This window comes from Neolamprologus brichardi, chromosome 14, assembly GCF_056152115.1.
Source record: "Neolamprologus brichardi isolate AB-2024 chromosome 14, ASM5615211v1, whole genome shotgun sequence".
NCBI classification, from domain to species: Eukaryota; Metazoa; Chordata; class Actinopteri; order Cichliformes; family Cichlidae; genus Neolamprologus; species Neolamprologus brichardi.
Genome location: NC_142117.1, coordinates 25621447 through 25692101, shown reverse-complemented (window position 1 = coordinate 25692101; position 70655 = coordinate 25621447). Strand labels below are relative to the sequence as shown.

Sequence of the window (70655 nt, the reverse complement as noted above, 5' to 3'; positions counted from 1 at the left end):
ATTTCATCTCACGATCCCGACATCACCCACAGTGGCTGAGATACAAAAAATGGCAGACAAACTCCAGAGGTCAACAGCTCGGGTTGTGGTGGTATTTGCCAAAGACGTAAATTTGCTAGATTTGTTTTCAGAAGTAAGTAGCTCAGTTGATGTATTGTGTGGCTTTCCCTAAATTGTGACACATTTTGTAGTATTTTAAGCTATATTATGAAAAGATAGGTATTTCAAATGAATTGTTTTCACATTAATAATCATTTCTTTCTGTTTCATCCAGCTTACTCAGAGAAATATGACAGGGATACAATGGGTAGTCAGCGAAGCCTGGATGACCGCTACTCAGCTGACCACTCCTGACTTCCATAATCTTCTAGAGGGAACACTGGGTTTCTCCTTCCCTGGAGTCAGCATCCCAGGCTTGGAAGAGTTTCTTCTGAATGTCCGACCATCTCCCAAACCAGGAATGGAGTTGGTCAATATGTTCTGGGAAGAATATTTTGGTTGTAAGCTAGAGTTTGAAAGAGACAGAAGTGAAGAATATGAAACTAATACTTTGAAAAACTACAAACTAGGCTCTCAAAACAATTCTGGTTTCATGGTTGGGCTTACTGTTGGACAAAGTTCATTTAATATGTCTGTTGATAAAAGTAATGAAGGTGCTCTGAAAAAAACTGTATGCACAGGTTTAGAGGATCTGAGTTACACAGATAGCAGTTATAGTGATGTATCTCAGGCCCGAATATCCTATAATGTGTATAAAGCTGTGTATGCCGTTGCCCATGCTCTGCACACTTTCTTAAACTGTAACTCAACAGGACCTAGCGGGGGATTGTGTGAGATGCACAACTCATTTACAAATGGTCAGGTAGCTGAATAAGTTTCTTTGTATGTCAAATAATGTTAAATATGTTAATCAAGCTTCACATGTTTTTTTTTTTTTATTTTACTTCATGATGAATTTGTATCAGTTTTATTATTAACATTTTTTAATAATCTTTTTTATGTAGTTTCTTCAATATCTGAAAAGGGTGAATTTCACCAACCAGTTTGATGAGAAAGTATATTTTGACTCCAATGGAGAGCCAGTCCCTCTCTATGACATCATTAATTGGCAGAAGGACAGCAAGAATGAAATTAGGTGAAATGCCATACTTCAGGTTAACTTTTTAACTTTTTGTGAAGATGATCATAAGCCAAGAACTACACTTGTTGTATACATTTAAGGATACCAATATTGTTTTTTAATGTAATGTTTTTGCATTTATTGTTTTGCCTGACTGCATTGCATTGAAATGATCTCTTCTTTTTTCTACTAGTTTTGTCAAGGTAGGAAGTTATGATGGTTCAGCTCAGCAAGGACAACAGCTGCAGATACTGAAGAACACTATAGTATGGACAACAAGACAGTCACAGGCAGGTCACAGTAATCCCAACCCTATTATTTATGTTACTTTAAATGGTGAAAAGTCTTTGGTAACCATGTCAAATACCTAGAAACAACCTATTGATTTACATTGTTATATCTTTTTTCTGTTTCTTGTTCAGGTTCCTGTATCTCAGTGTAGTGCTCCATGTTCCCCTGGCAGCAGGCAGGCCACATGCCAAGGAGAGCCCAAATGCTGCTTTGATTGTTTGCCGTGTGCAGATGGAGAGATCAGCAACCAGACTGGTAGCCCATATATTTTTTATTTCCAAAATGCTATTAAAGTTATTTAAAATTACAGATATGTAATGAATAGTTTCTGACTGTTTACATGCATATTTCTGTGTTTTGTGTTTTCAAAGGTTCCTCTGAATGTAGCAAATGTCCTGACTACTTCTGGTCAGACAAAGAAAAAGTGAAATGTGTTGCAGGGGAAGAAGAATTCCTGTCTTTCAGTGACACGATGGGTATCATCCTGGTAGCAATTACCTTTCTGGGTTTCATACTGACCACCATCATCACCATTGTGTTTCACAGTTTTCGCTATACACCCATCGTCAAGGCCAACAACTCAGAAATAAGTTTCTTGCTTCTCCTGTCACTCAAGCTCTGTTTCCTGTGTTCTCTGGTGTTCATTGGTCAGCCGTCTTGGTGGACATGTAGGCTCCGCCAGGCAGCATTTGGGATCAGCTTTGTCCTGTGTTTGTCCTGCCTCCTTGTTAAGACCATTGTGGTCCTTCTGGCTTTCCAGACTAATGTACCTGGTTCCAGGGGTCGGATGCTGTTTGGTACATTCCAGCAGAGGATTTTGATCTTGTGCACTACAGCTCCTCAGGTGAAAGGGAGAAAAAATGTCTGAAACTTTGACATCAGTTTGTTTACATTGTATAGTTTTAGATTGTGTTATTTTATTGTTTTACCCCAACCTTTAGATTTGTCTCTCTACTGGCTGGGTGTTGGGTGCACCTCCCTTTCCATTTAGGAATTCAAACTACCAAGCTATAACTGGAAAAGTGAGTAAGAAAACTGTTTCTGTATTTTCTTACACAGCCTGCCCAAAATATTGTAAACGGACATGGGAAATATTTTTCAAATATATATTTTTAATGAAAGAAAAAACAACCAAAAAAACATTTTGCTAATTTTGTATCTCAAAAACATTGGGATGGGAGCAACAACATTTATTGCAATTTCAGATATACATCTGAATACACTGACAACGTCATAGCCACTATAAGTAGGCCTGTCCCAAATTTTGTGAAATGCATTTATGTCATCAAATTTAAAATAAGCTAAAATGGTACATGTGATCAGTTTAAAGATTCAATATATTTTCTATATAATTCTATATGTTCTACTGTGAATAAAGTGTTAGTATGTTTTAATCTATAAGATTCATAAATTAAATCCTTTCATCTACTGTTATTTACATTTTTGTTTATGATCAACTCTTTGGGAATTGGTTTTGTATTTATTTTCATATTGTCATTAACCATCAACATAATAAAATCATATACAGTGGCACTTTAACTGGTAAAGTAGACACAAAAGAGTAAATAATTATAATCACATAAAATGTACCATCTCTCAAAATCCATTCTAACACATTTCTGGACATCTTTAGATTGTTGTGGAGTGTAAAGAGCCATGGCCTACTGGGTTCTACCTGCTCCTTGGTTACATTGGCCTACTGGCCTTTGTCTGTCTTCTCCTGGCATTCTTTGGACGAAAGCTACCGGACACATTCAACGAAGCAAAGTTCATCACCTTCAGCATGCTGATTTTCTGGGCTGTGTGGATTTCTTTCATTCCAGCTTATGTCAGCTCTCCTGGGAAATTTTCTGTGGCAGTGGAAATATTTGCTATCTTAGCATCCAGTTTTGGATTGTTACTGTGTATTTTTGTGCCCAAATGTTACATCATTTTACTGCACCCTGAAAGGAATATTAAGAAAGGCATGACTGGGAAATATCAAAGATGATCATTTATATTCTCAGTGTTTGGGAGAGAACAGTTATAATATTTTAATGTGAAAAAAAATAAAATGCCATATGATCATTACATTATTGTTAAAAGCTTTTACTTTCCAACGTAACCTTGATTTCAGCATTTACTCTGTCCTTTAGGGAGCATTGTCTAAATGTTAGACAATCTGAACAGGGGGGTTAAGCCACCATAGAGAAGCGTTTAAAAAAAAACATTTGGAAACAGGTTAATTGTCTAATTTAGTTATTGTATTATGAAGTCACGACTGATGTCGATACTGCACAAACATTTTTGCTCTATTTTAAAATTTATTTATTGAACCATTTACTTCTCTAAAATAAAATACTAAATATGATGTCTGTTGACAAGACCTCTCAAGATTTTCACAATGTGTTTTTTTCCTATATACAAATAAAGAATTATAAGAAATGTTATACAATAAATAACTTTTAACGTTTTCCTTATGACAGCTGGGATAGGCTAAAGCACCCCCCACGACCCTGAAAAGTATAAGCGGACGTGAATGAATGGATGGATGGATGGATGGATGGATTTTCCTCATGATGTGTCTTTTCTTTTCGGTCAGCACAGAATAATTTTTAAATAAATTAACCCAGTTATTAAGTCTATACCACTGATATTCTTTTCTAGACATTCACTGCGGAACATCTAAATGTCTTCAAAATATAAAATAAGCTTCTTGTTATAATACATATTTATGCACTTTATCTACTTGTACACTGTACTCCAGTTATTATAATATAATTTACCTACAGCTTAGTCAATACAAAGCTAAAATATTATTATATAATAATGTATTGTACTGGCAATAAAACTTTTCTGGAAATTGATAACAGGGGCAGGTGTCCTCCTCTCCAACTGGGAAAGCTCAGACTGACACTGGGAAAATGGAGTCGGTTCAGACTATGCAATAGCTGGTGCTGACTCTAGAACTGAAGTTGAAAACTTTGAGGTTGTAGGAGGTTGGTGATCTTTCTGGGTTCTGGAGAGAGACATTTGGGAGCACCGATAGTTTTAAAAGAGCCCACCAACAATCCAGTATCACAGCAAAACGTGTAATAAACATGCCGGGGTCCATCCCTCAGGTCATCTTTCAGTAATAAGAGCAGAACCTCCTGCTCTTTACACAGTGAACCAAATTTCCATTCGGTATTGGGTGGGTGTGGCCTTATCTTTCCTAGCTTTATTCTACAACACCTATTTCTATAGTAGAATATATAAAAATGTGTATTTAAAATTATGAGGTATTTGTGAAATATATAAATAATGATGTACACCTGTATTAAAGATAAAAATTCACTTCTAACATGAGCCAAGCATTTATTTAAACTCGATTAAATAACAACCTATTTTCTAATGTAATTTTTTTAATGCTCTAACTTTTATTTTTGTCTTTGTCAGTCAATTGTGATTTTCCCCCCTTCATTTTTGTTATGTTTGTCTTTTTTAATTTTGAGTTTTGAATTTGGATTTTGCAGACATGGAATGTAATTATACATTTTGTTCTTAAATCAAACTGACTTGACGTAATGGGATTCCAATATGAAAAGGTTTAAGTCTAAGCAAAAATAGCATTAATGGTTACTATTAAAAGCAAGTAATACAGGAAGCAAGCCATCCATCCAACAAATAAAAGCAAATGTTGACTACTTAAATAACACATGCCACACAAAAGAAAAATAATTCCAGCAAATGTGCCTCATATCAGGAGTTTAGTTTTCACTGACAGTATAGACTCAGAGTTACCTGGTCTGGATCAATTCAGCTACAGATACAGCTCGTTGTATAAGTTAGTCAGCTATGCAATGTAACATTTGGGTCTCATTTGAATTACACGCCACTTGTTGTAGCCAGTGTCAAGCTGACTTATGGAACTGCAACACGTTCTCACTCCCAAAGCGTAACATTTTACGCTAGGTGACCGACCTCGGAAAAATGAGGAAATATGAGAACCGTATGGACTCATCTACACATGTTCGCTCTTTTTCTGCAAATCGCTTAGAAACACGCTATTTAACATCATTAAAGTCCTGGTTAATATCAGGAAAAAGGCTATGGTTAGGACTAGGGATAAGGTTAGGTTTAGGGCTGGAATACAGGGCTGGAACGTCTATTACCGCGGGAGCGTCCTTGCACTGGATTTCAGCCATAACCCGCCGCGTACCATAAGAACGCCGACGGTCTCCTTTCGCGTTCCTCAGGAACGCCGCGGGACGTGACAAAAAAGGCGGCATGTTACGCCTCGGGAGTGAGAACGGCCTGGGAACTCTTCTCTATGTCTGGCCCACACAACAATAAATAAGCAAAAAATGATCCAGACTGTTTTGGACTTGCTCAGTGTCTTCGGCTTTCTGAAAAATATGACATAATCAATATATTAACATTTACTGCACATGTGTGAGCAGAATTGTTCATTACTGTGTGAATATGTAGTTACATATTAATTTACTATTTTTGTTACAGTTAAATGAAGTAAATTTATACTCAGAAGCCATGAATAGAATAAATATTTTGTTATTAACTTCCCATAGCTTTAAAATAAAATATTTGTGACTTTGTCTTTTATTCTTGTCACCTCTAGGAAGACAGTGTTTGAGTTTTGTAACTTAAGGTTCATGAGAGTCATGTCAACCTATCTCTGATTGGGTAATGTCATAATGACTCATCTGGAACAATGCAGTTTTTAACTCACTTCACTGGCTTGTCACAGACGCTGTTGGAGGGCCATTGTTTTCAGCATACAGTTTTTTATGGGGTTACGGTCAATTATGTATTCAGCCCTTGTTGGTAAATGTCTTTTAATGCTTTATCTGTTTTCTAATCCTGTTTACATTGTGTTCTCTGACGTTTCTCACACCGTAGATGAAGGAAAACCACTAAGTGTGGAGGGACACTTGATGAGAAAAGAAGAAGTTATGAGAGAGACACAGCATAGTTTAAGGATTGGAGACGTGAGAAGTTCTAAATCTAGTTTACCTGATTGTGTAAAACTGGCAGGCAGTGAGCCCTTAGCCCTGCACTCTGACGGTGATATTGTGATTGGAGGATTTTTCCCTCTGCAATATGTTGTGCCAAAACCACAGCAAAGCTACAACAGTCAACCCCAAATTCCACCTTGCAGCGGGTGAGTGTAAGGGTATTATTAATCTATGCTGGGTCTTCATTTTGTTTTGTTCTTTCTCCCTTAGATATGAATAAATGAAATATCAGTATTTTATGAAAAGCTATATCAGTTGCTATGTTGCTATGCTATGTTTACATGGAATTGTGGCACTGTGACTAATGAACAAATGTAAATTATATTTATATTACATAATTTTTAATCATAATTTTTAAAATTAATTTAATTTCTTTATACTAAAAATTTAAATACTTTTTAAAAAACATGTCTGCAGCTTTCATGAAAGATCCTTTCGATGGATAATGACAATGGTGTTTGCAGTGGAGGAAATTAACCATAATTCAAGTCTGTTACCGGGTGTTAAACTAGGCTACAGGATTATGGACAGCTGCAACCATATCCATAACAGCCTGCAGGCTCTGTATTCTTTGCTCACTCACTCAAAAGCTGTTAGCAGTGAGGTAGAAAAAACATCAGAAATTGAAAACAGTGGTATTGAAATGAAGCAATCAAAGACTGTGGCAATAACAGCCAAGTCAAAAATACTAACCATACTGAAAGAGAGAAGTGCTGAAGTTAAGACAGCAATTCATCACAATCCTGGAAACACTGAAAATGACATAAAAGTAAATGCAACAGAAGAGATAAAGGCAAGACAATCTTCCACATGTCTGTATTATTCTCCTGTGCCTGCTGTGATTGGTCTTGCATCCTCGTCCCCTACAAGAGCTGTAGCTCAAACACTTGGACCTTTCAATATACCACTGGTAATAATCTGTACAACTTTGTTTAATAATGTTATGTATTTGGTTTGTGTCTCAATAATATAGAAAGAACTTGCTCTCCTTCTAGGTGAGTTATTTTGCCACTTGTAGCTGTCTTACTGACAAGCATTTGTACCCATCATTCTTGAGAACTGTGCCAAGTGATCTCTTTCAAGTTAGAGGTCTCGTAAATCTTGTCACTTACTTCGGCTGGTTCTGGGTGGGCACAATAGGAGCTACGGTGAGATCAAAACTTTTTTAAATGATACAATGGGACAGTTTTAGACAGCAACATGATTTATAAATGCTTTCTGTATAAACATTTCAGGATGACTACAGCCTTTATGGCATCCAAGCATTCTCTAATCAGTTTAGAAGGCAAGGTGGATGTGTGGCATTTCATCTCTCTATCCCAGCATCACCCACAACGGCTGAAATACTAGAAATGGCAGATAAGCTGGAGAGTTCAACTGCTCGGGTTGTCGTGGTCATTACTGCAGAAGTAGATGTACTGCATCTGTTCTCAGAAGTTAGTATCTTGATTGATGCATTTTGTAAATAATAACATCTTAATTAATAATGTAACAAATCCTATTTTGGGTATTTTTAAGTATATACGTGAATAGTCTTCACAGTTGTTTATGTTGCCTTTCCAGCTAGCTCAAAGGAATGTAACAGGGATACAGTGGATAGCAAGTGAAGCCTGGGTGACCTCGAGTCGGCTGGCCTCACCTGACTTCCACTTTCTCCTGGAGGGAACACTGGGCTTCTCCTTCCCCGGAGTCAGCATCCCTGGCTTGAAAGAGTTTCTTTTGAATGTCCGACCCTCTCCCAAACCAGGAATGGAATTTATCAATATGTTCTGGGAAGAGCAGTTTGGGTGTAAGCTGGAGTTTGAAAGAGACAGAGCCAAAGAATATGAAGTGAATACTCTGGAAAGATTGAATTATATGGATACTTTGAATTACAAACTAGGCTCTCAAAACAATTCTAGCTATATGGTTGGGCTTACTGTTGGACCAAAAAGATTGTTTAATATGTCAGCTGATAGAAATTATGCAGGTTCTTTGGCAAAACCTGTATGCACAGGTTCAGAGGATCTGAGACAGACTGACAGCAGTTATAGCGATGTATCTCCGGTCAGAATATCCTATAATGTGTATAAAGCTGTGTACGCTGTTGCCCATGCTCTGCACACGTTCTTAAACTGTGAATCTGTGGGACATAATAGGGGGTTGTGTGAGAAACACAGTTCATTTTCTAATGGCCAGGTAATTGAAACAATTACAAAATATCCAAATCATAATTCATGTGATTTTTTTTTCTTTTGAGTTTGTAATTTTTAAAAAATATTTTTTATTTGTTTCGTTTAATATTTTATTTTTTATAATTCTCTTCTGATGTAGTTTCTTCAACATCTGAAGATGGTCAATTTTACCAACCAGTTCAATGAGAAAGTATATTTTGACTCCAATGGAGAGCCAGTCCCTCTCTATGACATCATTAACTGGCAGAAGGACAGCAAAGACAAAATGAGGTTTAGTATAACTTTTAAGTGAACATTACATGTGAAACACTGTATGTATTAATCCTAATTTGAACTACGAACACCTACTCTAAAAATTGTCATTCATTTAACTGTCCATTAAGCTGGAGTGAATAAATAGGTGTTTCAAATCACAGTTTTTATAGCACAGGTAGTGTAATCATTCCGGGTACAGAATTTAATGTCCATAACTAGATTGGTTGCTGCTAATAGTTCAATGATAGTTTATGTTGGTTAACTTGTGACAGAACCAACAGCTCAATGTTAAGATGGAAACTAAACCAAAAAAAAAAAAGTTTTGGGGAGGTCACTTTAGGCTTCAGCAACAAATATAATGTTAAAAACATGGAAAGACTTTCACTTTCACTCATTTATCTTTTAATTCAATAAAAGAACTAGATGTTACAATCCCTGATAATGCATTTCTTCAAATGGAGAAAGTCTTGAGGGATAGCTACTATGAGGAAAGGCCGCCTGGAAACTTTACCAGCGGGACACATCGTTGTGTGCCTCAACTTCACAGGGTGTTTCGTTCTTTTATCACAAGCTATTCTGCCATTTTTCAGTCTCTTTTTAACTTCCTTGGTTAGGTTTAGGGATTAGAAATCTGATCTAGATTTTAATAAAAAAAAAAAAAAAATAGTACACATCATCAGTATTGGACCTTGGATTTATTGGGGGTTTCAGACACCCTCATCCGAGGAGGCCCTGCTGGGGTTAATCAGGCCCCGGAGTGTGTCATTACTTCATGTTAAATTGTTATTTCTTCTCTACTTTCTTCTATTTAGTTTTCTACAAGCTTCCCAAGTGATGTCAGCCCTCTTTAGCCAGTGTCATTGCTACTTCCTCATTTTCTAAATGCATTGAAACTAGAGACTCTACGTAGACGTAAGGCTAAATTTGAGAAGCTGTTCTAGTCCAATGCATCAGTAGTTAACCAGACTGAAAAGCTACAAACACTTTTCCCTCAGTTTGTTTTTTCCTCATTGGGTCAGATATACTGACTGAACAGTAGAGCATCCCAACCACTTGGCAGTATAATAGGTTATGACATCTGAATCAGAATACTTCATTAATCCCTAAAGAAATTATGTTGTTACAGCTGCTTCAAGACATTGTATATTATATTGTATTGTATCATTTAACTAAATTAAATAATACATTATAACACACCGTTTACAAAATAGCAGAAATAGCTCTAATATATGCAAATAGCTCAATTATAAATATCCAGAATATTACATTCTTACAGTTGATATATATATATATATATATATATATATATATATATATATATATATATATATATATATATATATGAATGATTGATTTTTACTCTAATATGTAAAACGTATTTGTTATTTTCACTGTAGAGGGTTTGCAAAAGGGTGTAACTAATGCACTGTGTACTGTGAATTCATGGACAATTTTAAATCTGTGACACTTTGTTAGAATAGGTTTCTGTGGACAAAGTTTTTTATGTCCCTTTGAAAGATCTGTCTGTTACAACAACCATGAACAAGAAGTTATGGGCATTTACTTTATAACCCAAAACTTTGGTTTGGTTTTATTCTGAAATATTTTAAGCTAGATTTATCAAAGTTGGAAGCTATGATGGTTCAGCTCCCCATGGCCAACAGTTGCAGATAATGAAGAACACTATTGTATGGACAAAAGGAGAGAGGCAGGTAGGTTATAGTTATTGTAAATGTATTTCTTATGCCACTTTAAAATTAAACATTTTTTAAGCTGTTGAAAATTATTTGATCAACTATGTCAAATACTCAGTAAGAAAATCTTTTCACTTTTTTCTGTTCCTTGTTCAGGTTCCTGTATCTCAGTGTAGTGCTCCATGTCCCCTTGGCAGCAGGCAGGCCACACGCCGAGGAGAGCCCAAATGCTGCTTTGATTGTTTGCCCTGTGCAGATGGAGAGATCAGCAACCAGACTGGTAGCCCATATCATATTAAAGAATGAAAATGTTGCACTGTTAAAAAGTATTGAAAAAATATTTATTTGAATGAAGAGTTCCTGAATTTTAATCCACATATGTCTTGTTGTCTTGTGTTCTCTGCTCCCAAAGGTTCCACTGATTGCATTAAATGTCCTGAATACTACTTGTCAGACAAAGACAAGGTGAAATGTGTTGCAGGGGAAGAAGAGTTCCTCTCTTTCTATGATGCCATGGGTATCATCCTGGTTGCACTCACCCTGCTGGGATTCATCCTGACATCTATCATCACCATTGTGTTTCACAGTTTCCGCTATACACCCATCGTCAAGGCCAACAACTCAGAAATAAGTTTCTTGCTTCTCCTGTCACTCAAGCTCTGTTTCCTGTGTTGTCTGGTGTTCATTGGTCAGCCGTCTTGGTGGACATGTAGGCTCCGACAGGCAGCGTTTGGAATCAGCTTTGCCCTGTGTTTGTCCTGCGTCCTTTTTAAGACCATTGTGGTTCTCCTGGCTTTCCGGACTAATGTACCTGGTTCCAGGGGTCAGATGCTGTTTAGTACAGCTCAGCAGAGGATTCTGATCATCTGTACCACAGTTCCTCAGGTGGGAAATATATCAAACTGTCAGCAAATTTAAATGTCAGTTTTTGTAGCCACTTTCTGTAACTATTATTTTATGCTGCTCCAGATTTGTCTCTGTACTGGCTGGGTGCTATCCGCACCTCCGTTCCCATTCAGGAATCCAAAATACCAAGCTTCAACTGGAAGAGTGAGTAGGAAGTACTAAAACACTAATTGTTACAATTTATGTTCTTGGACATTAATATCACTAAGTTATACAGTAAGATGTCTTCAAATCCTATAGAAGGGGACTTCAGTGTTTAGTGTAGACATCAGAGCAGAAACAAATAAATCATATAAAATGAACCATTTCTCTGTATACATACTAATTGTTAGATTTTATTAGATTGTGGTGGAGTGTAAAGAGCCATGGCCTCCTGGTTTCTACCTGCTCCTTGGTTACATTGGCCTGCTCGCCTTCGCCTGTCTTGTCCTGGCATTTCTTGGACGAAAACTACCAGACACGTTCAACGAAGCAAAGCTCATCACCTTCAGCATGCTGATTTTCTGGGCTGTGTGGATTTCTTTCATTCCAGCTTATGTCAGCTCTCCTGGAAAGTTCTCTGTGGCAGTGGAAATATTCGCTATATTATCATCCAGTTTTGGATTGTTACTATGTATTTTCATCCCCAAATGTTACATTATTTTACTACGACCCGAGAGAAATATCAAGAAAGGCATGACTGGAAAATATTCAAGATGAATTTTTTATTTCTATTTCAGAGTAAAAAAAAAAAAATAAATTAAAAAAAAAAAAAAAAAAAAAAAAAATATATATATATATATATATATATATATATATATATATACTATATTTTAATGTGAAAAAAATAAAAACTTTGTGTTTGTTGTACCTTTATTGTGTTGGAAAACCCAGTTGTGTTTAAGTTTAATACTGTAGTAATCACTTACTAAAATAATGTTTGAATGTGAAAGTAAATAAAATATCATATGAAACATGTTTCAGTGATTCTGGATGTTTTTCTTCTCGTGTTAGTTCTGTTACTTGTTTTAACTAAAATTATTTGTTAAAAGCTGTTATTTTCTACCTCATCTACAGCCCAACTGTGTGCAACACAATCCTGCTTACACATGGATTCAGTCAGCCCCAAAGTGATTAAACCACCAAGAGTCTCTGTACTGTCCACACACGTCTTCGATAAAACAAAAGCCCTGCCTAATGGCAAACACTGTGTTAAACACTAACATGGTTAGCATGTTGCACTGTTCTTGGTGTTGGTATTTGTGCGTTTGTGTGTGTGTGTGTGTGTGTGTGTGTGAGAGAGAGAGAGAGAGAGAGATTTCTGCAGATTCTGGTAAGAGGGACCCTGCAGCTCCTGTCAGATCTCATGAGTGGAAAAAGCTCTAACTGCAGGCCAAATGTGTGACATGTTGATTTTTGTCTAGATTTACAGTTGTTGGCATCAAATCGAGGTTGCAGGTTATTTAGAAATTAAAGAAAGGCTTTTCTCAAGAACGTAACCAGAGCAATTAACAGGAATATTTAGTGTTGAATTTCTATGTTACCTCCAAATATGGATACGTTTTAGCTGAATATACATATTTATTTTGTTGCACACTTTAATACACTTACTATAATATCAGTTGTATACAACTGTCACAGTTCATTCAAATCCAAAATATATTAGAACTGATGAAGAAATAACCCTTAACATTAAAATAACTAGACATTATTTTAATGACAGCAAATGCATTTTAGAGATTGACCAAGAGGTAAGGCAGACTGGAAAGCCTGATCAGGAGGTTCGATCAAACTTTAGCTATTGGACACATGGCCTCACATTTGACTCTAGAATATTTTATATAGAATAGACTCAACATTGATGGGTATTGTCATGGTCCTGGGTCAGTGACCCAGTGTTTTGTGTTGTGTATTACTTTGATTTTATTGTTATTTATCATATTTAGTCTCTTGGTTCTATTTCTGTGCTCCTCCTGTGATCCGTGTTCCATGTTCCCTGGGTCTCCTCAGTCAGCGCCTTTGTGGATGTCTCCTGTGTTTCCTGTTTTACTTTGATAGTCTCGTGTCCTCTGTTCAGTGTTTTGAGTTTTGATTTCCCAATGTCTCATTATGTCTGATTAGTCCCAGCTGTGTTCCCACCTGTTCCCCATCCTCTCATTATCCTGCCTGCGTATTTTAGTCCTCAGTCATCCCCTGTTTGTTGTCGTGTCAAACCCTCACACTACTGTGTGTTGTCTCCATACTCCTGATTCCCATTGTTACTTCCCTTCAGTCCTTAGTTCCTAGTCCCTTTGTTTCTAGTTCCCCAGTTTCCTGAGTTTTAGTTTCATAGCTTCTAGTTTTTATGTTTTGCTTCAAGCATTTAGTGTTCAAGTTCTTTCCAGCGCATAAAGCTACCGCTTTCTGTTTATGTTTTTGTGTTTGGGTCCTCATCCTGTCCGCCACACAGTGTAACCTTGACAGGAATAATGACGTTAAAAGTACTACACACACAGAGATTTGCTTCTAAGAACACGACCAAAATAACTGAAAGCAACTTCAGCATACTTGGTTGGGAACTCTTTACCTCTAACCTTTAAGCTACACCAGAGACAAGCTACAAACTGTCAGTAACAGTTTCTCCAAAAAAAGCATTATCTACTTTGTTTTTATACACCATGTTGGAAGATAACATACATATATAGTATAAGTAAAATGAAAATGCATAGTTTAAACATTATTCATACTAGTGCACTCTAACTTTGTTAGTTAATTCACTATTTACATGTTCAAGAACTGCAATTCTATATTTATACATTAAAAAAATAAAGACAGATATATTAAATAAGATTCAAATGAATTATAACAGATTTATAACATTGTTAAAGAAAATATATTCATATGTTAATTCATATCTAATACTAAAAATATTTTATTATTTATATTTAAATTTGTTGGACTTTCTCTGTAAATATGAGCAAAGTGTTATCTGCCTTACATGGAATCATACGGGTTAAAGAGGAATAATAATTTTATGACCTATATCTCTTGCAATTTAAAGAGCACCTTTATTTTAACGCAATAGGACATCACTGACTGCAATAAAACCACCTGTTGCTACAGTTATAATATTACCACATTATAGTATGAGGTGTCAGGTGTCCTGTAACATTTGGACCACATTTAGTTACCATAACACTTTCTGTACCTACTGTTTAGCTCATTGTATGATTTCTGCTGTGCATCTGGCCATAGAACCATAGCTGAGCAAACATTAACAAGATATTATGGCACTTGTGGAGTGTGACTTCACTTGGGTTTTCTAAAAAATATAATGAGATGAAGACATTAACTTTTGCTGAGTACATGTTGAGCTATCCTTTCTCCCATGTGTCTGTGTCACTCTGATTGGTTAATCTCATGATGACTCATATGAAAAAATGTATTGACAAATGCATTGAGTTTTTAACTCTGTTCATTAGTCTGTTACGTAGTATGTTAGAAAACCAAAGCCAGGAAACTGTTTTCAGCACACAAAGTTTTTATACAACAGAAAATGCATTCAATCCTTTTTAGTAATTGTCTTTGGCTGTTTTTTTTATCTTTTTTTAAATCCTGTTTGTATCATGTTCTCTGATGTTCCTCAAACTGTAGTTGAAAGAAAACCAAAAAGGATGGAGAGAGATGTTATGAGGAAAGAAGAGGCTGGGAGAGAACCACTGAGTGGTTTACGGAAAGGGGAAGTGAAAAGTGAGGATTTCAGTTTACCTGAGTGTACAAAACTGGCCAGAAGCGAGCCCATAGCCTTGCACTCAGATGGTGATGTTGTGATTGGAGGATTTTTCCCTCTGCATTATGCTGCATCTAAGCCAGAATACAGCTACAACAGCAAACCTCAAGTTACATCTTGCAGTGGGTGAGTGTTAATATTATATATACATATCTTATTTTTTTCTTTCAAAGTTTCAATGTTTAAAAACAAAAAAGAAAGAGAAAAAAAGATTTGGGGTTTTGATAATATTCCTGTGACTTCTGTATCACTTTAGATTATTTATTTATTTAAATTTTTTATTGTTTGTCAGCCTTTACCACACCGCGTTTCACTGGATGATGACCATGATTTTCACTGTGGATGAAATTAATCGTAATTCAAGTCTATTACCAGGTGTTAAACTAGGCTACAGAATTATGGACAGTGTTGGGGAGTAACGGAATACATGTACCGCCGTTACGTATTTAAAATACAAAATATGAGTAACTGTATTCCATTACAGTTACAGTTTAAAAAGGTGGTATTTAGAATACAGTTACTTTGTTGAAATAAATGGATTACACGGCGGTACTTTCCTGTTTCATATTGTGGCGGGTCAGGACTGTTTGGATTTTGTTTGACAGCTACTTTCTGTTGTTGTTGTTCCAGGCGGCAGCGTTACGGTTGCCATGGTTACAGGGTTGCTCTCTCTCTGCGTGTTTCCTGGGTGAGAGAACGCCTGTTGTTGTTGTGCTAAGCTAACAGGCAGAATGCTACCGATATAGCTCTAAAGAATGTAGCCTCATAGGCAGTGTAGTCCGTGCTGCGGGGAGAATGGACTGTCATACCTGTTATGTGTCTGTGAGCGAGGGAGGGAGAAAAAGGAAAAGTATGAGCTGTCATCGAGCAAAAACGGGAGCTGGAAGCATGTAAATATAATAATAACCACTGCAGCCAAGAAGAGAGCCTGACGAGCTCAGTTGTAAGTAAGCTATTAAGACTCGACTGTACACCGTGTTCGTGTTTTCCTCCAAAAACAATAAGCTCTGTTGGAGCAGCCTTTCAACGCCTCTCTCTGTCTCTCGCTAGCAAAGTTGACCCAGACAACAAAGTAAAGCAATTTTTCGGCTACGAGCCGACACAGAACCCACCGTATTAGCCAGAGGTCCCTTTACTACGGTTCGGAGCCGCGGACCTTCAGTAACAGTAATAAATCACAGCAATAGTACATTCATGTAGTTGTAAACAGCATGATAATATATTAAGTAATCCAAAGTATTCAGAATACGTTACTCTCATTGAGTAACATAACGGAATACGTTACAGAATACATTTTGGGGCATGTATTCTGTATTCTGTAATGGAATACATTTTAAAAGTAACCTTCCCAACACTGATTATGGACAGCTGTGACCATGTCCACACCAGTCTGCAAGCACTATTTTCCTTAATCAGTTACTCCAAAACTGTGAAAGAAAAAGCAGAAACTGAAAACAGCAGAATTCAAATGGAGGGATTAAACATGGCAGGGATGAAAAGGAAACCTGGGATCCTATCCTCAGTAGAAAAAAGACATGCTGAAGTTAACATGTCAAAGCCTAGGACTTTTAAAGATGCAGAAAATTACATGAAAGAAAAATTAACAGCAGAAATGAAAACAAGGGAGTTTTCCCCCTGTCTGAATTATTCTCCGGTGCCTGCTGTGATTGGTCTTGCATCATCTACCCCTACAAGAGCTGTAGCTCACACGCTTGGCCCTTTCAACATACCACTGGTAATAAATTGCTTAATCACGTTTAATAATAATTTATGTTTAGAGTTTGTTTTAATTCAACATCATAAAATAACCTGTCTCCTTCTAGGTGAGTTATTTTGCCACTTGTAGCTGTCTTACTGACAAGCATTTGTACCCATCATTCTTGAGAACTGTGCCAAGTGATCTCTTTCAAGTTAGAGGTCTCGTGAAGCTTGTTACTTCCTTTGGCTGGTTCTGGGTGGGCACAATAGGAGCTACGGTGAGATAAAGACTTTTATAAATCTCCAGCTGATCTGTCATATACAGGGCACAAAAAGAATTGTTAATATACACAAACATGATTTACAAGTTCTTTTTGGGGATACATTTCAGGATGATTACAGTCTTTATGGTATCCAAGCATTCTCTATTCAGTTTGGACAACAAGGTGGGTGTGTGGCATTTCATCTCACGATCCCGACATCACCCACTGTGGCTGAGATACAAAAAGTGGCAGACAAACTCCAGAGGTCAACAGCTCGGGTTGTGGTGGTATTTGCCAAAGAAGTAAATTTGCTAGATTTGTTTTCAGAAGTAAGTAGCTCAGTTGATGTATTGTGTGGCTTTCCCTATATTGTGACACATTTTGTAGTATTTTAAGCTATTATGAAAAGATAGGTATTTCAAATGAATTGTTTTCACATTAATAATCATTTCTTTCTGTTTCATCAAGCTTACTCAGAGAAATATGACAGGGATACAATGGGTAGTCAGCGGAGCCTGGATGACCGCTACTCAGCTGACCACTCCTGACTTCCATAATCTTCTAGAGGGAACACTGGGTTTCTCCTTCCCTGGAGTCAGCATCCCAGGCTTGGAAGAGTTTCTTCTGAATGTCCGACCATCTCCCAAACCAGGAATGGAGTTGGTCAATATGTTCTGGGAAGAATATTTTGGTTGTAAGCTAGAGTTTGAAAGAGACAGAAGTGAAGAATATGAAACTAATACTTTGAAAAACTACAAACTAGGCTCTCAAAACAATTCTGGTTTCATGGTCGGGCTTACTGTTGGACAAAGTTCATTTAATATGTCTGTTGATAAAAGTAATGAAGGTGCTCTGAAAAAAACTGTATGCACAGGTTTAGAGGATCTGAGTTACAAAGATAGCAGTTATAGTGATGTATTTCAGGCCCGCATATCCTTTAATGTGTATAAAGCTGTGTATGCCGTTGCCCATGCTCTGCACACTTTCTTAAACTGTAACTCAACAGGACCTAGCGGGGGATTGTGTGAGATGCACAACTCATTTACAAATGGTCAGGTAGCTGAATAAGTTTTTTTGTATGTCAAATAATGTTAAATATGTTAATCAAGCTTCACATGTTTGTTTTTTTTATTTTATTTCATGATGAATTTGTATCAGTTTTATTATTAACATTTTTTAATAATCTTTTTTATGTAGTTTCTTCAATATCTGAAAAGGGTGAATTTCACCAACCAGTTTGATGAGAAAGTATATTTTGACTCCAATGGGGAGCCAGTCCCTCTCTATGATATCATTAATTGGCAGAAGGACGCTTTACACCCATCCTGGTAGCAATTACCTTGCTGGGTTTCATATTGACCACCATCATCACCATTGTCTTTCACAGTTTCCGCTTTACACCCATCATCAAGGCCAACAACTCAGAAATAAGTTTCTTGCTTCTCCTGTCACTCAAGCTCTGTTTCCTGTGTTCTCTGGTGTTCATTGGTCAGCCGTCTTGGTGGACATGTAGGCTCCGCCAGGCAGCATTTGGGATCAGCTTTGTCCTGTGTTTGTCCTGCCTCCTTGTTAAGACTATTGTGGTCCTCCTGGCTTTCCAGACTAATGTACCTGGTTCCAGGGGTCGGATGCTGTTTGGTACATTCCAGCAGAGGATTTTGATCTTGTGCACTACAGCTCCTCAGGTGAAAGGGAGAAAAAATGTCTGCAACTTTGACATCAGTTTGTTTACATTGTATAGTTTTAGATTGTGTTATTTTATTGTTTTACCCCAACCTTTAGATTTGTCTCTCTACTGGCTGGGTGTTGTGTGCACCTCCCTTTCCATTTAGGAATTCAAAAGACCAAGCTATAACTGGAAAAGTGAGTAAGAAAACTGTTTCTGTATTTTCTTCTGTAAGCCTGCCCAAAATATTGCAAATGGACATATAATATATTTTTCAAATGTATAATTTTTATTAAAAAAAAGATTTTGTATCTCAAAAACATTAGGATGGGGGCAACAAAATGTCTTGCAATTGCCTTATATATTGATGATCTTTGTGAAATTCATTGTTGCCATTAAGTTTATAATTCGCTAAATTGGTACATGTGATCAGTTTAAAGATTCGGGGTTTTTTTTTCTATATAATTCTATATGTTCTACTTTGAATAAAGTGTTTGTACTTTTTAATCTATAAGATTCATAAATTAAATTCTTTCATCTACCCTTATTTACATTTTACATAATCAACTTTTTGGGAATTGGTTTTGTATTTATTTTCATATTGTTGTTAACCATCAACATAATAAAATCTTACACACGGGGACTTTAACTGGTAAAGTAGACACAAAAGAGTAAATAAGTATAATCACACAAAATGTACCATCTCTCAAAATCCATTCTAACACATTTCTGGACATCTTTAGATTGTTGTGGAGTGTAAAGAGCCATGGCCTCCTGGGTTCTACCTGCTCCTTGGTTACATTGGCCTACTGGCCTTTGTGTGTCTTCTCCTGGCATTTCTTGGACGAAAGCTACCGGACACATTCAACGAAGCAAAGTTCATCACCTTCAGCATACTGATTTTCTGTGCTGTGTGGATTTCTTTCATTCCAGCTTATGTCAGCTCTCCTGGGAAATTTTCTGTAGCAGTTGAAATATTTGCTAACTTAGCATCCAGTTTTGGATTGTTACTTTGTATTTTTGTGCCCAAATGTTACATCATTTTATTGCACCCTGAAAGGAATATTAAGAAAGGCATGACTGGAAAAAATCCAAGATGAACATTTATATTTTGCATTCTTTTTCAGAGTTAATAATTGATCATTTTATTATGCCACATGATGCCACATACCATACCACATGAGGTTTGTTTTTCCCCCCTAATACTTATATTATTCAATTACTTGTGACTTCAGTTGCAAAAAGCTTATACCTCATCTGTAATGTAATGTGGACTTTAATGTACTCTGTCCTTTAGGGGGCATTTTATAGATGTTCAATAACCTCAACAAGAGCATTAAGGAAACTTGTAAATATCCCTCAAATATTCCCTCTTTTTCATTCAATAATGTATCAAGTTGATGGTGCATGGGTTTTGAAAATTCATATTACTGTGACATTCAAAATTTTCCTGATTCCCCTATCACATGAGAAAACACTTGCCTAGTGTCTTGTTTTACGTTCCACAGCCGTGCTCTCATCAGCCATGTATGGAAGCTTTGCTCCCTCTGGAAAGAAAGAAAGAAAGAAAGAAAGAAAGAAAATTTGAGGTCCCTTGGGTTGCAACAGTGGATGGAGCCGCATATTTGATTCAGGACTTGTTTACACATTGGATATCATTCCTAACACAACCCTCCTGCTGTGTCTACTGGCAGTCTAGAACCTTCTCCTTGTTAGGCAAATGCATTGTCAGATCTTTACCTTTACCCGCTGTGAAAACTGAACTTAATTGAATTGAATATGTAACACTGTGGAGCCAATTAATTAATCAATACATATGTACATACAGTGCTTAAAAATATTATACAATTATACCATCTGTAGAAATCTGTCAAAAACTTTTTTAAAACTAAAAATGATATTGTTGTTTATTAGGCAAATAACAAACTTAACTACTTTTCTACATCCAAATTTGGGACAGCACATTAGACTCAGAAATCAATCTATCACAACCTTCAACCTTTTGCTCAGGAATGCAAGTAATTAACTATAATTTGGCATCTTAATAATAATAAAAAATAACTGTGTGCTTTACTGTTGCGTCTGCTTTTTTGTCAAACAGTAAATTTGAAACGGATTGGATAACAATTTTAATTAATAGCTTGCACAGGAAACCGTCCTGTTAATTCAGGACATCTGTGGCAAAAACTTACATTAGGTGGTGGTCCAAAAAATGTATTAAACACTCTACATAAATAATAACTTTATTTATTTGTAAATCACTTTTCAGAACGGAGTAACATAGGTCTTTACAATTTGAATAAAAGCCACATATTAAAGATAAGTATACATGTTCCAACACACACTTCATACATGCAATAAAGATATAAACTAAGGCACAAAATATTGAGGAAAAGATTATGTTAAAGCTAACCTATAAAAATGTAATTTTAGCAGTCCATTAAAACAAATTACAGATTTAGCCAATCTAACAGGGTGATGAAGACTGTATGAGAGGTTGTGTGCTACAACCTCAAAAGTTGACTGCATGTGGTTTTAAAGTAACAGAGTGAGACACTTACCATTTACCTTGCTAGGATGATCTGAGAAGTCAGCTGCAATGATAATGTTTCAGTAGCTCACATATATAAGCAGAGGCCTCTTCGTGTAGAGCTTTATATGTTAATAACAGGATTTTAAAACTGTTATTATTTAATTTGGGAAGTCAGTAGATAATACAGAAATGTAGCCCAATTAGCAATTGATTAATTGCTATTAAGCAAATAATTGCTTATCTGGCATGCTCATTATTATTATTAAGTCTGGGTGTAGAAAGAAAAAGGTTGTTGGGTCAATTCAAGCAGGAGACATGAATCCCCTTTGCATCAGTAAGGGTATCCAGCATAAACCTCTAGCAATCAAACATGTGAAAATACCTGGTGTAGCAACTCGTGGTGCTCTCTATTAAGAAATCAAGTGTATTCCTTGAATTATAATTATCATTAAATCTCAAATAAAATCTATTCAGCTCATTGGCTAACTGAGAGTCTGAACTAAAACCAGGGAGACTTATCTTATTACAGTCACTGTAACAGTGACCAGTCATGTGTTTCATGCCTGCACAGGCCACCTTTAGGTTATTGCTACCCATCTCCGCCTCTACCTTATCCTTGTATTTTATTTTGGATTTTTAAATTTCTGATCTGATCTCCTTCCTAATTTCTCTAACTTTCAAGATATTCCCTTCAATAAAAGCTTTTTTCCTTTCATAAGAGCTTTTGAAGACCATGGTTTGTTATTAGGGAAAAAGGAACAACCTTTGAAGGGATAATCATGTCTCTGCAAAAGGAGATATAGCTGCAGACAACGTCAGTGAGTTCATTAATGTCTCTACATGATTCTATAAACACCGACCAGTCTGTACAGTCAAAGCAGCCCTGCAGGGCTAAAGAGGCATCTCCACTCCAAACCTTTATGCGGTGTTTCCTCACTTTCTCTCTTCTCAGTACAGTCTTGTAAACTGGCAGAAGATGCACCGTGTTGTGATCCGAGGATCCGAGGGCGGGGCCAGCCACAGATGTATACGCACCTTTTATGGAACCGTAACACAGATCCAGAGTCTTATTGAAGCGTGTGGGACAGTTCACATACTGATAAAAACTGCTCAGTGTTTTCTTCAAGTCGCAGCGATTAAAGTCCCCAAGAACAATATTAAGGGCTTCAGGAGAGAGAGATTGTAGTGAGTGGATGACGTTGGAGATGGTGTCAGTCGCATTCTTAGGATTCGCTTTAGGTTGGACGTAAACGACGGTGACGTTGATCTGTGGGAATTCCCTCGGCAGATAAAATGAACGGTCACATTTTTACACCATTTCTGATTTATATACAAACACACCCCTCCTCCTTGAGATTTCTGGGTAGCTCCGGGGTCTTGATCCAAACGTATGGGAAACCCAAAGCCATTTAGTTCCAGAGAACAATCAGGGTCAGAATCCTTGAGCCAAGTCTCTGTGAATGCCATTAGACATGTATCCCTGTAGTCACGTAAGTGTGCGACGTTCAAATGCAGTTGATCCAATTTACTCCTCAGAGACTGCACATTAGCCAGGATTATTGATGGTAAAGGAATACGATTGTATTGTATTTGCTTCCGCAATCGCTGACGTAGGCCTCCCTTCTTACCCCGCTTCCTTGCTTTGACTCTGTTAAAAACAAAAGTGCCCCTGTGGTTACTGGATAATCCAGAGCTGGAAAACACTGGAGGGTGAAAAGAGTCCAGAGACGGGCCTTTCCACCGAAGATCCAGAAGAAACTCCCGTGAGTATGTAATTGAGAGTAGCAATGACTCCAAACAACCGTCAGGATTGCCAATAAAACCATGCGAAATAAAAAAAACCCATCTTAATTAAAAGAAGTTCCACAAAGCACAAGCCGATGCTATAGGGTTTCCTCAGGCAATAAAATAAAATAAAATAAAATAAAGGAATAAAGGAATGAAATAAAATATGTTAAAACACTGACACTGACAGACAGAGACAACCTGCTGGTCGCCGCAAGAGCAGCGCCCCTTCATATAAGAACCAGTCCATTTACTTTACTTGGGTTTTCTGATAAATATAATATAATATAATATAATATAATATAATGAAAAGATTAATATTTACGTGGTAGAAATATGGTATGAGCATCACTATTTGTGGAACATGGCTATGGATATTTCCACATAACTTTGCTATTGAAACAAACATTATATTGAGAAAATCAATTCAAACTCAGCAGCAAATAGAATCATTGTCATTACTTATGTGGTGTTTTTTTAAATGAAATATGTGTCAGTTTCTTTTTTTTTTTCATTATTATTATAATCTTATTAAGACGGTTTAAGACATTTCATAACTTTGAACAATAATATTCACTCTCCTTTTGCATTTCACTCTGATTGGGTGATCTCATGATGACTCATATGAATAAGTGCAATAGCATAACCATCATAGTTTTTAATGCACTGCATTAGACTCTTAGAGATTATGTTGGAGATGCATTGTTGTCAGCACAATTTTTATACGGCTACAGTGGATTATGCATTATGAATTCAACCGTTTGTAATTATCTTTGGCTGCTTTTTTGTGTCTTTAAACTTGCTTATATTATGTTCTTTGATGCTTCTGTAGCTGAAAGACAGCTCCAAAGGGTGGAAGGACATGTTCTGAGAAAAGAGGATGTTGTAAGTGAGACAGAACCTGGTTTAAAGATAGGGGATGTGACAAGTGATTCTAGTATACCTCAATGTGTAAAACTGGAAAGAAGTGAGCTTCTAGCCTTGCGCTTGGATGGCGATGTTGTGATTGGAGGGGTTTTTCCTCTGCATTATATTGCCAGTGATCCACAGTATAGCTACAAAACTAAACCAGAAACTACATCTTGCAGCGGGTGAGTATAAGTGTACTGTTTATATCTTTTGAGTCTTCATTTTTGTTTTTCTTCCCTAAAATACTGAAATCTCAGTATCAAAAATAATAGTGTCCCTTTTGTTTCACTGTCTATGGTGCAGAGAGATGATTTACATTGGGTGTTTGTGTTAAAGTGATTGCTTTATCGCTAAAGAATACTCACCTTATTTCTCGACAGCTTTGACCTCAGAGCCTTTCGCTGGATGATGACCATGGTGTTTGCAGTGGAGGAAATTAACCGTAATTCAAGTCTGTTACCAGGCGTTAAACTAGGCTACTGGATTATGGACAGTTGTGACCATGTCCACACCAGTCTAAAAGTTCTTTTTTCCTTAGTCAGCCACTCTGAAGCAGTGAAAAGTCAGGTTACAGAAATACTTGAAACTGAAAACAGAGGTACTGAAATGAAAACATTAACAACTGTAGGAATAACAACAAAACAAATGAAAAATAGAGGTACTAAAGTTAACAGCATAATGCATAACAGCCTTAAAAATACAGAAAAATATATAAAGGAAAACACAACAGAAGAAATAAAGACAAGAGAGTCTTCCACATGTATGTATTATTCTCCGGTGCCTGCTGTGATTGGTCTTGCATCCTCTTCCCCTACAAGAGCTGTAGCTCACACACTTGGCCCTTTCAACATACCACTGGTAATAAATTGCTTAATCACATTTAATAATGTTTTATGGTTAGAGTTTGTTTTAAGTCAGTTTTATAAAATAACCCGTCTCTCTATAGGTGAGTTATTTTGCCACCTGTACCTGTCTTACTGATAAGCAATTGTACCCATCATTCTTGAGAACTGTGCCAAGTGATCTCTTTCAAGTTAGAGGTCTCGTAAAGCTTGTTACTTTCTTTGGCTGGTTCTGGGTGGGCACAATAGGGACCACGGTGAGATAAAGACTTTTTGGAAATATAAAATTAGTTAGATTTAAATAACAACATTATCTTAAAGTCATTTATGTATATACATTTCAGGATGACTATAGTCTTTATGGGATCCAAGCATTCTCTGATCTATTTGGACAACAAGGTGGGTGTGTAGAATTTCATCTCACTATCTCAAAATCATCCACAGTGGCTGAGATACAAAAAATAGCAGACAAATTACAGAGTTCAACTGCTCGGGTTGTGGTGGTCTTTGCCACAGAAGGACAGCTGCTAGATTTGTTCTCAGAAGTAAGTATCTCAGCTGTTAAGTCTGCCAGTGTGTGATTAGGCATATAGCATGAGATATTTTGCAGTACTTCCCTAATAAAATACGAAAATCAAATGAAACTGATCATAAAATTGATTTTGTTTGTTTGTTTTTCCTTTGTTTGTGCCTCTACAGCTTGCCAGGAGAAATGTAACAGGGATACAGTGGATAGCCAGTGAAGCCTGGGTGACTGCTAGCCGACTGGCTTCACCAATTTTCCACTCTCTTCTGGAGGGAACACTGGGCTTCTCCTTCCCTGGAGTCAGCATCCCTGGCTTGAAAGAGTTTCTTTTAAATGTCCGACCTTCTCCCAAACCAGGAATGGAATTTGTAAATATGTTCTGGGAAGAGCAGTTTGGTTGTAAGCTGAAGTTTCAAAGAGACAGAACCAACAAATATGAACAGGATACTCAGGATAACTTTAAAGATCCAAATACTTATCAAATAGGTCCTCAAAATAGTTCTGGTTACATGTCCGGACTTACTGTGGGACAAAAATATGTATTTAATGTGCGGGATTATATAGATTATGCAGGTGTGGTTGAAAAGCCTTTATGCACAGGTTTAGAGGATCTCAGATATGTTTATAGCAGTTATAGTGATGTAACTAAGGTCAGAATATCCTATAATGTGTATAAAGCTGTATATGCTATTGCCCATGCTCTGCACACTTTTTTGAACTGTGATTCTGTGGGACCTAGCAGGGGATTCTGTGAGAAGCACAGCTCATTTTCAAATGGCCAGGTAATTGAAATTATGACAAAATATGTTACACAAGGTTTGTGAACGTTCTTTTGAAATCATCTGTTTTGTTTGTCAGTGTTGATTTTTTTTTTAAATTCTATTTCATGCAGTTTCTTCAACATCTGAAAATTGTGAATTTTACCAACCAGTTAAATGAAAATGTATATTTTGACTCCAATGGGGAGCCAGTCCCTCTCTATGATATCATTAATTGGCAGAAGGACAGCACAGATAAAATTAGGTAAAACATAATACTTAATGATGCAATTGAAGTGTCAGTATTCATAAACAAGAAGCTATATTTATATTAATTTTACTCATTCATTGCTATTATTTGGCCTGATTGCAATTTTAAATTATTTATTGGGAATTTTTGTATGCCAGATTTATCAAAGTTGGAAGCTATGATGGTTCAGCTCCTCAAAGACAGCAACTGCACATAGTGAAGGACATGACTGTATGGACAAAAGGACAGTCACAGGTAGGTCATTGTTACCCCAAACTCCTTATGCCACTTGAAACTAAACATTTTTAAGCTGTTGAAAATTATTTGATAAACTGTGTCAAATCCTCTAAAACAATCTATTGATTCACATTATTACATATTTTTCCTGTTCCTTGTTCAGGTTCCTGTATCTCAGTGTAGTGCTCCGTGTCCCCCTGGCAGCAGGCAGGCCACACGCCAAGGAGAGCCCAAATGCTGCTTTGATTGTTTGCCATGTGCAGATGGAGAGATCAGCAACCAGACCGGTAGCCCATATATGTTTTTTGTTTTTTGTTTTTTTCAAAATGGTATTAAAGTTATTTAAAATGACAGATATGTAATGAATAGTTTCTGACTTTTTACATACATATTTCTGTGCTCTGTGTTTTCAAAGGTTCCACTGAATGTATCAAATGTCCTGACTACTTCTGGTCAGACAAAGAAAAAGTGAAATGTGTTGCAGGAGTAGAAGAATTCCTGTCTTTCTATGACAAACTGGGAATCATCCTGGTAGCAATTACCCTGCTGGGATTCATACTGACCACCATCATCACCATTGTTTTTCATCGTTTCCGCTATACACCCATCGTCAAGGCCAACAACTCAGAAATAAGTTTCTTGCTTCTCCTGTCACTCAAGCTCTGTTTCCTGTGTTCTCTGGTGTTCATTGGTCAGCCGTCTTGGTGGACATGTAGGCTCCGCCAGGCAGCATTTGGGATCAGCTTTGTCCTGTGTTTGTCCTGCCTCCTTGTTAAGACTATTGTAGTCCTCCTGGCTTTCCGGACGAACGTACCAGGTTCCAGGGGTCGGATGCTGTTTGGAACATCTCAGCAGAGGATTCTGATCTTGTGCACTACAGCTCCTCAGGTTGGAAGGATATGAAACTGTCTAAATGTAATGGTTTTGAATATTGCACATGTTTGGTACTTCTTGTATTCTTCTGTCATCCAATCCTTCCCCCCAGATCTGTCTCTGTACTGGTTGCGTCTTGGGCGCACCTCCCTTTCCATTCAGAAATCCAAACTACCAAGCTTCAACTGGAAAAGTGAGTAAAGCACCAAGACTGTACTTTATTTCTTTATTTTGATATTACCATCAGCCATAACCATAGTCTTAAATGTTCTAATCCTTATAGTTCAGGATTAGAACATAGTTCAATGTAGTTAGTGAGTAATTAGTTGTTAAAATATAACACAAATCATCTCTCTGTACTGATATTAAAAATTGTTAAACATTATCATAAAATAAGTATAATCACACAATGTACCATCTCTCAAAATCCATACTAACACATTTCTGGACATCTTTAGATTGTTGTGGAGTGTAAAGAGCCATGGCCTCCAGGGTTTTACCTGCTCCTTGGCTACATTGGCCTACTGGCCTTTATCTGTCTTCTCCTGGCATTCCTTGGACGCAAACTACCAGACAGGTTCAATGAAGCAAAGTTCATCACCTTCAGCATGCTGATTTTCTGGGCTGTGTGGATTTCTTTCATCCCAGCTTATGTCAGTTCTCCTGGAAACTTTTCTGTGGCAGTGGAAATATTTGCTATATTAGCATCTAGTTATGGGTTGTTACTCTGTATTTTTGTGCCCAAATGCTATATCATTTTACTGCACCCTGAGAGAAATATTAAAAAAGGCGTGACCAGAAAATGTTGTAGATGAACATCTATATAACGTATGTTTTTCAGAGTAAACATGTTATGTCATCTCAGTTAAAAGAGAATAAAACAAAATAAGATAAGAGATCTTTGTTTTGTTGTTTTGTTTTTAAGCTTATGTTTTCTCATGCACAGGTGGATTAGTACATCACTTAATAGTTGTAACGGCAGTCTGGCAACAAAGGAGCGCCTAGCAGGTCCAGCGGGCATGTGGTGTGGAGGTTAGCCGGATAACTCGAAGCCAGTCAGTTAAATCGAACAACAGACCTTTATTCCTTTTTAGCAACATAAAACCATAAAAGCCAGGTCTCCACGGCTCTACTCTGTCCATACATAGATGAAAATATCTTAAAAGTTTATTTTGTGATCCAGGAAGAGTAATATGAGTAATATTAAAACTAAGTAGCTGCTGTCATTGTTGGAAACTGGAATTGGCTGGGTTGCGCTATGACTTCTGGGATATGGTGGGCCACGAAGGTTACACCTGACCCATCCTTCAAATCTGGGGAAAATGAGGACGCATTTGTCGGCTGCATTTGGAAGAGTCTGTGAATTTGGACAGCCTTCGTCACATTGCCGTTGACATACTCGTCTTACAAATGCGGCCTCAGGAGGATACAGCCTATGAATTCTTCTTTCTTTCTTTCTTTTTTATAAAGCTGTGACTTGTATTATGAGTATAAGTCTGTGGTCTGGGAGAGAGTCCTATAACTCTCTGTCTGCAAAATACAGTATATAATATCCAATGTTGAGTTATGCAAACAACAAAGTTTTTTGCAGCTGTTTACCTAAAAATGCAGCCAATGCATTGTTTTAAACAAACCTTTCACACTATTTGTAGAACAATCAAGTGCTCTGCATGAAATTTGATGCAAATTATTTATGCCACTCAAAAAAAATAATTTCTTTCCACTATGAGATAAAGGAGAACATCACAAGCCTGATACCTGCAGGCCTGATAACAGGAGATGTATCACTCCTGTAACACCTGTAACATTCAGCAGTCGCCTCATTGTTCTGACACACACAACAAAACTATTGACTACACTACACACTAACTACAGAAGACAACACAGTAAGTACATAAGATTTGCGCTAAACGTCGCAAATCTCTCACATCTCAAAGCACCCCCTTCACTTCTAAAACTTCCCCCCTTCCTAAACAACTAAATGTCATGTTGCCATATCATTTTTTGATTGGTCGACATTTTTTCACCAATAGGAAAGGGTGGGGTTTTTTGGTTTTGTCTTTGCTCACAGGCAGAGAGTGCTTTCGAATGTTTTCCTTATAAAACGCCGGTTTTACCGTTTCTTCCCACAGTAAATATAAACAATGATAATATTCAGGAAAAAAAACAAACATTGCAAATATTTTTGTTATCATAACTCTGGTTTTACGTGGCCTATCAACACAATTGAAAAACTGGTACAAAGTCCACACTTTTTCCGTCAATTGTTCCGTCTGTCCTGCTCACATCTCAAATGGTTCTACATGTTGTCATTAACGTGGCTTCACTCCACATTAGCCACGCCGCTTTGCTAGCTAAAACACTGGTGTCGGCACATAAGGACGCTGTCATAGACTGTCAACCACGTTGATTAGCTGCGTATATACGAATGTGAATCGCATTATTGGCTGGACTATGGGATAAGGTGGCATCGTTTCATTTCAATTCAATTCAGGTTAGATTTTTTTCTGTGCGCAGAGACCGAGATTGTGCACGCGCGCAGCTTAGAGGGAACATTGGCCAGCTACCTACACATTTAATGAGATATCACATTATAACAAAAAGAGGATCACGTTCAACAGCAGGTCTCAGTTATTCTATATAATAAATTAACAATGTTGTAGTAAATGAAACAAACCTGTCAGCACAAATCTTTTTGCTTAAACTGTAAGAAATAAATATAAAAAACTGACAGACAATTCTGGTAGTGTATTGCCCAGACTGCCATGTAATTATGAAGTAGAATGTTTTTGTTTATTCATAGAAAATGTACTATTTTTAGTATTTATTTTACTTTGTACACATATATTGTACAAAGTGAAAAAAATTTGTTCTTTTCAGTCATCTAATTATTCATCTATTACTTTATTACTCTAGCATGAATAGGTGAGGTCTTTATCAGCGTGACATGTTATAAAATTTATTAAATAACAGTTTTCCATAGCTATTTGTGTGGCCAGATTGGAGCTACCCCTGCTTTACTGGGTTGTAAAAGGGTGCTACAAAGGGGACAGAGAGAGCCAGTACCAAGAAAGGAAACCATTAAGTTTTCGAATTTGTCGTCTTTTTCATTAAGTGGCCTGATCAGAAGACCAAGAACACTTTGGAATCACTGGTGTAGAAGATGTTCAGCAGGTTTGGGGAACCAGAATCACACAGACCAGGGCAGGAACTCTGAAGACACAGCCAGGTGGGCAATGAAGAGACGCTCTACTTTTACAAGTCCTCCCACAGACAATGTTGTCTCCCCCCAACATATTATCGAATTTCTTTAACGCTAATATAACATTTTCTTTTCTTTTTAAAAAAAATATGTATATATATATATATATATATATATATATATATACATATTTGTTTTCTTCTACAGTCTACTACACTATATTCCCTGTTCTAATAATCTAATCTAATAATCCAAACCAAATCCAGAAAAAGTTGGGATCTTGTGTAAATTGTAAATAAACAAAATGCAATAATTTGCCAATCTCTGTTTTATTCCCAGTATAACACAGAAAAACATAACAAATTTTTAAATTGAGAAAATGCACTATTGAAAAAAATATATCAACTAATTTTTGATGGAAGCAACCAATCCCAAATAAGTTGGGACAGGCCCATGTTGACTGCATCCCCTCTTCTTCCAACAGCAATGTGTAAACATCCTGGAACTGAGGAGACCAGTTGCTGGGATTTTAACTTGTCTTTGGCCCACAGGAGAGAGTGGCCTTTTTGAATCATGCTAACATATAGTTTCTTCTTGCAAGATAGAGTGTTAACTCACATTTGTGGATGATATGAGAAACTGTGTTCTCTGAGAAAACTTTTGATTATATTGCATACATTGACCATATATTATGGGTGACATATTCAAATTCCACAAAAATTTATGTTGAGCAATATTATTCTTAAATTATTCAACAATGTAGATGCAGAATTTGGCAGTTTGCCATACCCCTGATCGTCTATAGTTCTGAGAAACTCTGTCTCTCTAAGATGTTCTTTTTATAACTAATCAGGTTACTAACCTGCTGCCAGTTAACCTAACTAGTTGCAAAATGTTCCTCCTCCTTTTTTCAGTACCACTTTCTTCTCCAGCCTGATCACGACTTTTTGGGAAATAGGTTTGTATATTAGAATTGGTCAAGAAATAATATTAAACAGTGAATAGAAATTTCAAATCAAACAACTTTAAAATGGTTAACTGATTACTTCTTTTCTTTTCCCATTAGGTGCTGTTTTGTATTTTTTTCTGGCTTTAATAAAATTATGTAACACTTTGGAGCAAACAGACAGAATAGCAAGCCAAAGCTGGAGGCCAAAATGGCAAAGGATTCAACTGCATCTGCATAATTTCCAGGGGAGCTGATATAAGCAGGAATAAATGCCAGCCACACAGCACAGAAGATCAGCATGCTAAAAGTGATAAACTTGGCCTCATTGAAGTTGCCTGGCAACTTGCGTGCCAGAAATGCCAGTACAAAGCAGAGACAGGCCTGGAGACCAATATATCCTAAAACACACCAGAATGCAAGGCTTGATCCTACGCTACACTCCAATATGATCTTTGAGCGTTCGTATTTAGTATTTCGTGAAGGATAAGGGTGTGCATCAATTAGCCAAGCCCCACAAATAACTACTTGAACCAGAGTGCAGCTGAAAATAATGGCCCTCTGCTGCTTGGGTCCCAACCACTTCATGATGTTTTCCCCTGGACGGGTGGCAGTGAAAGCAGCCAGCACCACCAGTGTCTTTCCCAGGATGCAGGAGATGCAAAGTGAAAATGTAATGCTAAAGACAGTGTGACGCAGCATGCAGGACCAAAATGTTGGCTCTCCAATGAAAACCAGAGAACAAAGGAAACACAGTGTTAAAGCAAATAAGATAAAGAAACTAAGTTCTGAGTTATTGATACGGACAATGGCAGTGTTTCTGTGGTAAAAGAACACTGCTAAAACAACTATAGTGAGACAAGCCCCCACCACAGAAGTGACTGTCAGGGCTATACCCAAGGAATCATAGGCCAAAAACTCCACTTTTTTGGAGATACAGGCTGTTCTGTCTTTGTTCGACCAGAAGTCCTCAGGACAAAATGTGCATTCTATTGAATCTGAAAGACAGAGAGTGAAAAAAGCAAGAGTTCATTTAAATATTGCCTAATTGTATCAGAACTTTACATTTAAAATGCTGCGACCTGTAATACTTAGATTTAAACTCACTTGTCTGATTGCTAATCTTGCCATTGTCACATGGTACACAGTCAAAGCAGCAGACAGGCTCCCCACGACGGACAGCCTTCCGGGACCCTGGAAGACAGCTGGCACTGCATACAGACACTGGCACCTGGCAAGGTAGAAAGCATATGAATCCAAACTCTGATGAGTGAAAGAATGTCCTACGAATATAATAGTTAGTTACGGAATTATTTGCTTGGGCCAATGATCATACAAACAATTAAATAAAGGCTAATTGCTTAATCAAATAAGAATCAAAATATGTATTCCTCAAATTCTTCTGTTTTAAGTCAATGTAAATAAATGCCTGGATTTTATAATGCAGGTTATAATGTAGGTTACAATTTGTGTCAGTTTAACCCCTGGAAAACTATGCGCAATATTTTCTCCTTCCTCACTTATTAAATAATAGAACCATACTTTTCCCCCCTTTATTCATTTAGTCAATGTAACCAGGAAAAAAAAATGAAAAAGACTTTGCTGTCATTTGCCCACAGAGAAAGGAGTTACTACCTACAAATTTATTCCCTGTAATATTTATGCATCTATCATCAAAACTGAAAAAAGTTATTGTGGCTTCAAGGTATTTGACTTAGCTGCTTTAAAACAGTCATGATGGAATTTGAATGAAGAATTACAAATGCCTTTGATGAGTTGTGCCGTAAGGATTACAGAGAGGATTGAGTATCAAACATACCTTATCCTTATGTCTCGTTTTGAATACTGACTGTTTACTATCCATGTATGCAAAGGGATGGACATCAGATCCAAACTGTCCTGCACACCTGACTTACCTCCATCTTAACCTACAGAACTTCAACAGTTGACATCTGAAGGTAAAAACACAGTGTGAGCAGCTTGCCTCACTCTGATCCCCTGCCCACATTGTCATGTCCTCCTGGATCACCAGCTCCTCTCCAGCAGGTTTGGTTCCATCAAACAGCCCCACGTTGACAAATTCAATGTTCCCGCTTGTGCCTCGCTGCCAGTTGATAATATCATAATAGGGTATAGAGTCACCCTTCAAGTCAAAGTTTACCTCTTCCCCAGCAATTATAAATTTCACTTCCTGCAGGTAGTACTGGATCTTGAGAAACCATTACATAACATGAAACACTTAAGCAGACATACAGCAGACAAGACTTTAAGTGGTATTAACTAATGGTAAGTATTCTGGACTATACCTGCCAAGGCAGTACATTGTCACTTTGTGCACATGACTGGTTCTTAAAAGGCCCACTGCCTGGTTGACACATGAGAAGGTTGTGCAGGGAATGAGCAATTGCATATACAGCCTTATATACATTATAGGCCACTCTAGGGCTGGATGTATTCAAGTAGGCTGAATGCTGCTTCAGTGGTGACTCTTGCCCTGAGCAAGATGGCAACTGGGAGGCAGAAGACAGTGAAGGACTACAGCCATACAGAGCCTCCCACAGCTCCTTTACCAGCATATTATTGGGATACCTCTGTGGGTTTACTGTTTCCAAGTAGTTGCTGAGTCTTGAGATATAACCTTTTCTGATGCCAAACCCGACTGTACCTCCCAGATAGGGGTAATACTCTTTCCCTGTAAAGACAGATGCTGTGACCCAGGCCTCACTAGCCACCCACTGGATTCCAGTGATGTTCTGCTTCATGTAGTCTCTCAAGAAAGGCGTCATTTCCCCCTCAGCTGAAAATACTACCACCACTCTTGCCAAAGATCTACGCATTACCTTTTATAAAGGTAATGCATGAGGAAGAAGGAAGGAGTTTGCAAGGAAGAGGGAAGGCAAAATACATCATTTTAAAACATGGCGACAGGAAAAGGAACATTGATATGATTTTAGATTTTTGTAATAATCTCATCTGTTGGCATTTGGGGTTAGATTGACTAAAGGCCTGTGCCAGTCTAAAAACACTATTTTGGGATTAAAAAGCAGCTTTTGTAAGGATTTTTGTTCCTGATATACTACAAGTCAATGTTGTTTTGGTAACTGAATGGCTGGCAATTCTCTTGCAGAGTGCAAAATTTGCTGTCGCAAGTATGTAAACATATCACACCAGTTTGATGTTTGCATATTTCCTTAGTTAAATTGTTTTGTGCCTGATGAAGTTGTGCTGTTGGTAGAAGCATTCATGTATCAGTAGTATACAAAAATGTAACTAGTGTAGTGCCCGAACCTTGGTTCTGTCTACTGATTTTTTCCTTTACAATACGGGTATTTTGAATCAAACTGAGTATTTTAAACTCTCTTTTTACTTTAAATGATCAAACTACATTATATTTGCAAAACTCTTTCAGCATTAGGAATTCAGAAGTTTTCAAGTGAAAAAGGAAAAACAACTTTCTAATAAAAGTCATATCAGGGCTGGTCTCTACCTACCTGCATGATCTCCAGTGCCCTCTGTTGATTGTAGAGCAGAGGAATCATTTCTTGGTATGCCACACACACGCTGGTACCCTGTAGTTCTCTCATTAAGCCTTGCACAGCAAAACGGCCATATTCATGATCTCCTCGCACCACCCCCACCCAAGTCCAGTTAAAGCGTACCAGCAGCTGAGCAATTGCTTTCACCTGGGTTCAACAGAATAAATTCAGCTTACTCAGTTCACTGACATATTTTAATAATTTTATTGAGTCTTAATATGCTATTTAGACTCTGATGTAGTATGTCATTGGAAGACCAAATTAATTAATTACATTACTGGTATTTAGTCTGAATATTTTAAATCTTATTTGTTTACTTAATATTCAGCAGTGTAGTTTCAAAACTACACCACAAAATGCCATGGTTTGTAAATCACTACATTGGTTATACATTTTGGTTATTTTAGTAAGGGAACAACTGAAAATACATAAAGATTCAACATCTATATTTTAAATGATAGAGCACTGACAAATCATTCTGTTTGTTTTGTTTTCAGGCCCTTACCTGATAATCATCATTAGGGATCACCCTGAAAAAGGTAGGGTATTTTGTTCTGTCAGTGAAACATGCACACGAAGAAAAGTAACTGATCTGTGTAAAGCAAAAAAAAAAAAAAAAAGGAGAGGAGAGTATAACAGATCATAATGATGACTTGCAGGTTTGGAGGATTTAGAACTAAAAGAGGCATTATTACCATTGGGATTCGGAATGGCTGGAGGATTCTTGACACCACAATGGACTGAGCAGAACCAGATTCGCCAATTACAGCAAGGAGTGGAGAAGCACCGCTACACATGGGAGAGTCATCTTCACTCATCCCGTTTAGTACAGCCATAGCAGCTCTCTGGCCAGTCAGTGGATATGCACATGAATCAAAGATTTTGTACCCCAGGGTGTAATTGGGCAAAAGCTCCAGATTCTGGTTTACCTCCTCAACTGCCAGCCTCATCGTTTGAGCCCAGCGGAAAGCCCTGGGATCAAATCTGTGGCTCAGAAGACATAAAAATACAATACACATTACACACAACAAGAGTGGAGAAACACGGAAAACAGGGAGCGTTGTTCTGATTTAAAATTAGTAGTAATTTGATTTATAGCTGTCTTGTGCATTAGCACAGTAGATTACTTTTCCCCTGTTTTCTTACTCTCTCTTTCTTACAGCAAGTTAGGCATACTGTCTAAAACTTTAGATAACATTAACACTGAATTGTAGTAAATGGCATGTATAAATACTCCATATAATAATACAGTCCACAGTGCAACAAAATGACACATTATTCAATAAATAATAGATAGACAGAAACAGTGTACTATGCTCACCCATTACACTTCACTGGCGGTGGTTTGTAGGTACAGTTAAGGTCTGGCATTTCTTGGTTATAATGAAGGGGAAAGATTCCTGCAATAATGTAGTCACCCTCAGCTATAAAGCCTGGCTCAAAGCTGTTTTGAAGAATGCACACTTTTCCTGCAGATGTGGCTGAAGAGGTAAAATTAGAGGTTTGTGTGTAAGCTAAGGTAAGTATACCAACATGATAAAGCAAAGGAAGAAAGGTAAGTAGATGCATAGTGTTACACATTCCCACAAAAACAGGAAACGTTTTTAGGCAAGGTTATATACCGTATCTAAAGTCAGTATATGGCCCTCCCATTATCAGTATATCCAATCCAGAGCTAGAGTGTGTGTGGTTTGGTCATCAGCAGCCCCACCTCATTTACTAAAAATGTTTACTGCACTCTGAATGGCATTGTACTGGAGTTAGAATGTATTTTAAATATTTTATTGGGAAAACATACATCAATTAAACATCAATATATTTTAATATATTAAATTATGGTTAGTCTTTAAAGAAAGGAATAATTAATAAAGTTTACTTATGATGACCAGTAAGGTTTTGTTGTGCGTGGCTGTGTGTCATTTTGTCTGTAAACATTTTGATTGAATTTCCATAAATCTTTGTAGGGGGGTGAGGTCATGTTAACATATCCAGCATGATAACATATCCCAAGGTCTATTAGCGATTATAATGCTATATAGAGTGATTTAAAACTATGCTTCTTACTGCCATTGTTTGTATTAACAACATACAGGCATATAAGGAATGATATATGGGAATTCTAAATATCACATTATGTTTGATCTCTGACCTCTTCTTCAAGGTCAAAAAGGTAAAACTTTTTTGACCTTGAACCCTACATAATGTTTATATAGAATTTATATAAACATTATGTAGGACGTTAAGAGTAAATACTGTCCAGACACTGAGTTTCCTTGGAGGAGGTTTGCAATCTAGGAGTGGTTCTTGTTTAACTGAATATTTCCCTGCCCTTTTGCAGGGAAATTTTAGTAGTATAATTACAGTGTGTTATGCTCATTTGTTTTGAGAAGTGAGTTACCATAAGTGTTTGCATTGGAACAGAATATATTTTGTTTTGTCACATGTCAGAGAAGACTTACATAGCAAAGTGATAAACAAAAACAAAGGTGTGCCTCTGGGTCATTTCTAATGCTAGAATTGTCACGGCGAGTGAGATGAGCCGTGTGGAAAATAAAGGAGGATCCAAACGCAGGCACTTGTACAGGTGTGAGGGTGGTTTATTAAACACAAAAAGGAAATGGACAAATGGCGAACGGAGCAAAGACTAAACTGACTACAGAACACAAACCTGGACATGAATGAGAGCGGGCGGAAACAGATGACGGTAGACTGCAGGGAAACACACAGATGAAGCAGGGTGGAAACACAGACGGACCAGCAACTACAAACACAGAAGACACGACTTAAATACACTCAGAAAATCACAGGGAGATTACACACAGGTGGGAGACACAGCTGGGAGTCATTAACGAGACGAGAGGTAAAACTGAACACACTCACATGAGACGCAGACTTTCACAATAAAACAGGAACAAGAAACCATCACACTAAGACGCAGACTCGACATTGAGCAGACACAACCGAAGAACAAATCCTAAACACAAATAAACAGAAACATGAAACTCTTATAATAAACATCATAATCGTCATCATCAACACAACAAGAGAACAAGAAAACAATCCCTGATGGAAAATTAAACCAAAACATTATAAACTCAAAATACTGGGTAGAAACTGACCCAGAACCGTGACAAGAATAACAATTTCTAATGCGGAAAGGATCCATAAACTGCAATATGTAAGTAGTTTTGGTCCTTTACACAACTTTGTTTGTATATTCAAGAAAAAAATCCAAAAATAAACACATTTAATTTGGTTCAAGTAATTTCTGTGCAAAGGTGCCCCAGAGCATATTCAGCAGAAGTAAGATATAAGATGCAAGGTGGGGCACTGTGGCGTGGGTGTGGTCTCTGGCCAGCTGCAGAGGAGGGGTGACGCAGTGAGCTCCCGGGGTGGCACAGGAGTGGGGTGAACAGGTGTGCTGGGATCTGACAGTGATTGTGTCTCTTTATATGTTGGCAGTGACAGTCGGAGGAGGGGAGCGGACATGACAGCAGAGAGAAAGCGGGAGTGTCTGTGTCCCAGTAAACGAACCACAGTATTAAATAAAAGTTCTGCTGTCATCATATTCGCTCCAGCGTAGGTTTCTTGGGTCCAACGTTACAGGCACACACCCTGAAAAGCACAACCAAAGAGCTTGGATTGCATACAGGAAAATTGGTGATGCATATGGATCAGAAATCCCTGACTTCCAATGGTAAAGTCCAAAGTGTCTCAGTGATAACAGGAGAATTAATGGTCAAGATGGATAGCATATCCAGCCTATTCAAAGCAAAACATTAGTGGTATCTGTCCTGAAGATAAAATGCAAAACCCTGAAACCCTCTGGTAGAGGACCAAGCTTGAAAATAAGACACAGACACAACCCAAGGGGGTGAGAGGGATATGTATCCAATTCAGCTCAATTCAGTTAAAATCAATCCAGTTAACTTAAATCCCCTTCAATTAATTTCAGTTCAATGGTGTAAAATATTCCACCAGTGAACCCAAGAGCATTGGAGACATGTTCTCTGGAATGACAAATCATTTGCAGTTTAATGGATGAGTCTAGGTTTGGCTTTTGCTAGGCAAACAGTACTTGTCTGATTGAGTTGAAGAGTTAAAGCTGTTTTAGTTGTATAGAGTGGGACAATATCATATTAAAGCTATGGGATGTCAGTCAAATTAATATTATTAATGTGTGTGTGTGTGTGTGTGTGTGTGTGTGTGTGTGTGTGTGTGTGTGTGTGTGTGTGTGTGTGTGCGTGTGTGCGTGCGTATTTCACCCAATAGCATGCTCTAAATTACCTACTGGTTACCTTAAGTGATGTTTCAGCCCCTTTGTGGGCAGTCCTCTCAGATCTGTGTCCCACAGTATATAACTAAACTGTGTCTGTAAATATCATACTTCTTGTTTTCTTTTTATGTATTTTCTATCATTAAGGTTTTACAGCATTCCTTCAAACCTGAGTTAGCTATGACATTGTTGATTGCATGGCTTTTTATATTTCTTTATCTTATGAACAACAAACATGGCTCAGCTGCTGTTTTGGATAACTGTGTTTTTTGGGGAGAAGAGGATAAAAATAGTCTTTACGAGGATGGAGATGTAGTTATAGGGGGCTTATTTCCTTTACATTACAGTCCTGTGTTTTCTCGTTCAACCTATAAAGAAAAACCAAAAACTAATATGTATAAGTAGTAAGTGATTATTATTCACAGTAGTTAACACACATTTGCTACTGTAACACACAAACTCATTTATGTCTGTTTACGGTTTACATGTGTGTGTTTGTGTGATGTGTATCGTATGATTAATTGTTTCTACACTTCTGTATAGTTTCAGCTCTCGTGCCTTGCGGTGGATGCAGACCATGACTTTCACAATTAAAGAAATCAATGGCCGCAGTGATCTCCTGCCACACCTAAAGCTAGGTTTTCACATCCATGACAGTTGTGATGACATACCTGTGTCTCTGAGAGCTTCTTTGCTGTTGGTTAATGGGCAGCCAGACAGAGGCTTCAGAGCTGAGAGTTTCTACAGAGACCAAGTTCTAAAAAACAATGGCTCTAATGTAGGCTGTGATGCTGTTCGCCGAACTGTGTCTTCAGTAATCATAGGAGATGCTGGCTCTGGGGTGTCTATGGCACTGCTTCGAAGTCTGGGTTGTTTCCATATCCCTCTGGTGAGACAGTCTGACCTGCATCTGCTAGTGCTGAATGTAATACTGCTGTGTTTGTAATTACACCTTTATCAGGTTTGCAGTGTAGATTAACTAATTATATTTTAAGAAATATATAAATACATTCAAATGTAAAAACATTTTCAACTTATCCTTTTTTTTTTAATAATGAGTAGACTTACAGCTTTCTCTTTCTGCATTTTAAATAGTGTGAAAATCCTATATCAGTGGATCATTATGAAGGCAGTGGTATTAGATTGTTGATGCTTGTTTCACAGCCCTTTCAGCAACCCACCATGCTAATGGTTAACTAATGTTTGCTGTAAATCTAGGTGAGCTATTTTGCATCCTGCAGCTGTCTGAGTAACCAAAGGGAGTTCCCTACCTTTATGCGCACCATGCCTAGTGACACCTTCCAGATTAGAGCTCTGGCTCAACTGGTTAGTTATTTTGGCTGGACCTGGGTGGGAGTGATTGGTGTGGAATCTGATTATGCCCATTTTGCCATCCAGCTCTTCCTTCAGGAGTCAGTGCACTATGGTGTGTGTGCTGCCTACACACATTTCTACCCTGTAGTGGTCAGTCAGCAGGCTCTAGATGACCTACTGAATGTCATTCAGGTACCTCTGCATCTATGTTAATATATTTTTATATCTATATATTTGTAGAATTAGTAATAAAACTGACTTGTTTCATATTTATTATATTTAAAATATTAACTTTAAGAAAGAAGAATATTTAAAGAGGACCTAGTTTCTACATACAATCCATTATTTAGGATTTTTACAGTTAATTAAATATTAAATATATCTAAATTTTCCATTATTAGTTTTCATCCTCAAAGGTCATCATTAACTTTTCTGGTGAGTCGGAGATGCAGAGTATTCTGAGAGAGATCATGCGTCGGAACATGACTGGCCTGCAGTGGATTGCAAGTGAGGCATGGGCCACTGCCAAGTCACTCTGGGAAAAGTCTGGAGATCTTCTGATGGGAACATTAGGATTTGCGATCAGGAGAGCTGCCACAATTCCTGGGCTTAAACAACATCTCACCAGTCTTACAGCATCCTCTCTTCATAAATCAGCTTTCCTGGCAGAATTTTGGGAAGAGACTTTTGACTGTCGACTAAATGGGTCACTGAATACCCATTCTCATGGCTCTGACAATTTATTTGACAGACAGCCATGTAAAGGGACAGAGGATTTAAATGATGTTTACTCTCCTTATTCTGATGTGACACAGCTGAGAGTGTCATATAATATCTACAAGGCTGTGTACCTAGTTGCCTATGCCCTACAAGATTTGAGTAATTGCAAAGTAGGAAAGGGGCCTTTTCTTAATGGCACCTGTGCAGACCCCAAACATTTTAAACCGTGGCAGGTGAGTCAAATTATGGGTTCAGTGTTATCTTAAAATACTGAAGTCTACTGAATGTTTTCTTTAAATAACATTTTATTTCTTTTTGTTACAGCTCATTCACTATATGAAAGGTGCAAATTTCTCAGCACTGGGAGAGAAAGTCAATTTTGATCAAAATGGTGACCCCATTGCTTATTACGATCTAATGAACTGGCAGAGGGCGCCTGATGGCTCTCTTAATTTGGTGAAAGTCGGCTTCTATGATGCCTCATTACCTGGACACAGCCTAGTTATTAATGACTCAGTGATCCAGTGGCCTCTAGGGAAGAAGGTGTGTTCTCCGAAAACAGGCCTGAGACCATGTTCACCTATTAGACTGTTGTATGCACTGTTGATCAAAACATCAACGTATTTGTTCTTATTAGTGTGCAGCATACTTTGTTGTTAACACTAGAACTACCAAGGGGTCATTTTGAAACCCTGGGATTTAAAAATCTAATTATTCTGTTAAATTAACAGCCCATCTTCTCGCATTTGGTGACTTTTCCTCAAGTTGATTTATTACTGGATGAGTGGGATAGTAAAATAAATAAATTATGACCACTTATATCTGGAATGACACCATAGAAATATGTAAAACAACAACCCTGAATGCTGAGTTGCCTAGCAGCATATTTTATTTACAGACATTTAAATATGAAGGCTGCAATAACATGAGCCAAGGCTAGCTAGATCTGATTGACAGATAACTATATCAGGGACTTTTATTAGCTAAAAGGATGGGTTTTCGAGTTGGGTCAGAGTTGGGGAGTGCATGACGGAACAGGAGGAGAAATGGGTTGGTTGTTGGCTGAGCAACAGAGGAGCCATAGCTGAATTGAGCAGAGTCCAGAGTGTAGAGCGCTAATCAGAGACCACAAGAGCCAAATCAGACAGGTTTCAGGCCAGAGGAGCATAGCTGAAGCAGTGAAGCGCTGCATACTCAGCAGACCAGTATGGACACTCAAAGAGAGCCAGGGGCTGAGAATGTAGGCTGTGACAAACTTTCACCATTGTATGTTTACAATAATGAATGTATTGAAGTTATTAATGTTGACCTCATATTAATGACCATAAGTTGCAGTTGAATGCATATACCATAGTAATATATATACATTTGTGAACACCACAAATTATTTACAAAGTTAGCATTTCACTTTATTTCACTTTAATGTAATTCATGACTATGCTGATCTTTTCTTTTTTTAAAGACATAATATAGCTAAAAAAAAACCAAAACAAACATATAGCGCTCATAATAAAAAGTATAATTGGTACCCTTTTATTCGTTGCTTGAAGTTTTGTTAAAACGTTATTATTCAGCTTTTTCCATAATACCTGTAAGCTTGACTTGGGTTTACTTTGTAAATCTATAATGCATATTTATTCTCATATAGAACAAGTTACTTTTGGATTTGTGTATAAAACTAAAATTAGACTCTATAGTTTCTGAGTGATTAAACTCCCTGTCAGGCTATCCAGTCTGTATGCAGCAGCAGCTGTCCACCAGGTACTCGCGTCGTCAGGAGAAAGGGGGAACCCATCTGCTGTTATGACTGTGTCCCCTGTACTGAGGGAGAAGTTAGTAATAAGACTGGTATGTTTTCCTTCTTTATTTTTAATCCAAACATATATTTTTATGTTGGCATTTAAAATTTGGCTTCAATAAAGTAAAAGTTATGTTCTCTGTTCATCACCAGATTCTTTGGAGTGCTCACGCTGTTCAGCAGACACATGGTCCAATACAGCCAGGAACCTCTGTATACCAAGGACTACTGAATATTTATCTTACTATGAGTTTATGGGTATTCTATTATGTGTTGCATCTGTTTTTGGAGCCTGTCTTTCCCTTTTCATCATCACCATATTCATTTCATTTAAAGACACACCACTGGTTCGGGCCAACAACATGGAACTGAGCTTTCTCCTCTTGGCATTCCTTGCCATTTGTTTCCTTGTTGGCTTGCTGTTTATTGGTGTGCCTTCAGACTGGCTTTGCCGTATTAGGTACCCAGCATTTGGGATCAGTTTCGCCCTCTGCATATCATGCCTCCTCGCCAAGACAGCAGTGGTTCTGATGGCGTTTAGATCCACACTACCAAGAAGTAATGTTATGAAATGGTTTGGATCTAACCAGCAGAGAGCAAGTGTGCTTTTAGGAACAGCTGTCCAGGTAGAAATCTTGTCCGCTATCAATATCTATTCATTGTGTCACTTAAAAATGACCATTCTCCTGTTATTTTTGCATTCTTTAAGGTAATAATCTGTTTTATCTGGCTGCTCACTAGTCCACCTCATGCCAACAATAACACAGACTACCACGGGGCTACCATCATTAAGGAGTGTGTCCCCGGTTCAGAGGTCGGCTTCTGGTCTGTTCTTGGATACATTGGCATCCTGGCTTGTGGGTGCCTTCTAATGGCTTTTTTAGCTCGAAACCTGCCTGATAATTTTAATGAGGCAAAGTTCATTGCTTTCAGCATGTTAATATTTTTTGCAGTGTGGATTACTTTTATCCCAGTCTATGTGAGCACAGCTGGAAAATATACAGTAGCGGTTCACATTTTTGCCATTTTAGCTTCAGCTTTTGCACTTCTTTTTTGCATTTTTGTTCCAAAGTGCTATATTATATTGCTAAGACCAGAAAAAAACTGCAAAAAAAAAATGATGCAAAGATGAAACTACATTTTTTGGTGATAAAAAGTGTAATAAATAAGAAATAGATTTTAAACACATAAACCTACGCTTGTGTTGCTAAACCTGGAATTTAAATTAAAAAAACAAAAAAACTAAACAAATTTAAATTCTCTTGCGTCATATGAACAGCATGCAACAATTATACAACCTACAAGCGCTGATCTGTAAGAACTTTCTTATTTGGAGAGTCGATAGACCTGGGTACATGCTTGTTGTAACATCTTTTCTCTGATTGTCAAGTGATAGCCCATAATAAATTTATATCTACTTTTCACTGCCTCTGTCTCCTTATGAATTATTTCTACCTGAACTACTCTGAAGAGATCATATCTTTAATTTTCTATGTCACACTGAATAACCTGGAAGAATAAATATAGAAAATATGTTTTATTGTAAAATGATAATGAGACAGTTTTGGAAGAACTTCCCATTACAGCTTGGTAATTTGGTAACAGTGAGGTAACCGGTGAAATAAATATTTTAATAATAGGCCATTAAATTCAATTACCAAAGCAATAATCAAGGAAAAATATGAATATATTCATAACAATATGGCAGATAGATGATATGGTAGATTGTAGACAAAATTACAAAATCTAATGTAAAATGTAAGGGTAGTCATGTTAGTTTTTACATTTTATTGCTGAAGTCTGTTCTCATATAAGTACTTTGTAAACAACAGAAACAATTGCAAAAACAGTTAATTCTGTTCATCTGGACATAGTGTTTTTTAGGAGAAAACAATTCGTTTACTCATCCAAGTGACTTCTTCAGTCTCAGCTGACTGCAGGACTCCCCAACCTTAAACAGTACCTTTGCACAATGACTGAACTAGCCGACCGAATGAGCGATGGGCTTTGAGGTCAGTTCCTTGATCATTAATATGCAAATTGTCATGACCACTGATCACCCACCATTGATCAATGACCATTGCACAGGGCATATAGCCAGTTTGTTATTACTTAGCTTTGAAATGCAAGAGAAAGACCAAAGACCAAGACAGACTTTTAATTAATTTGAAAGCCTGATGCCTAGCCTTGTACTTTTTATCTGATTTAGTGCTCAGCTCATATAAAATGATTATTGTGGGTGATTTTAACATCCATGTAGATGTTAAAAATGACAGCCTCAACATGGCATTTAATCTGTTATTAGACTCAATTGGCTTCTCTCAAAATGTTAAAGAACCCACCCACCACTTTAATCACACTCTAGATCTTGTTTTAACATGTGGCATAGAAACTGAACATTTAACAGTGTTTCTTGAAAATCCTCTCCTGTCTGATCATTTTCTAATAACATTTATATTTACAATAATTGAGGACACAGCAGTGGGGAATAGACTTCATCACAGTAGATGTCTTTCTGAAAATTCTGTAACTAAGTTTAAGAATATAATCCACACTGTTAGCCTTTGCAGTAATTTCCATAGCTTAGTACTGCAAAATCAACAGTAAAAAACTCTAAAGGATGTTAGCAGTGTAGTACTGTAATTTGCATGTAATTGTGGGAAAATGCCATGAGATTACATTATATTTACGGTAACTCACCGTACTCATGGAAACAGCTGTAAAATACAGCAAATGTAACAATTGGCGATGTTGCTGAGATTATACTATTACACCATCCGGATTTCTGTTGTTTTCTACTGTAGATCTAAGAGTAATTACTTAAATCCTCATTCAGAGTGTATTACTATAAAATGCAATTCACTGTGAAAGTAGAATAACATATAAACTACAATATACAGCATAATTTTCAACTTAAGGAGTAAGTTGCAGCCACACTAAAATTTAATTCCTTGAACTGAATGGAACCTCATATATTAATAAATGTATTTGTTTATTCAAACAATGTGAAACATTATTAATACTATTAATTAATAGTATACTTGTAAGGTTAGTATTGTGATAGAGTCGAGTATATTTTAATTATACTCTTGTAGACATTATGACATTATGCTAGTACAATTATGGTGAACAAAAAGTACATCTAAAAGTTAATTTCAAGAATACTGTTAAGCACTAAAACGGGGGCCAATATAGTCCCAAGAAGCATTATTAGTATACGTACTAGGTAAGGTATACTTGGGAAATATAATTGAAGTATACTTATTTTTTGTATGGCTAGCAACAAAAACGAATGGCTACATTTAGAGTAATGTTTAAAAATGACTTCATTTAGCAGGGTGTTCCTTTTTTCTCTTCTTATTCTTTCTTATACTGGACCTTCATTTGTTTTGTATAAGGTGGTACTTTTTAAGACATCTCTGCCTAACTACAGTGAACTAACCTAATAATATGCTCTGGTCGTCATTTTACACAAGTTAAGGTGTCACATCCATGAAACCTACACCACTAACCAGCATCAGTCCTACAACTTAACTCTCAAAATTAATAAATTCTGGGACAAGCAGAAACTGTATTTTTAGCGGTGCATTATGTTGCAGGCCAGACTGCTATTAAATGCACTCTCCTAAAGAAATAATTCCTTTGTAGCACCACTTCGTCTTGGTTCAGAAGAGATGTCCTGGATATACGTGATAATGTAACACGGGTGTTTATGTTTGTTTATGTTTAGCGCGTTGGGTTGTGTTTTTAAAGCGATTGTTACGTTTTTAAAGCTTTTTAATGCGACAGGTGCGATAGCCGACACCACACCTTCACCTGACGTACAACGTGATGTATGACGCACACGTCGGGTATTCACTTTCAAAACAACAATGGGGATAGAAAATATTGCTCGAGGTGGTTAATGCTCCTTTCGCTGGTTGCCAACCACCATTAAATAACAACAAGAAGAAAATATTGATCTGCTTCTCTTAGTTTTGCACGTTTAACCCGCAAGTCAGACTCAAACAAAGCTGCAAAGCAGGAGAACAACATGGCCATCAACTATTCTGTGCCACAGATCCAGTTCGCTGCAGCACAGATTGATGATGAGACCGTTAACATGTGCAACTTAGAAGTAGTCAGAGGTAACTGGATGTTCAATCGGGTTAAATGCAAGGTTGATTGGATTATATCTGAAGATCATATGCTATTCGTGATAACTCTGCTAGACTCCAAATTGCTCATCCATGCGGGAGTATCTCAAAATTAAATGAAACCACTTAACACTTTTTCCCTAAAATGGACTGACATGGGACACATTAAAGTTGGATCGGAACCAGCTAATCAGTCTGAAGGTAAGTGTTTTTTTCACCTATTCGAGAGAAGTCCGAAATGCGTTCTTATTACTGTTTGTTTTGACTTTTAAGCTACCCTACCAGGATATTTTCATTCAAATGCTAAGACAAAATGTCAATATCTATGAATGTGGAGACTCAAAAGACTAGTTAGGTAATAGTTGCCGATGGATTTATGAGACTTGATAGAAACTTGGACGTTTGCAACAGGTGAATCGGTGAGCTACTGAGGTTGCGCCCAAATGCTTAAAGCTGTTAGCTGGTCAGTGTTTTCAGGTGTGCTTGTACTACCTGTACGGTGCGGAGTGCTGACTAAGTCATGTTAAACCCATTAAAGCGTCGAGCTCAAATATCTTTTCATTTTTGTGCACTGTTCTCTTGTCAGCACACATTTTCTGTTTATTGAAGCCTTTTGTGAATAATTTTGATCATGTAAAAACTGGGAATTGGTCCCTATTGACAATACTCTTATTTTTTGCATTGCATATGTCATTTAGGAAAGGTAATTGGTCACTGAACTTTTTGCAACTATGTGTATTTCTAAATTTTGTGGCTTCAGTGCACACAAATTTATATTGCTCAGTTTGGATGTTAAAAGCCTGCCAAGCACCCCAAGGCTGATTATGCTTGGTAAGAAGTTATTTATGAAATAGAGCTGATTAGACCATATTACAATTTCTGTTTGGCACAGGAGCTTTTCGTGGACACAGGTATCCAGTCTCTGTTTTGTTAGCTCAAATTTCTGTAATTTCCTTTATAAACCAAGGTTGTTGGACATGTGTCTCAGTGAATCCAGCAAAGTAACAATATCAAATTTCACATTACATATTACTGATCAACATAGTAGTCTAGCTACATTAACAGCAGAAATACTGAAGTCAATACTGTAAAGTTTAACAGCAGCACAAACTATAAACTCCAAAATAACCATACAGTTGATTCATCTCCGGTAATTTAATTGGGCTGACTCTTTGTTAGGTGTCTTTAATGTGTAGAATAATTCCCAATTAAGTACAATTATAATATGTTAAGACGGACTTGTGTACACAAGGCCATTAATAATTAACTGTACGTAGCTATTTGCTTTATGACTATCTAGACAGTGTGAAGAAGTGAAGTATTGAAATTATTTTATGTTGCATAATGACAATGACAATGTTGCCCCTATACATTTAAGGACAAAGTTCAATGACTGCCACCTGCTGGATGGTGAGTACAGAGGGGCGTGTAATTGTCGAGCTGGACAAAGAGAACACCTTTGCTGATGCAGTGTCAGTCTTCTTTGGTTCATTCTATGTATTGAACCTGGAATACTTTTTGACCAGGATATGTCCTTCAATACACATATTAAACAAATATGTAGGACTGCTTTCTTCCATTTGAGCAACATCTCTAAAATTAGAAATATCCTGTCTTAGAGTGACACTGAAAAACTAGTTCATGCATTTATTACTTCTAGGCTGGGCTACTGTAATTCATTAATATCAGAAAGTCCTTAAAACTCCCTGAAAAGCCATCAGTTAATCCAAAATGCTGCTATGTTGTTAATAGACCTCTCTGCATTGAATCGTACTTGTTATTAATCTCTGTCTCTCTTCCGCAGTATGTCTTCTATCCTGTCTTCCTTCTCTCACCCCAACCGGTTGCAGCAGATGGCCGCCCCTCCCTAAGCCTGGTTCTGCTGGAGGTTTCTTCCTGTTAAAAGGGAGTTTTTCCTTCCCACTGTCGCCAAAGAGCTTGCTCATAGGGGGTCACTTGTTGGGTTTTCTTTGCATCTATTATTGTAGGGTATAACTTACAATATAACGCGCCTTGAGGTGACTGTTTTTGTGATTTGGCACCGTATAAATAAAATTGATTTGAATTGAGTTGAATAGAAATGTTTCTCTTTATGCAGCTCAAAAACACCACCTTCAACCCTTATTAAGTCAGCTTTACAAAAAAGTTCACAGTCCTATTTGTTCCCACAGACATATAAGATGAGCTCATGGTCTTTATGATGTCATTTTAGATTTATTTTTGGACCACTATTGGAAATAGAAACCGCAGAGGAGCAAGAGTTAGCATTCGGGTTTTCTTACAGAGAAAAGTTAGCTATGAAAATTTGCCTTTTACAAGAATGTGACTGGCCTTGTACAACACAAGGACTTACCAATAATTAAGATATTAACCGATACATACATACTATATGGAAGACAAATATATGAATTTAATGCTAAAATAACAATATTTCATTATCACTAAGAACTCGTGAAAGTATACGAGTGGAAAGACTTTTCTGACATTCACTGACATTTTGTGGTGATCATTTGTCATGGAACTGAAACCAGAAGTATTGGATCCAAAATGTAGGACTCTCAGAGACGGGACTGAACTCAAAATGCAGCTTTATTGCAAAAGAGGAATAATTGCTGGGAAAACAGATAGAGATGACATTAGTAGACAGAGAAGCAAGGAGCACAAGAAGCAACTGAACTGAGCCTGGTTACCACTCTTAAGGGCAGATAATCTGGCAGAGACTGGATTGATGAGCTAGACCATTTATATTGCAGATGATGAGGTTGATAAGATGTAACGCTTCCAGCTCTTCAAAAATCACAGACGCTCAGAAAGGTTGGGTTTTCACGATTTATTCCTGCAGAAGACATAAAACACACTCAACAGGTGTCTTCTGATGGTACCAGCAATTGTAGCTCCCTCACAGTGCAAGCGCGCGCTGTCTCGACAGACTTACAATGAACTTTTTAATAAAGAAAAGATGGAAAATAATAATTTCTCCCATTTTTCAGTCTGTCACACTGAACTTGTATACAAAAAAAGAAATCTTATGACTAATAAAATACATTTCACAATCGTATAAAACAAAATAACAGGATAACAGAAGTATCACCGGCTAAACATTTTCCTCCAGTGGACAAATTAACAGTAGCGCATTACATTTCCACTTGCTTGTGCTTTACAGACAAAATGACTGTTAACAAGCTCACGTACCTGCAGAAGACATAAAACACACTCAACAGGTGTCTTCTGATGATACCAGCAATTGTAACTCCTACAATGTAAAACAACATCACAAAAAGCACAGAAAAACAGTAAATCAAACACATTTCCTGCTATGCGCAGCAACCACTAGGGGGCTGACAAAAGCTTACTGCCAAAGAGCATAAATACGGCAGAAACACTGTTTAACAGCAACCAGCCTTTGTTTCGGTTACACAGAAACTTTCTAATATCAATATGAACCTATATACATCGACATGTACAACTTATGTAACAACATTCACACCAGAAACCATAAAAATGCCAGAGCCTTTCATTACAGAACTTACCCTCACAGTGCAAGCGCGTGCTGTGAGGAGCGGAAGCCTTAGCAGCTTCTAAACGTTAGAGTGAGATCCGGTTTCTGGGTTTTCAAAATAAAATATAATAAAAAAATGATAAAATTCACACTTAAAATAATAATTAAGAACAGGTAAGTGCATGTTTTTCAGATGTATTTTTAACTCCGTTAAAAAGACACAGGTGATCCAGCCAGGGAATGGGAAGGCTCTGAGCTCCACCCAAAGGGGTTGCGAAGACCTGGTCAACATTTTCTAACTTAGAGAGCTAGAATTACAAATAAAAACAAATCTAAGATAATAACCTCAATAACCTTGAGGTGAATGTTACCATGATTCAAACTTGTACAAGACTTTTAGTAGATGCAACTAGGGTATCAATTTGAAAATTCTAGACGACTTCTAGAGTTTGGCATTCACAATATTTTCAGAAAACTTGATCTGAGGTTACTGAGATTCAAACTAGTCTAAGATTGTTAGTATTGCAAAACCAAAATACTCGCCACCCAGTTGATGTCTTATATCAGTGAGTTTCTGTCAAAAAATTCATTTTCTGGTCTTGCAGAGTTTGATTTAAGGTGGTGAATGCTGGGCCTAAGCCTGAAAATCTCTCTCAACAGTCCTAATGAGAATTCTCAGGAAAAACTCATGTCTAAAAGGCAGTGGGCGAAGAACCAGCAAATTATTTAGAAACTGATTTCATTCTTAATGTCTGTGTGACCATTAAATTACAAAGACTATAGCTTCCAACATAGAATGTCAATGTAGCAAATTAGACTGGCGCATACGGTACTTATAAACAAAATTATATTGTTTGGTTAGATATAAAAACAACTTGCCACTGTTGCTGGAGAACATAAAACATATGCCACACAAGCATGTTCACAAGCAAATCATTCAATCTATAATAAATGAGGGGGTCACCAATACATGTAGCCAAGAAGTTAGGTGCTTGTATTAATGTGCTGGGTTGAGTTTGGCATTTTAAAACCTTATTAATTGTTCTTCTGCCAAAGGGAGACTGCATTCTCTAGAAAGTCATGTAATAATAAAATAAAATAACATGAAAATGTCAGATGATTTTATTTAAAGTTATTATGACATTTATATAAATAAATTATTCACACAACATTTATGTGTTCCTTTCAACATTCCTGAAATTATTCAGAATTTACCATACAGGTCACTTTATTATTAAATCTAGATGGTACAAAGCACTATATCATTGGCAGAAATGGCCCACTACATTACACATATGTGCCAACATATTGCCAAACAGCAGTTGCCTCAAGAGCTGCTTTACCCTTCAAATGGAACTAAGAGCATGTGGTAGAAGGGAAAGTTTACGCCAGTTTTGTTCATTTCAAATTCAAATTCAAATTCAAATTTTTCATTTGTCACATACACAGTCATACACAGTACGATATGCAGTGAAATGCTTGGACAACTGCTCGTGACCTAAAGAAAAAAAGAAAAGGCTATGAATAAGATAGGAAATAAATAAATATGAAAATAAAAAAGGGTAAATTTAACCAGGAAGGAATAAAATAAAATAAAATATAAAAAATTAAGTTAAGAATGAGATAACTGTACAACACAAATTAGAATGAAGGGTAAATTTAACTGGGAAAGAATAAGATAAAATATATAAATTAAAGTTGAAAATAAGATAACTGTACAACAAAATACACAGTATAGACATATATAAGAATGTATGAGAAATATAAATATATATATACACACAATAACAGCAGCTGTACAAATATTAACTGGAAATGAGGAATATAATGTCCAGTGTTGTGCAATCCACATTATATAGTGTCTTGTGCAGTGCAAATATGCTTAAAGTGATGAAGTGAAAACAATGTCCAGAGTGTCCAGTGTGTGTAAGAACTATATGTGTGGGTCAGTACTGTGTGGTGGTGTGATTGAGAGACCGTATCGCCTGCGGGAAGAAGCTCCTCCTCAGTCTCTCTGTGTTGGTCTTCAGGGAGCGGAATCGCTTTCCTGACCTCAACAGAGAGAACAGTCCGTTGTTGGGGTGGCTGAGATCCTTCACGATCTTCCTGGCCTTGGTCCAGCACCGCCTGCTGTAGATTGAGTGCAGGTCAGGGAGCTCTGAGCGGATGGTGCGCTCAGCTGAACGCACAACCCTCTGTAGAGCTCGTCTGTCCTGCATGGTGCTGTTCCCGAACCAGGTTAAGATGTTTCCCGTCAGGATGCTCTCTATGGTGCAGGAGTAAAAGTTCCTGAGCACCTTGGGGGGCAGTTGGAAGTCTCTCAAGCGTCTGAGGTGGTAGAGACGCTGATAGGCCTTTTTCACCACGGTGTTGATGTGACAGGACCATGACAGGTCCTGCGTGATGTGAACTCCGAGGTATTTGAAGCTGTCCACTCTCTCCACTGGGCACTCGTTGATGACGGGGGTCTGGTAGTTCCTCTCCTGCTTAGTGCTGAAGTCCACTATCAACTCCTTTGTCTTACTGACGTTTAGAAGGAGGTTGTTCCTCTGGCACCAGTTCTCCAGATTCCTAATCTCCTTCAGGTAGGGCGTCTCGTTGTTGTCAGAGATCAGGCCCACCACGACGGTGTCGTCAGCAAACTTGATGATGGTGGTGGAGCTGGTAGTGGCCACACAGTCATATGTGTACAAGGAGTACAGCAGGGGGCTCAGAACACACCCCTGGGGGGCTCCAGTGCTGAGAGTGGTGGAGGCTGAGACATGTCCGCCCATCCTTACGGCCTGTGGTCTGCCAGTTAGGAAGTTGGAGATCCACTGACACATAGATGAGCTGAGTCCCAGATGCTCCAGCTTGGTGGTGAGTGTGGAGGGAATTATGGTATTAAATGCAGAGCTGTAGTCTATGAAGAGCATTTTAACATAATTCCCCCTTCTAGTGTCCAAGTGAGTAAGTGATGTGTGGAGGAGATGAGAGATGGCATCGTCTGTGGAACGATTTGGACGGTAAGCGAACTGTAGTGGGTCCAGTGTGTCTGGTAGTGAAGAAATGATGAAGTCTCTGACCAGGCGTTCAAAGCACTTCATCACTACTGAGGTGAGGGCTACAGGGCGATAGTCATTGAGAGAAGCAGGGTGGGGTTTCTTTGGGACAGGAACAATGATGGACTCTTTGAAGCATGTGGGGATCACCGACTGAGATAAAGAGATGTTGAATATCTCAGTGAACACAGGAGCTAGCTGGTATGCGCAGTCTCTGAGGATACGACCTGGGATGCCGTCTGGTCCTGCTGCTTTCCTGGTGTTCACTCTCTTGAAGGCTCTCCTTACTTCATGCTCGGAGATGACGAGCACATTTCCGGTGCTGGCAGTATCTTCCTGTCTGCAGCCGTTAGCGCCGCTAGCACTAGCATCGTTGGAGTCCTTAGCTGCAGCCTCGAAGCGAGCATAGAAAGTGTTCAGCTCATCTGCCAGAGTCACGGCCGTGTTCGTCATACCGGTTGTTGGTGCTTTATAATCCGTTATTGTCCTTAGTCCCCGCCACAGGCTCCTAGAGTCACTCTGTTGGAGTTGTGACTCTAGTTTCCTCCCGTAGCGCTGCTTCGCCTCTTTCACCGCCTTCTGCACGTTATATGACGCGGCTTTGTACAGGTCCATGTCCCCCGTCGTGAGTCCCGTGTTGTAGGCAGCGGTGCGGGATCTCAGAGCGTCGCGGATGGTTTTATCCACCCACGGCTTCTGGTTGGGAAACGTTGTGATAGTCTTTGTCTCCACGGTATCATCCGCTAGTTTCCCGATGAATCCCACAACCGCTTCCGTAAACACGTTGACATCATCGTCGGAGCTGTTTCTGAACATGTCCCAGTCTGCGTCGTCGAGTGCATCCTGTAACGCGGCCACCGATTGATCCGTCCAGCGCGCGACCTTCCTCTGAACCGGAACTTCCCGTTTCAGCCTTTGTTTGTATTTTGGCATGAGGAAGATGGCGGCATGATCGGATTTGCCAAACGGAGGGCGGGATTGTGCCTTGTAGCCGTCCTTGACCGTAGTGTAGCAGTGGTCCAGTGTCCTTTCACCTCTGGTGGGGCAGGTGATATGTTGATAAAAGTTCGGCGCTGCGCGTTTGAGGTTGGCACTATTAAAGTCCCCCGTTACAATAAGCGCAGCGTCCCGGTGTTGTGTCTGGTGCTATGTGAGTGCCTCATGCAGCTCGCATAAGGCGGTGACCGTGTCCGCTTGTGGTGGAATATAAACTGCACTTATAATGACCGATGTAAACTCTCGAGGTAGATAAAAAGGACGACACATGATGGACAGTAGTTCCAGATTTGGTGTGCAGGAGCGTGTGAGAGGAACAACGTTCGCACTGTTGCACCAATTGTTGTTCACCATTAAACACACGCCGCCTCCCCTTGACTTCCTCGAGTCCCGTGTCCTGTCCATGCGGTGAACCGAGAAGAACTCGGCCGGCTGGATGGCGTGGTCCGGCACCGCTGGGTTCAGCCATGTCTCGGTGAAGCAGAGGAGATTGCAGTCCCGAATGTCTCTCTGGAACTTTATCCTGGCCCTGAGGTCATCAAGCTTGTTCTCCAGTGACTGGACGTTGGCGAGCAGGATGCTAGGCAGAGGTGTGCGGTGTGCACGAGCTCTCAGCCTGTTCCTGACGCCGGCTCGTTTCCCTCGAGGCCGCCGCTTCGCGTCGCGTCCTTTGTTCCCCCTCAAGATCTCACTCGGCCAGCTCGGATCCGGAGTTAAAAACTTCGAATTGTGAGTACATTGTATACCAATAGAAACAAGAGTGTCACTGTCATACCTAATGTACCCAATGGTGATGATTTTGCCGATTTAGAAACGCTGAAAACTAACTTAAAGAACAAAAACAAAGAAAAGGTGGTCGGAGCAGTCGTGACGGCAGCCGACCTCACCGGCGCCATCTTTATGATGGGAAATTATTTATTGGGAAAGGCAGGCACATAAAATGTTATTCTTACTTTACTGGTGTAAATCAACGACCCACTAGAAATCACACAACAGCTGCAGCAGGGCTTTGATAAATGTTTACTTTTACAGATGTAACCGATGTAAGACTTTACATTATTCCTCATTTTAGGAAAGCAGAAATCTTTAGTGGTTGATTTGTTAATTTTACACAGATTTTTACATTTATGGATCACAGACATAGGACATATAATTATTCCCCTGATAAGTTGTAAATTTAGCTTATTTCTTCCTTATGCACTTCATGTCATATTTCATGTTTTTTCAATGGAACACATGATTGTTACAAAGGATTTACTGTGTTTTGTTTAGTGTTAGAGTGCATGTCTATGTTTAGATGGACAAAATTTGCATACAATTACTGTCATACATTTCTTTCAGCAGCATAGAACATATCTTTCAACACCTGAAATGTTAATTATACATCCTTTATCAGTCACAAATTACATTTAAATATGTATATACCCAAACTCTGTTATTTAATGTGTTGCAGACTTTTAAGTGACTCAGAATGTTTACTAAAGTAATATACATGTAAACAAAAAAAAAAGACATAACTTTAAATTGTTAAGGTTTTTTAATCTTTTAGTTTATAGTTTTTCCCATAATATGTTTCTTGGTATTTTTTTCTGGCTTAAGAAATATTATGTAACACTTGGGTGCAAAAATGCTACTTAATAGGCCAAATGCTGAGGACAAAATTGCAAATATTTCCACAGCTACAGTGAACTTTCCAGGAGAGCTGATGTATGCTGGGATGAAGGTAATCCACACAGCACAGAATATCAGCAGGCTGAATGTGATCAATTTGGCTTCATTGAAATTATCAGGAAGTTTTCTTGCCATAAATGCCAGGATCAAACAAATGATTGCAAGGACACCTATGTATCCCAACACTGCATAAAAAGCAAACTCAGAGCCTGTGTTGCATTCCAGAACAATCATGTTGTTGCTGGATGTGAACAACATATGTGGGTAAGGTGGGTTTGAAGTCAGCCATAATGCGCATATTACCACTTGAAAGAAAGTGCAGGAGCAAACAATGATTCTTTGTTGTGCGTGACCAAACTTTCCAGCAACTTTGTTGCCAGGAAATGTGGCTTTGAAGGCTGTGACAACAACAATGGTTTTTCCCAAGACACAGGAAATGCAAAGGGCAAATGTCACACCAAAAGCGGTGTGGCGCAGCATGCATGACCATACTGTTGGCTTACCTAGGAAAGTGAGAGGACAGAGAAAGCACAGAAAAAGAGAGAATAATAAGAGAGAACTCAGCTCAAAGTTGCTGGCTTTCATCACAGGAGTTTCTTTGTTGTGGACAAAAACCACCATTGTGGCCAGAGATACTGAGGCCCCTAACAGGGATACAAATGTTAGAGCTATTCCCATGGGCTCGTGATATTTCAGGAACTCAATTGTTCTAGGAATGCACTCATCTTTTCTCTCATTGGACCAGTATTCCTTTGGACAAGGTGTGCAGTCTGCTGCACCTGTTGAGGATAAACAGAACACATGAATGATTGATCTAGATGCCATTCTAGGAGAACAGGAAATTATAATATATTAAAATTATAATTTAAAAAATCTGTTGAAAAAAGACGCAGTAAAACATTGATATTGTAAATATTGTATATATGGAGACACTGAATTGTGGTATTACATTGTGTGCAACAGAAATGCATAAACACTTTACTACCTGTTGAGTTGGCTATAGTTCCCTCAGCACACGGTACACAGTCAAAACAACATATAGGTTTTCCCTGAATTTGAGCTTTTCTGGTTCCAACTGGGCAAACATTAGAACACACTGATGTGGGGACCTGTGACAAAAGAAATATTTAAGTATTGTATCAATGGCAGACTATGTGTTAACAAAAGAATAAAAAGGTGAGATACTATAAGTTTACAGTATTAAAAAAAGAGAGAATTACTGTTTTCCCTGTCCTCCACACTATCTTTTCCTCCTCGATGCTGAGCTTGTAATCACCATTTGCAGCAAATGTCAAATTACCAAGTGTCACATGATGCACTTTTCCATTTATCAACTGCCAGTTAATAATTTCATAATTAGCAGGAGGATCACCATTCTCATCAAAATACACCTCGGCACCAAAGTTATTTGTGAAATTTACCCTTTGTAAGCTTTTACTGACCTAGAAAGGAAGAGATTATGTATTAGATACAATAATGATATAAATGCTGGATTTTTGTGGGTTTTTTTTATTTTTTCACACTATTTCACACCTCCTTGTGCTGCATTTCTGAAAGATTTAAGCATAGCTTTACAGGTTTTTCTCCAACGGGTTTGCAAAATACCAGCTGGTGCAGGGCGTGTGCGATAGCATAAACTGCTTTATAGACATTATAGGTTCCTCTGAGCTCTGTGACATCGAAGAAATCATGCTCGGAATTCATGAATGTTTCATTGCCTGTACATCTTTTTAATGTGGCCTCAGTACCTGTATTTCCAGGTAAAATAGGTGTGCAGCCCACCATATTCTCCCAGAAATCCCTCATAAAAGGTGCATGTGGATCTGTATATGGATTTATACTTGTAAGAAATTGTTTTAGTTTAGGAATAGCCATCTTCTGCATTACAAATCCAAGAGTTCCACCAAAAGCTGTGTAGATTTCAGGTGTGGAGGGTCGAGGTGCTGTTATCCAGGCCACACAAGAAATCCACTGAATTCCTGTAATGTTCTGGTTCACAATCTCTTGCATCAAAGGATAAAAGTCACCCTCAGCAGCAAAAGCCAAAATTACTTTGACAGATGACTGTTTTATTATTTCCACAACTTCTAGAAATTTATCTCTTGTGTACGTGCGTAGAACTGACGCAACAAAAGCAATGCAAACGCCAAACTTTTCAACTTTCTCCTTAAAAGCAAGAATTCCATTACGTCCAAAATCATTGTCTGACTGTATGGCTCCAATCCACTGCCATCCAAAATGTTTGACCAGTGCAGCCAAAGCTTTTGCAAGGTAGAAGTCGCTGGGGATTGTTCTAAAAAATGTAGGATATTTAGTTCTGTCACTCAGACAAGCACACGTTGAGAAGTGACTTACCTATAGAAGAGAAAATTACACTGAAACAGTGTGCAACAGCATACAATGCCAAAACATCAAATATCACTTAGCATCATAAAACATATAATTGTATCTCTTACTACTGGCACATGGAATGTTCCAAAAATTCCCGCCACAGCTATTGACTGAGTTGATCCTGCCTCTGCTATGACTGCAGTTACAGCTGGAGGGCAATGAGAAGTCACATCTGCCTCCTCTGTTCCACTAGCCAGTGTTAGTGCAGCACGTAAAGCATTTGTAGGAGAATCACAAGAGTTAAGTATCCTATAGCCAAGAGATATGTTTGGAAGGAGAGCAGGATCATTGTTGATTTCTTCAATAGTAAATATAACTGCCTGGGTCCATCGAAAAACTCTCCAGTCAAACCTAAAAACATTATAGTGATTGATAACAGTCATAAAGTAACCAAGCTACTGCTTCACGTATAAAGTACAATGACATAAATTTAAACAAAAATAAACATACATGCATGACAAATGAAAAAGCCACTTGTGTTAAATCATACCCTTCACACTGCACTTTAGGTGGCTCCTTATCGAATGCAGAAGTGCTGATTATTTCTTTGTTGAAAATTGGGAAGATTCCTCCGATCATTATGTCACCTTCCTTAAACAAACTTGGCATATCAAACCTGCCTAACAGTTCACAGCCAGATACTGTGTTCGTGCTGAGAACACAGAGAAAAAGAAGGATACCTCTTTGCATGTTTGCACTTTATTGCCACATATGCATGAGAGCACAGTTCTTATAACAACAGTATTGGATGAACTCAGATGATCTATTATTTCCCAAAGGGCATAGTGATCTCAGGTTGGAAAGCTTAGGACAACATTGAAATGCTCTACATATGACCTATAGTCATATACTCAAGATCCCCTTTGCGTGGCGCTGTCACTTGGTGTTCGCTCTTTGTGCGGTAGAGTATCATCTTCTGTTCTAACACTCAGTGGTGTTTTTGTGAAGCTTATCTGCCTAGCAGTTTAGTTAAAACACTTATAGATAACTTATTTTTTCATGGAGTAATCTTCACGTGCCTTATTCGAAGCACACTCTCCTTGTAGTCACTTGCTAATTTATAGTCAAAGTATTCACTCACTGTCTTTAGGGGTTTTTTTTTCTTTTCTTTTTTTTTTGTCTTTAGGGTTTTAATAGCTTATTTTAGCTCGTAGCCACCTTACAATCAGCATGGCCTCTTCACCTGTCCCTCCTGCACTTTCCTGCTCATTGTGTCAGGTGTTTAGTTACTCCTCAGCCTCTAGCAATTATGGTGCTTGGAATAAATGTAACCTATTTTTAGCTCTGTAGGCCATGATCACTGAATTGGAGACTCGGCTTTGCACCCTTGAAAACCACATAGCTAGCCTGTCCCCTGTAGCAGACTATCCCAAGCAGCCAGGAAAACAGGCTGGCTGGGTGACGGTAAAGAGGAAGCATAGTCTTAAACAGATGCCCCATCAACCTGTTCATGTGTCCAACCATTTTTCCCCACTTGGCGATATACCCACTGGGGATCAGACCATGGGAACTGGCGCTTCTATTCTAAGATGTGAAGCGTGGCATTTCATCTAACAACACGAAATGCCATCTTGTGGTTGCCTCGCTGGATTCGCTGTCGGGAGGAGTTAGCGACTATGGAGCATGGGCACTTTGGAGTGTCCGAATAGTCACTGGGCTTCCCCAATCAACGTGGTGCCCAAATCTGATGGCCAGTGGAGGCCTTGTGGGGATCTCAATAGAGGGGACCTCTATTTTTTCTGTGATTGTTTTTGTACAGCAGCATCACAAGATTCTTGTGTGCACTTAGGGTGTCCTCAAAATTGCCATAATTACTCCGTAATTACTTTGGCCTTTTCAAGTTTTTGCTCATGGCCTTCGGTCTGAAGGGTGCAGCCCAAACCTTCCAGCGTTTGACTGACTTATAATAATAATAATGGATTGCATTTATATAGTGTTTTTCGAGACCCCTCAAAGCGAGATTAAAGTTGGAGTAAAATATTGGGATCTCTCGTGTCATCCTTACATACCTCCTCAACATGAACATATCAGATGATTTTATTTAAAATTATTATGGCATTTATATAAAGAAATTATTTGCACAACAAATAATTATTATTAATGTTCTTTTCAACATTCCTGAAATGATTCATAATGTTTTGTACCATCTAGTATGAAATCTAGATGGTACAAACTGTCAGGGACCTGGGTCTGAGCGACCCAGGGTCCATGAGCAGTTGTGGGCCTTTTTTTATGTTTTGTGAAGATGTGTGTGCACTGTTCTACTGTCTGGGGGTTTGTCCATGTGTGTATGTATAGGGAGGTGTGTGTGTGGTTGTGGCTGTAGCCAATGTACTGAAATGTGCTACAGGCACAGTCAGGCCTGAGGATGGCTGGCCACGACCGAAGAGGATGCCACACACCTGCAGTGGATCAGCGTGGGCGGACGGAACTACTTAATGGTGTGGTGAAGCCTCCACCAACGCGGGATTATTGCATGAGACTCCATGTCAGTGTTGTTTAGTGTCAAGTCCAGTGTGTGTATGTCCGCAGTAGTTTAGTGTCTTGACGGGCGCTTCTATCATTTCCTGCAGGAGTAGCATGGAAAACCCGAGTGCTGCGAGCACGAGCAGTGCAGACACACGGAAGCGGAAAGCACAAGACACGGACTGGAAGGAAGACACAGCACAGGAGTCAGGGAAACTCATGGGGATGGTTTATGTGAATATTTACTGCACTGTAAATAAACGCACTGCTAAGCACACAGAGTCCAGCATTTGGGCCCTCCCTCCCCTACTTCCCCAGAATAATCCCGCCAGACATGGACCCAGCGGACTCCGAGGAGAGGCTTAGGAGGAAAGTCACGGACAAAGTTAATAGACTCTGCGACCTATGGCTGGGGGCGCACGGGGATAAATTTCGTCTCGCTGTGGAAGATTGGCTGAAGGAGATGCTGTCTTGTGTCCCCTGGGTATTGGATACGCTTTACCCGATTGTCGCGGACTTTCTCATTAACACGCTCAACCTCCACTCTCCATCTCAGGCTGCTCTCCAGCCCGGCCAGCTGGTGGATCCTCAGCCTGACACGCCGGCCCTGGCATCGTCTAAGAAGCGACGCTCGTGCCGCCGGCACTCCTCACCACAGCTGGATTCCTGGACTTTCCAACAGCTGGCTGTGGTGAGTAATATGGACAATTTTTCTTTACTAACCTCATCTGTGTATCCGACCACGGACTGTGTGAATGTTAACACTGTACTAAGCCCACTACTCTACTCCCTCTACACATAAGACCGCAGTCCCGCCCGCCCAGAGAACATCATTGTCAAATTTGCTGATGACACAACAGTGATGGGGCTGATCACAGGAGGAAATGAGGTGGCTTAAGGGGAGATGAGGTCCTGAGACTGGGAGAATGGTGTGCATCAAACAACCTGACACTTAACATCACCAAGACCAAGGAACACATCCTGGACTTCAGGCAGACCGGAACTGCCCCTGCCCCCCTGCACATCAACGGAGAATGTGTAGAGCGAGTGGAGTCTTTCAAATTCCTTGGCGTCCCCATCTCTGCAGACCTCTCCTGGGCAGCTAACACCACGGCCCTAGTCAAGAAAGCCCAGCAGGGGCTACACTTCCTAAGGGTACTCAGGAAGGAGCAACTAAACACCCCGGTGCTGGTGACCTTCTACAGATCCACCATCGAGAGCCTGACCTATGCAGTGACATAATATAATAATTAATAATAACTATTAATTAACGAAAGACCAAGACAGACTTTTAATTAATGTGAAAGCCTGATGCTTAGCCTTGTCCACCCCAGCTGTAAAACTCAGTAAAACCAGTCTTACTTGTTATCGTCTATCGTCCACCTGGGCCTTACACAGAGTTTCTGTCTGATTTCTCAGACTTTTTATCTGATTTAGTTCTCAGCTCAGGTAAAATAATTATTGTAATGTAAATGTAATGTAAAAGAACCCACCCACCACTTTAATCACACTCTAGATCTTGTTTTAACATATGGCATAGAAACTGAACATTTAACAGTGTTTCCTGAAAACCCTCTCCTGTCTGATCATTTCCTGATAACATTTACATTTACAATAATTGAGTACACAGCAGTGGAGAGTAGATTTTATCACAGTAGATGTCTTTCTGAAAGTGCTGTAACTAAGTTTAAGAATATAATCCACCCACTGTTATCATTTTCAATGCCCTGTACCAACATAGAGCAGAGCAGCTATCTGAACGCTACCCCAACAGAGGTTGATTATCTTGTTAATAATTTTACCTTCTCACTACGTACGTAGCTCCTGTGAAAACTAAGGTCTCAAATCAGAAGTACCTGACTCCGTGGTATAATTCTCAAACACATACCCTAAAGCAGATGACTCATAAGCTGGAGATAAAATGGCGTGTCACAAATTTAGAGGATCATCATTTAGCCTGGAGAAATAGTTTGCTGCTTTATAAGAAAGCCCTCCGCAAAGCCAGAACATCTTACTATTCGTCACTGATTGAAGAAAATAAGAACAACCCCAGGTTTCTCTTCAGCACTGTAGCCAGGCTGACAAAAAGTCAGAGCTCTTTTGAACCAACTCTTTTGAACTCTTTCCAACCATTCCTTTAACATTAACTAGTAATGACTTCATGAAGTTCTTCACAAATAAAATTTTTAATAATAATAATTTAATAATCATCCCACAGATGTAATATTATCTACAGCTACTCTTAGTACCATTGATGTTAAGTTAGACTCTTTTTCTCCAATTGATCTTTCTGAGTTAACTTAAATAATTACTTCCTCCAAACCATCAATGTGTCTTTTAGACCCCATTCCTACAAAACTGCTCAAAGAAGTCCTGCCATTAATTAATTCTTCGATCTTAAATATGATCAACCTATCTCTAATAATCGGCTATGTACCACAGGCCTTCAAGCTGGCTGTAGTTAAACCTTTACTTAAAAAGCATCTCTAGACCCAGCAGTCTTAACTAATTATAGTGCCAATCTCAAACCTTCCTTTCATATCAAAAATCCTTGAAAGAGTAGTTGTCAAACAACTAACAGATCATCTGCAGAGGAATGGCTTATTTGAAGTTTCAGTCAGGTTTCAGAGCTCATCACAGCACAGAAACAGCTTTGGTGAAGGTTACAAATGATCTTCTTATAGCCTCTGACAGTGGACTCATCTCTGTGCTTGTCCTGCTAGACCTTAGTGCAGCATTCGATACTGTTGACCATAATATCCTATTAGAGCGATTAGAACATGCTGTAGATATTACAGGTACTGCGCTGCACTGGTTTGTATCATATCTATCTAATAGACTCCATTTTGTGCATGTAAATGGAGAGTCCTCTTCACACACTGAGGTTAATTATGGAGTTCCACAGGGTTCAGTGCTAGGACCAATTCTGTTTACATTATACATACTTCCCCTAGTCAACATCATCAGAAGACATAGCATAACTTTTCACTGCTATGCAGATGACACCCAGCTCTATCTATCTATGAAGCCAGATAACACACACCAATTAGTTAACCTGCAGGAATGTCTTAAAGACATAAAGACCTGGATGGACGCTAACTTTTTGCTCCTTAATTCAGATAAAACTGAGGCTGTTGTACTCGGCTCTGAAAATCTTAGAAGTATGGTATCTAACCAGATTCTTACTCTGGATGGCATTACTTTGGCCTCCAGTAACGCTGTGAGGAACCTTGGAGTCATTTTTGACCAGGATATGTCCTTCAACGCACATATTAAAAAAATATGTAAGACTGCTTTCTTCCATTTGTGCAACATCTCTAAAGTTAGAAATATCTTGTCTCAGAGTGACGCTGAAAAACTAGTTCATGCATTTATTACTTCCAGGCTGGACTACTGCAATTCATTATTATCAGGATGTCCGAAAAACTCACTGAAAAGCCTTCAGCTAATCCAAAATGTTGCAGCAAGAGTACTGACAGGGACTAGAAAGAGAGAGCATATTTCTCCTGTTTTGGCTTCCCTTCATTGGCTTCCTGTTAAATCCAGAATTGAATTCAAAATCCTGCTCCTCACATACAAGGTCTAAAATAATCAGGCCCCATCTTATCTTAATGACCTTGTAGTACCATATCACCCTATTAGAGCACTTCGCTCTCCCACTGCAGGCCTACTTGTTGTTCATAGAGTATTTAAAAGTAGAATGGGAGGGAGAGCCTTCAGTTTTCAGGCCCCTCTTCTGTGGAACCAGCTTCCAGTTTGGATTTGGGAGACAGACACTATTTCTACTTTCAAGATTAGGCTTAAAACTTTCCTTTTTGCTATAGTTAGGGCTGGACCAGGTGACCCTGAGTCCTCCCTTAGTTATGCTGCAATAGACGTAGGCTGCCGGGGATTCCCATGATGCATTGAGTTTTTCCTTTCCAGTCACCTTTCTCACTCTCTATGTGTTAATAGACCTCTCTGCATTGAATCATAGCTACTATTAACCTCTGTCTCTCTTCCACAGCATGTCTTTTATCCTTTCTTCCTTCTCTCACCCCAACCGGTCGCAGCAGATGGCTGCCCCTCCCTGAGCCTGGTTCTCCTGGAGGTTTCTTCCTGTTAAAAGGGAGTTTTTCCTTCCCACTGTCGCCAAAGAGCTTGCTCATAGGGGGTCATATGTTTGTTGGGTTTTTCTCTGTATCTATGAAGTGCCTTGAGGCGACTTTTGTTGTGATTTGGCGCTATATAAATAAAATTGAATTGAAATTGAATTGAATTAGCTGCACGGAGGCAGACAGAAAGAGACTGCAGAGGGTGGTAAACACAGCACAAAAACTCATCAGCTGCCCCCTGCCCTCCTTGTCTGTCGTCTACAACTCCCATTGTCTTAGTAGGGCCAGAAACATTTTAAAGGACACTACCCACCCTGGCTACCATCTTTTCAACCTCATGCCCTCTGGCAGGTGCTATAGATCCATAACGGCCAGAACAAACAGACTCAGGGAGTCTGCTTATTAGCTTATTCCCCAAACCCATTACCATACTCAACTCAAACTTGCACAAAAGCAATCTGCACTGAAATATCATCAATTCTCTGCCTGTCTGTCTCTGTGTCAGCACTGTACTGTGTATTTATATTTATAGTAAGTGTATAGTTAAATTATTGTATAGTTTTTATAATGTGCTATAAGCACGTGTGCACTTTTATAGAGCTGTTTCCAATTTCGTTATACCATGTATAATGACAATAAAGGCTTTCAATTCAATTCAATTCAATTTAAGTCCCAACTCAAAACTCACTTGTTCAAAATAGCTTATCCCACATAACTTCTCCACTCTGCTATTTTAAATTTGTTTTATGTCTTATGCTTTTATGATTGTGTAAACTGCTTGCTTTTATGTTGCTTTTATTATTCTACCATGTACAGTGTTCTTGAGTGTTCTGAAAGCCACTTTCAAATAAAATGTATTATTATTATTATTATTTAATCACAGTAGATGTCTTTCTGAAAGTGCTGTAACTAAGTTTAAGAATTTAATCCACCCACTGTTATCATCTTCAATGCCCTGTACCAACACAGAGCAGAGCAGCTACCTGAACGCTACGCCAACAGAGGCCGATTATCTTGTTAATAATTTTACCTCCTCACAATGTAAAACAGCCTTATTTTTTACTGTAGCTCCTGAATCAGAAGTACTTGACTCCCTTGTATAATTCTCAAACACATAGCTTAAAGCAGTAAGCTGGAGAGGAAATGGTATTTCACAAATTTAGAAGATCAAGAGAAACCTGAAAATTCGATAGACTTTGCGCAGGAAATTTGTGCACAAAGAGAGGATTAAGCCATTATGCTTGTCTTTCAGAAAAAAAATTCCTGTAAGGGAACAAGGATGTCTACTGGTCTGTGATATCACGTAGTAGGGATAGTTGGAGGATGAGCCACCAGGTAAGTTATAGAGGTGAGTATCTAATGAATATTAAGAGAGACGACCAGCTATTGCAAGAGAGGAGATAAGGAACAAGAATCCAATTCTTGTTCCTTATCAAGAATTGAGTCATTTTCTTCACTACCCTGTTTTACTTGGGGTACCAAGCCCATAGTACATGCTAATTTTGTTGCTTTGGGAAACATTTTTAATGTTTGCTTTCTCAGTTTCCCTCACTAACTGTCCCTACTTTCTCAAACACTGTGATTCAGCACAGGGCGGAGCATTATATCACTACAGTCGGGCATCCAGTGATTGCACACGCACGCGTCACCTTGACCCCACTAAACAATCTGTCGCTCGGGAGGAGTTTGCGACTATGGAGCACCTGGTCATTGTGGAGCATTCGAATAGTCCCTGGACTTCCCCATTACACATGGTACACAAATCTGATGGTTTGGGCACCACGGACAAGATCTAAATAACGTCACGGAAAACAATCGTTATCCCATTTCCCACATTCAGGATTTTTCCACCCATCTCGCGGTGACCCTGATTTTTTCTATGATTGATTTACTACAGGGATATCAGGTATCAGGATCTTGTGCACGTTGAGGATTTTGGCCTTTTTGAGTTTCTGCGCATGCCCTTCGGCATGAAGGGTGCAGCCCAAACATTCCAGCGTTTGATTGACTCTGTATTGCACGGGCTGTCCTTCATTTTGTATATCTAGATTATATCCTGGTGGCCAACAGCTTGGAGGAATAGCACATGTCCCACCTGCTTCAGGTTTTTCAGTGCTTGGCAGCACATGGCCTGAGCATTAACCCGTCTAAACCTCTGTTTGGTTTACCAGTTCCACCGAGATTAAAGTTGGAGTAAAATATTGGGATCTCTTGTGTCATCCTTACATACCTCCACAACATGAACATTTCAGATGATTTTATTTAAAACTACTATTTATATACATTTATATAAAGAAACTATTTGCACAACATTTATTTATGTGTTCTTTTCAACATACCTGAAATTATTCATAATTTACTATATAGGTATTAAATCTAGATGGTACAAAGCACTATGTCATTGCCAATAATGGGCCACTACATTACATATAAATGCAAACACACTGCCAAACAGCAGTCATCTTTAAAGCTATTTGCAACTACACATGTGGTGAAAAGTGGAGAGAAAGGAAAAAAACTTAGGAACCCCCCCCCCCCCCCCCCCCCCCCCAAAAAAAAAAAAAAAAAAAAATTACTGTCTAGTCACCTGCAGATTTTTAAAAAAAGAAGATAGAAAAGTGAACTCCCATCCTCACTTCCTAATTACCTGGAGGCACCCTAAAGACAACTGGCCCCTCTCAACAGTTAGGACAAATCAGTTGGTAACTAGATAAGAAAAGGAGACCAAACATTGAGTAACAAATTCTCATTTTTTCCTAAGATAGCAGCAACTCTTTCATGAGAAATAACTCTAAACAATTCCCTGTACCACAAATTAACAGTGGGACGTTTATCCTTGACCCAGTTAATTAGAATACATTTCCAAGCCAGCAACAATATTTTATCTAATACTTTGCGCTGCAAATAGGTTCATAAAGATTGAGTCCCTTTAGATCTAATTCTTAAAAATATTGCTTAATCCTTGAGATATGGATCTCAAAAATCTTTTGATTAGTTTACATTTTCAGAAGTAATGGAAGAGGGTACCAGTTTCTTTTGGACATTTGGTACAAAAAGGGGAAAGATGAGGTGTAATCTTATGCAAAACATTAGGAGCTATATATAGGTAGGGTTAGATTTTGTATTGGGTTTCACAAGTGGTTACAAGCAAAAGTAGATCTAGCTATCTTAATGGCTCCTTTCCAATCCTCCTCAGAGGATTATTAACATGATTATTAAAATCTCCCTCCCATTTATGAATAGCACTCAGTGTACTGCATGGAAAACATGATTCAAAGGAATTTACTGTCTCTTACCTATAATGTTGTTATAGAGTGATAAGGAGGCAAGAGTTTTCGTTTTTTTCTTATATTGTTTTGCATGTGTGTGCGTGTCAATGATTAGATAGACAAAATTTAAATATATTTACTCACATACATCCATTTCTTTCAGCAGCATAGAACATATCTTGCAGTGTACTATAATCCATGCATCCATTTGCTTCCGCTTATCCTTTTCAGGGTCGCGGAGGGTGCTGGAGCCTATCGCAGCTGTCATAGGGCAAGAGGCGGGGTACACCCTGGACAGGTCGCCAGTCTGTTGCAGGGCTAACACACAGAGACAGACAACCATTCGTGCTCACATTCACTCGCGCATTCACACCTATGGGCAATTTGGATTAATCAATTAACCTATCCCTACAAGCTGAATGTCTTTGGACGGTGGGAGGAAGCCGGAGTACCCGGAGGGAACCCATGCAAACATGGGGAGAACATACAAACCCCACACAGAAAGACCCCAGCCTGATGGACGACCTTCTTGCTATGCGGGAGAAGTACTGACCACCATGCCACCGTGCTGCAAAAGTTAATTATAAATCCTTTATCAGTCAAAAATTACATATAAGTATGTATTTTTCCAAAACTCTGTTATTTAATGTGTCACAGAATTTTAAGTGACTCGTAATGTCTACTAATGTAATAATACATAATGTAAACACAAAAATGGCAAACTAATTTAATTGGTTTTTGTTTTTTGTTTTTTTTTAGTTTATAATTTTTCCCATAACATGTTTTTTGGTATTATTTTCTGGCTTAAGAAATATTATGTAACACTTGGGTGCAAAAATGCAAATTAATAAGCCAAATGCTGAGGACAAAATTGCAAATATTTCTACAGCTACAGTGAACTTTCCAGGAGAGCTGATGTATGCTGGGATGAAGGTAATCCACACAGCACAGAATATCAGCAGGCTGAATGTGATCAATTTGGCTTCATTGAAATTATCAGGAAGTTTTCTTGCCATAAATGCCAGGATCAAACAAATGATTGCAAGGACACCTATGTATCCCAACACTGCATAAAAAGCAGCCTGAGAACCTGTATTACATTCAAGAACAATCATCCTATTGCTGTATGTGAACAACATATGTGGGTAAGGTGGGTTTAAAGTCAGCCACAGCACACATGTTATTAGTTGAATCAAAGTGCAGGAGCAAATGATGAGTCTTTGTTGTGCATGACCAAACTTTCCAGCAATGTTCTTGCCAGGAAATGTGGCTTTGAAGGCTGTGACAACAACAATGGTTTTTCCCAAGACACAGGAAATGCAAAGGGCAAATGTCACACCAAAAGCGGTGTGGCGCAGCATGCATGTCCAGACTGTTGGCCGACCAAGGAAAGTGAGAGGACAGAGAAAGCACAGAAAAAGAGAGAATAATAAGAGAGAGCTCAGCTCAAAGTTGCTGGCTTTTATCACAGGAGTTTCTCTGTAGTTGATAAAAACCACCATTGTCGCCAAGGAGAGAGAGGCCCCTAACAGGGATACAAGTGTTAGAGCTATTCCCATGGGCTCATGATATTTCAGGAACTCAATTATTCTAGGGATGCACTCATCTTTTCTCTCATTGGACCAGTATTCCTTTGGACAAGGTGTGCAGTCTGCTGAACCTATTGAGGATAAACAGAAAGGGTAAGTGATGTATGTATGTAGATAACATTTTAATAGAATATAAAATTGTACTTGGAATTGTAATAAATTAAAATAAAATCATATCATGCAGTAAGA

At 38.4% G+C, this 70655-nt stretch overlaps 8 protein-coding genes and 1 pseudogene across 8 annotated transcripts in view; 5 read left to right on the top strand and 4 right to left on the bottom strand.

Moving 5' to 3' along the window:
- Nucleotides 1–3455, top strand: part of LOC148098901 (extracellular calcium-sensing receptor-like) — a 4697-nt gene extending 1242 nt beyond the window's left edge. Inside the window, exons 2-9 of the mRNA XM_087851551.1 lie at nt 33–133; nt 275–862; nt 1005–1135; nt 1314–1410; nt 1543–1666; nt 1783–2255; nt 2353–2433; nt 3045–3455. Coding sequence (XP_087707677.1) covers nt 33–133; nt 275–862; nt 1005–1135; nt 1314–1410; nt 1543–1666; nt 1783–2255; nt 2353–2433; nt 3045–3401 — 1952 coding nt within the window. The 3' untranslated portion in view covers nt 3402–3455. The remainder of the gene's footprint in view (nt 1–32; nt 134–274; nt 863–1004; nt 1136–1313; nt 1411–1542; nt 1667–1782; nt 2256–2352; nt 2434–3044) is intronic.
- Nucleotides 3456–5659: 2204 nt separating this feature from the next.
- On the top strand, nt 5660–12133 carry LOC148098900 (extracellular calcium-sensing receptor-like). Its single transcript, XM_087851652.1, has 14 exons — nt 5660–5675; nt 6290–6551; nt 6823–7004; nt 7191–7315; nt 7401–7553; nt 7641–7841; nt 7969–8212; nt 8369–8583; nt 8719–8849; nt 10450–10546; nt 10685–10808; nt 10941–11413; nt 11498–11578; nt 11777–12133. Exons 1-14 carry the CDS (start codon nt 5660–5662, stop codon nt 12131–12133), a joined length of 2661 nt encoding a protein of 886 aa, XP_087707778.1.
- A 2933-nt stretch (nt 12134–15066) lies between these two features.
- LOC148098899 (extracellular calcium-sensing receptor-like) lies at nt 15067–19909 on the top strand (annotated as a pseudogene).
- A 4532-nt stretch (nt 19910–24441) lies between these two features.
- On the top strand, nt 24442–28337 carry LOC102776689 (extracellular calcium-sensing receptor). The gene is made up of 13 exons (XM_087851550.1): nt 24442–24591; nt 24754–24894; nt 24983–25135; nt 25223–25423; nt 25677–25824; nt 25903–25928; nt 25992–26186; nt 26297–26427; nt 26571–26667; nt 26813–26936; nt 27065–27537; nt 27635–27715; nt 27981–28337. Exons 1-13 carry the CDS (start codon nt 24442–24444, stop codon nt 28335–28337), a joined length of 2277 nt encoding a protein of 758 aa, XP_087707676.1.
- A 3429-nt stretch (nt 28338–31766) lies between these two features.
- Nucleotides 31767–36859, bottom strand: LOC102776986 (extracellular calcium-sensing receptor-like). The gene is made up of 10 exons (XM_035909804.2): nt 36829–36859; nt 36528–36687; nt 35902–36190; nt 35712–35798; nt 35162–35353; nt 34241–34510; nt 33977–34180; nt 33660–33879; nt 32778–32894; nt 31767–32668 (listed from the first exon to the last, which is right to left on the bottom strand). Exons 1-10 carry the CDS (start codon nt 36857–36859, stop codon nt 31767–31769), a joined length of 2472 nt encoding a protein of 823 aa, XP_035765697.2.
- Nucleotides 36860–39761: 2902 nt separating this feature from the next.
- LOC102777279 (extracellular calcium-sensing receptor-like) lies at nt 39762–44446 on the top strand. Its single transcript, XM_006795495.3, has 8 exons — nt 39762–39883; nt 40026–40371; nt 40701–40988; nt 41198–41749; nt 41841–42059; nt 43241–43364; nt 43468–43940; nt 44024–44446. The coding sequence occupies exons 1-8, from the start codon at nt 39876–39878 to the stop codon at nt 44444–44446; spliced, it is 2433 nt and encodes an 810-aa protein (XP_006795558.3). The 5' UTR covers nt 39762–39875.
- A 12085-nt stretch (nt 44447–56531) lies between these two features.
- LOC148098898 (vomeronasal type-2 receptor 26-like) lies at nt 56532–57482 on the bottom strand. Its single transcript, XM_087851548.1, has one exon. It carries the CDS (start codon nt 57480–57482, stop codon nt 56532–56534), a length of 951 nt encoding a protein of 316 aa, XP_087707674.1.
- Nucleotides 57483–57654: 172 nt separating this feature from the next.
- Nucleotides 57655–59627, bottom strand: LOC102777569 (extracellular calcium-sensing receptor-like). Its single transcript, XM_087851650.1, is given in 6 exon segments — nt 57655–57732; nt 57878–58142; nt 58252–58401; nt 58489–59012; nt 59114–59399; nt 59539–59627. Coding segments are annotated over 6 exon segments (1392 nt in total).
- A 10005-nt stretch (nt 59628–69632) lies between these two features.
- LOC148098897 (extracellular calcium-sensing receptor-like) overlaps nt 69633–70655 on the bottom strand; it is a 3144-nt gene continuing 2121 nt past the window's right edge. Inside the window, exon 6 of the mRNA XM_087851649.1 lies at nt 69633–70531. Coding sequence (XP_087707775.1) covers nt 69633–70531 — 899 coding nt within the window. The remainder of the gene's footprint in view (nt 70532–70655) is intronic.

Excerpts from the sequence above, each read along its gene's own strand:
- LOC102777279 (XM_006795495.3), top strand. Across the intron at positions 40,989-41,197 it reads ACCTACTGAATGTCATTCAG|TTTTCATCCTCAAAGGTCAT; the intron begins GTACCTCTGCAT and ends TTCCATTATTAG. Across the intron at positions 42,060-43,240 it reads AGTGGCCTCTAGGGAAGAAG|GCTATCCAGTCTGTATGCAG; the intron begins GTGTGTTCTCCG and ends ACTCCCTGTCAG.
- LOC148098898 (XM_087851548.1), bottom strand. The coding sequence starts at position 57,482 with ATGGCATCTAGATCAATCATTCATGTGTTCTGTTTATCCTCAACAGGT.
- LOC102776689 (XM_087851550.1), top strand. The coding sequence starts at position 24,442 with ATGATGACCATGGTGTTTGCAGTGGAGGAAATTAACCGTAATTCAAGT. Across the intron at positions 24,592-24,753 it reads TAGTCAGCCACTCTGAAGCA|GAAAACACAACAGAAGAAAT; the intron begins GTGAAAAGTCAG and ends AAATATATAAAG. Across the intron at positions 26,187-26,296 it reads GCTCATTTTCAAATGGCCAG|TTTCTTCAACATCTGAAAAT; the intron begins GTAATTGAAATT and ends TATTTCATGCAG.
- LOC148098900 (XM_087851652.1), top strand. Across the intron at positions 8,584-8,718 it reads GTTCATTTTCTAATGGCCAG|TTTCTTCAACATCTGAAGAT; the intron begins GTAATTGAAACA and ends CTTCTGATGTAG. Across the intron at positions 10,809-10,940 it reads AGAGATCAGCAACCAGACTG|GTTCCACTGATTGCATTAAA; the intron begins GTAGCCCATATC and ends CTGCTCCCAAAG.
- LOC102776986 (XM_035909804.2), bottom strand. The coding sequence starts at position 36,859 with ATGGGAGGGCCATATACTGACTTTAGATACG. Across the intron at positions 36,191-36,527 it reads CCGCCAGTGAAGTGTAATGG|ATTTGATCCCAGGGCTTTCC; the intron begins GTGAGCATAGTA and ends TCTGAGCCACAG. Across the intron at positions 32,669-32,777 it reads CAAGATTAGCAATCAGACAA|ATTCAATAGAATGCACATTT; the intron begins GTGAGTTTAAAT and ends TCTGTCTTTCAG.